Source organism: Notamacropus eugenii, chromosome 5 (genome assembly GCF_028372415.1).
Source record: "Notamacropus eugenii isolate mMacEug1 chromosome 5, mMacEug1.pri_v2, whole genome shotgun sequence".
In the NCBI taxonomy this organism is placed as follows: domain Eukaryota; kingdom Metazoa; phylum Chordata; class Mammalia; order Diprotodontia; family Macropodidae; genus Notamacropus; species Notamacropus eugenii.
This window is the reverse complement of record NC_092876.1, coordinates 77,897,381-77,959,431: the sequence shown is the minus strand read 5'-3', so window position 1 is coordinate 77,959,431 and position 62,051 is coordinate 77,897,381. Positions and strand designations below refer to the sequence as shown.

Below are 62,051 nucleotides of genomic sequence, written 5' to 3'. Positions count from 1 at the left end.
GAATTTAGCAAAGCAGGAGGCAGGCGCTTCCGCCTCTGCCAAAATTTAATAGTTTTGACCAGGGGGTGTAATGAAAAAAAATGGCAACAGAACGGACTCCCAATCCTATAGAGCTTTAAGGATTACAAAATGCTCTACTGAATTTGGAATCAGGTGCTCTAGATTCAGAACCAGATTAAGGTTCCAGTCCTGGCTGCTATTTACTGCCTGTATGACCCCAACCCAGTCCCTTCCCTTACTTTGTAAAATGAAGGAATTGGACTAGATTTAAGTCCCTTTCAGCCGACAGACCAGAATCTGGGCTTTGCAAGGTCACTTCACAAAGGGATCTCCAAAAATACACAACGTTTACATAGCACTTTTATAGTTTGCATATATATGTATAGGTACATATATGTATATGTACATAGGCATACACACACATATATATACACAAATATATGACTTTGACTATCACAACTACCCTTGAAATAGGTGACAGTATTATCCTCATTTTCCAGATGGGGGAAACAAGAAGTTAAGGGACTTACTTGTCCAGGATCATGAAGCTACAGCCTGCAATAGGATTTGAACTCGGGTCATTTCCCCAAGTTCCAGTCCAGTAAACCATCCACGATGCCATGTAGGTGCCTCCACTACACACTTGACAAATGGTCATCTAGTCTTTCAGTTTCATCACTTCTGGTGAAAGGAATTTATCTCCCAGACATCCCATGCTATTCTTGGATAGTTCTTAAATTGTTAGTAAGTTTTATAAATCTGTGCCTTTAGAGGCACTGGACCTGAAGTCAAGAAGACGAGTTCAAATTTGACCCCATAATTACTAACTATGGAACTTGGGACAAGTTGCTTAATCTGTCTGCCTCAATTTCCTCATTTGCAAAATGGGGATAATAATAGCATAAATCTCCCAGGGTTTGGGAAATAAAATATTTGTAAGGTGATTTGCAAACCTTAAAGTGACTTATAAAAGTTTTGTTGTTCAGTCATGTCTGACTTTTGATGACTCCATTTTAGAGTTTTCTTGGAGGAGACACTGAAGTGGTTTGCCATTTCCTTCTCCAGCTCATTTATCCCATGAGGAATTGAGGGAAACAGGATTAAGTGACTTGCCCATGATCACACAGTTAGTGTCTGAGACAGGATTTGAATTCAGATTTTCCTGACTCCAGATCTGATATTCAATCTACTGTGCCACTTAGCCACATTCGCCTTATAAATGTTATATTCACTTAGAGACTAAGGAGAAGAAAATCTTCCATATGACCTTCAAGTACTTGAAGACCGTGATTCTGTCCACCTTAAACCTTTTCTTCATCAGGCTAAGTTCCTTCAAATAAGCTTCTTATAAGAACCTGGGAAGATTCAACTGAACTGATGCAAAATGAAGTAAGGAGAACCAGGAGGACATTGTACACAGTAACAGCAAGTGTTATAATGAACAGCTGTGAATTCTCAGCTGTTATTCTCAGCAATACAATGATCCAAGACGATTCCAAAGGACTCATGAGGAAAAATGTCATCCACCTCCAGAGAAAGAACTGATGGAGTCCGAATGAAGATTGAAACATACTATTTTCCACTTTCTGGATTTTCTTTGTGGATTTTCCCCCTTTGGGTCTGTGTCTTCTTTCACAACATGGCCAATATGGAAATATGTTTTTGCATGGTTGGATATGTAGAACCTACATCAAATTGCTTAAAGGTGAGGTGAGAGGGGGAGAGAGAAAATTTGGAACTCAAATTAAAAAAAAAAATGAATGCTAAAATGATCTTTGTGTAACTGGGGAAAAATAATTTTTTTAAAAAAGGCACACACTGTGAAGCCAACTTCTGAAATGAGTCTGATGTGTTTCACAATTAGATGAGCTTCCATAAATTGTCAAAAAAAAGTTTCTTATGATGTAGTGTTCTTCACCATTCAAATCAGCCTCCTAGGATGCCCCCCTGCCTAGTCAATGTCCTTCCTCAAATGTGACTCCTAAGAATGAATACATTATGTGTGGTCTAAGACAGAATACAGTGGAACTCCATTGTCACCTTCATGACCTTGAACAGCCCTCCCTCACTCAAAACAAAGTCAAGTGCAAGTCATGTCATCATTTCTCTGATGTCATGGTCTTCTTTGAAAATGAAGGACGAACACAGACAGGTACTCTACTTTTCAATGCCACCTCGATAACAGTTTTAGGGTTCACTAAATTTTCTTACTGAGTCTGCAATCTTCTAAAACTCCTAGATCTTTTTCATACAAACTGCTGTCTAGACACACTTTCCCTATTGTACATTAGTCAAGTTTACTGTTTGAACCCAAGCGTAAGGCTTAACACTTATTATTACATGATATCTTAGTAGAGCTGGTCCTTTGTTTTAGTTTCTTGAGATCTTCTCAATCCTTGTCAATCAATGTGTCAGATATCTCTTGCAGATAAATGTCATTTACCAATTTTATGTTGTTGTCGTTCAATCATGTCCAACTCTGTGTGACCCCATTTAGGGTTTTCTTGGCAAAGATACTGGCGTGGTTTGCCATTTCCTTTTCCAGCTCATTTTACAGATGAGGAAACTGAGACAAACAGGGTTAAATGACTTGCCCAGGGTCACATATCTAGGAAGTGTCTGAGGTCCAATTTGAACTCAAGAAGATGAGTCTTCTTGATTCCAAGCCCAGAGTTCTATCCACAGCACCACTAGCTGCCCATCAATTTAGATATACAAAACAGATAAAAATACTAACCAGCACATTCCATCACTCCGCACTCAGACCAATTCACCTCTCTTGGATGTGATTCCACATCTGTAAAATGAAGATAACCTCCAAGGACTCTTTCAGTCTTGGGTGTTCTATAGTTTTCTGTTATCATGGGGAAGCACTAGTAGGGCACAGAGAAGAAACCCAGGAGTTCAACTGAAGCCAAAAAAAAAAAAACAAACCCAAACATTTATTAGGCATTTATTGTGTACAAGCAGGGCATATGACATACGACACAGACTCTGCCCTTTAGGAGCTTACAAGAGGAAGGACATGACATCTACACAGATACCTGTGGCACAAAGAGTATAAAATGAATTTTGAGATGCAGTTGTTTTCAGCTGGAGTCAGGCATCTGCCTGAGCTGGGCCTCAAAGGAAAGGAGATATTTCAACTGATGATGAAGGGCTGGGGAGTAAAAAAGCTATTGAGAAATAAGGAAAGAGGAAAAGAGGGAGGCAGGCAGGATGAGAACAAGGGATGGAGAATCACCTGATTTTATAGGATCATCTAGTTTAAGTGAAGGGGAGTAGTATTTCTTATACTACTGAAGGCTGAAGCAGTCACTCAATTCTGTCAATATTTATTCTAAAGTAAGTGCAGGGTCCTGAGACTGGTGTTGGAAACACAAATATTTAGGAATTAGTGTTTGCTTTTGAAGAACTCTCATTCATGGAGTCTTCCACTGCACCCACCCTATGCAGGGAATGGGAAGGGAATGCCATTTCTATAGTACCATCTATTACACAGTCAGGCACTGTGCTAAGCGCTTTACAAATACTCTCATTCGATCCTCACAACAACCCTGCAAGGTGGGTGCTGTTATTCTTATTTTATAGTTGAGGAAACTGAGGCAAACAAAGGTTAAGTGACTTGCCCAGCATCACACAGGTAGCATGAGATTTGAACTCAAATCTTCCTGACTTCAGGCCCAGACTCTCTTCCTGGCTGCTTCACACCTACTTTCCTGAGTTAGCCTGGGAAGTCTCACTAAGGCCCAGACACCTGGTGAATCCAGGCCCCTTGGTCATTGCTACCAGTATAGACGTTCTCTGAGCCATTAAAAGCTAAGCTGGGCAGAGTGAGGCTGTATAGTAGGAGTTCTTATTCTGGATGTGCAAAATGGTTTTGTAAAATATTCTGATAACTATTTCAACATAATTCCTTTGTAATCCTAGATCTTTTATTTTAGGCATTCACCAGACTGCCATAGGTGGTGTGGAGGGGATGAAGAATCTCTGCTCTAGATGGCCAAATGTTTTTGCCAAGGTTGATAAGGGGGCAGTTTCCTGACCAGGCTCCCTTCTGAAAAGTATCTATCAGCAGAACCCCCATGACAACCAGTCAGGTTTGCCTGGAGCATCTGGATCATAGAATCTTAGAACCAAGAGCCGGAACAGGCATTAGATGACAATGCTACTAAGAACCCACCAATGCTTTAAATGAAGGTATGTTTTGTCAATCACACCACCACCTACATACATTTGAAAAAAGATAATGATCCACATGTGGCTGAGACATTTATTTGGTATATGTGGGTTTGCCCCCTCAGCTATAGTCACATGGCCAGGTCATTCAAGCTCCAGCCCACCGTATTACTTGTCTGTATTAGTTGGTCGATGGGTTTTCCACACTAGGATATTCCTCACACTGATGAAATTATAAATTAGAGATACATAATCCAAACTAACTTTCTGGTTCTCAAGTTGAGGACCACTGATCTAGTCCAATGCCTTAGTTTAGAGACGGAAAAACTGAGGCAAAGGGAAGTGATCTCCCCAAGGTTACATAGGTTGTAAATTGCAAAGTTAAGATTTGAATCCAGGCCCTCTGATTCTAATTCCAAGGTTCTTGCCATTACATTTGGGACATTACATTTGTATATTATTAGCCTTATGCTCAGTCCCACCTAGCTGGTGGGGTCCTCTGAGATGACTTAGATATGTCAAGGGAACTTATCCAAGTTCAAGTCAGTTAAAAATGTGCTAAAAACATGATCAAGAACCCTTATGTGGAAAGCATCAAGGCCAACAGTCAGTCCAGGGAGACAAATACGCTGTTAGTGGTAGTGGGATGTCATGATACATCCTGACAGGTCACCCATCTCTGTGGACTCCACCACTTCTTTGCTATTGATTTCTCTGTGAGAAAAGATGTTGCTATCGATGGCCAGGGCTGAGCTTCATTCCCAGCCTGCCCTTGTTCTGCAGAAAGGGCCATGGAGACCATTCCTTAAGCAAAACAAAATTAAAAAAAAAATCTTTATTGCATCTTCATTACCTGACTTGGTAGAGCTGTTCATTGAGAACACCGAATCCTGGAGCATCCTGCCCCAAGAGCAGTCAGGAAGCAGCAAATAGCTTTCAAATAGAAAGCAGCTTCTCAAAGTGAACTAGGGAGGAGGGTCATTGGGGGAGGGACATCACTGAAGGATCAGCAACTGGACCAGCATCTCCCCTGGTTAAATAACTACACTAAGCACTCAGGGAGATACAGAAATAATCAAGGAAAGGTTCCTGCCCTCCCAGAGGTACATGAGATGACACACAAAACACAGCAGCAGTTAGGAAAAAGCTATAAAAATGTGAGTTTAACATTTTTTATTTACAAAATACTTCTGAGATGCACAATTTCATCCATATAGGACTCTATCCACCAGCCCAACTCCTAGCCTGTCTGTGCCTTAGCAAACACCTTTTATTAGATGTTATGGCAAAAATAAACTTGGGAAGCCAACCTTTTAGGGATGATGGCTGGTCAACAGTTGGGTTTAAGTGTCTACAGGAGTACAGACCTTGTGATAGCACTCTGGGGATGCAAGGATAAAAAATGGCAGCTTTTGACCTTGAGCTTTCAGGGATATGACATAGACAACGATAAGCAGAACTCAACCAGGGCAAAGGAGAAACCTGGACAGTGTTCCTGGAAAATGAAAGGAGGGAGAGGATTTTCAGCTAGGTAGTAGGGTGGTAGATTCTAGGCAAGCTTCGTAGTGGAGGAAGAACCTTAACTGAGCCTTCAAGGAAGAGGATTTCTCCAAAGAGATAGACTATTTCAGGCACAGAGGACAGCCTGCACAAATATATAGAAGTGGAAGAAAAATGTTGCCCAGTTTATTACCAGTTCTTATATTAGAAGCTTTCCAGCTTGGTAAGATCTGCCAAAGTCTATACTTTGTTGGCAGAGTCTTTAAGAACCCAGGGTCACCTCCATACCAGAGGCATCAGAGGAGAATTCTACTGGCAAAGAACCAGATTAATCTTCTTAAAACACTGCTTTCATGAAGCCACTCCCTGGCTCCAAAGTCCTCAGTGGCTGTCAATCGCCCCTGGAACTAATGAGAAAGCCTTTTAGAAAACCCACTCACTTCTACACCACAGCATGATATAATGCAAAGAGCTCTGGATTTGGAGTCCAGAGAGGCTTGGTACCTTCTGCCAATTCTGCCCCTTCCTAGATGGGTGACGTTGAGCAAGTCACATCATCTCTTAGCTTCCTTATCTATAAAGTCAAGATAATACATGTAGTACCCATTTTTGCAGGGCTCTTGGGAGGATCAGATGAGATAAATGGATGTAAATTGGGACCCAAAAGCTGGGTATACAATAACCATATTCTCCGATTTACCAGTGCACCTTTGATCTTCTACATATGGGGATTCCTCCTGATGATGAAGTCACCACACTGCTATACGATGCAGGCCAGTGTAGGATGTGCAGGGTATGAGAAGTACGTGATGTGAGAACAGTAGCAGGTGGGGTATGGAAGGAAAATCATGGAAAGGGTCATAGAGAAGGCACCATTTAGGAGAGGCAGAATTTCAACAGGCATGTATATGCATGAGGGTGTATATGTGTTTAAGATGGTGCTCTCAAGTATAGGAAACAGATCATGTGGGTAAAGATGTGGACAAATGAGAGATGCTCATCCAGTAATGAGAGCCTAGCAGAGAGGAGACCATGCTTTCAACCCACCAGAAACCGTAGGCTGAGAAGCAATGGATGGCAGGTCTGGATGCTCCAGCAAGCGCAACAGAGAAGCATGAGGAGATGGGAGACAGAAATTCATTTGAGCAGTTTGCAGGGTATTGATCTGTTAGCAACAGAAGGCCCGAAGAAAACATAAGAAAATGTATTCGACAGAGGAGAGAAAAAAAATAAGCCTGTTTAACAGGCACCATTCTGACAATGGATAAACCACTTTTCCTAATAAATCAACTTCTCTTTCAACAGCTCAGTGCCCTCAGAGCAAGTGTGTTTGAGGTTTGGTTTACTTATTTATTTTTTGTCTCCCAGAACAAGGTATTGGTTATAATTAAAGCAGGGCCAACAGAGTGGGTTTGGTCTTTTTCCTGACTCCAGCTCTAACGATGATGTCGAAGGAAACAATCCTGGATCCCTGGATCCCTGACAGAGCCTCCTTAACCATTAATGTTCAGGGTCCTTCGATGGGCATGCCCCACAGCTCCAATAGCAGGAGGCAGAGGGAGCAATAAAGAGTCTCCTACATTTTCTCTACAGGGCATAACAGGTCAGCCTCCCAGCTCACAACAGATGGGTTTATCTGCACCTTATAAGATTTTAAAATTACATAGCATTCTATCTCAGCAGAAGCTCCTGAAATAAAACACTGTTGAGCTTTCTCACATAGTCAGACCCCTGTCCAATCTGCCTTCTACGTTTGCTTTTCAATGCTCAAAGTTGGAGGCAGAAGAAAATTGATTCCATTTCCTCCTCATCAGGTACAGAAGGCATTGGTTTGGTTCCTTTCCATAATGGCCTTGGGAAGATCTGGAAAATGTTCATTGAAGCAGAGAGTTGTTGAGCCCAGGCCCTGAGGGAGAAACATAAGGTTAGGCTGTGGAGTAGGAGACTTACAAAAGAGAAATCCACCACCAGCACCAAAAAAAAAAAAAAAATGGGGGGGCAACAAAGGGGTGAGATAGGGCTAAGAGATGTAAGAATTCAGAAAAGTAGTAAAATTTCAAAAAGGGAAATAAAGGATTAAGAAAGACTAGGCATTAGCAGCTGGCTAATATTTTTAATTGAATTGAGAACTGAACAAAGCAGAAAATAAGTGGATGTCCAGAAGCCTGACCAGTATCCCTTTCAGCACCAAGGGAAACAGTCTGGTAGTTCATTTTATCAAGAGCCATGTCCTGTGGCTGGCCCACACCCAAAACTCTCATTTGGACCCAAACTGTAGTCCTGCTACCTACCACCAAAGTGCCATAATTTTGTCCTTGGGATCAAGCCTCCAGAGGCTATCACAGTGGATACAACAAGTCAGGAAGCTTTGGTCCCTTCCTGTCCTGGTCCCAAAAGAGCCTGCCATATGAGGAAGAGGCCAAATATCCCTTGACCTGGGAATTGAGATGTGCTCTCCCAGGACAGCCTGCCCCACCACACCTGAAGACCCAAGAACAAATCTCTCACAGAATGGTGACAAACTGCTCCCCTTTTGGGGGGAAACTTCACAAAGCACCTTCTTTCCCACAGCCCTGTGAGGAAGACAACAACCCAGGTTCTCAATCTAGTATGTTCCCCAATACCACTACCTTGCCAAGCTCCTTGGCCACAGTGGGTTGAAGAACATCAGATTTGGAAGCCAAGGTTTGAATCCTGACCCTATTCCTTAAAACTGTGTGGCCTTGGGCTTGTTTCCTCATGTAAAAATCATGAGGTTGGGCTAGGTAATCCCTCAAAGTCCCTTCAGCTCCCACTATTGTTAAAAAAAAAACCATTTAATTGTAGTCAGAGGTTCTTAATCTCAGGTCTGTTAGATTGTTTTTAATCATTTTGAGAACAATTTCAATACAACTGGTTTTCTTCATAATCCTATATATTTCATGTATTTTAAAACATTTCAAGAAGGGGTTCATAAACTTAGCCAGATTGTCAAAGGGTCTATGACATGAAAATATGGTTAAGAACTTCGGTTCTAGACTTTCTATATTTATTTCTGTGTTTATTTCCCTAGGCCCTCTTCTATCCCTCTGTTGCTCTAGGTGGCCCATCTGAATTCTCCAACTATGACAGACTCAATTCTCCTTCCCTGCACTTACTCATGCACCCCATTTACCTCAAAGCCCAACCTGGAATGCCTGTTTTCCTTCTCCAAATCATATCCGTCCTTCAAGGCAAGCTCAGGCTCCAAATCAGGCTTCTGTTTTTCTTTCTCCAATGTCTCTTGTACGTTGTGCCTCTTGCATAATATAGCACTTTCTTCTGTCAGTAACAAAGACCTGTTCCATGGCTGTTCTCTGATGTCTATACACCTGCGGCATGGAAGTGACTTTGGCTTCTGTACCAGTGCATCTAAAGCTCTAGGCAGATCCAACCAGGCTAGAAAGGTTTCAAGTGTAAGTCCAGCCACAGACTTACAAGTATGTCCTCTGAGAATCAGTCTAGCTTGTGAAGGCTCATCACAAGGCACCTCATCATGGGAGAATTTATGTTTGGTCACTGCCACTCACAAAAACCATCTACTAATAGATGAGCTATCCATGATGTCTGATCAAGTAGAGGGACTAGCCGCCATGATGGAATCACAGAATCATGAATCTACTGAAATGCTGAAGCCATGGAATACTAGAATCATAAATGTAGAGTTGGAGAAGATGAAGAAATCAAAGGCCAAGGTCACAAAGACGGTACAGCTGAGATCTGAACCTGGTCTTCTGACTCTAAATCCTATACTTTTCCTACTGCACCTCTTCTGTCTCCTGCAGCCACCTGTTCTCACTTAATTACTGGGTTTTTCCCCCTTTAGCTGAGTAAAACTAGGGTTTTCTTCAACAGAACACCCCAGTTCTGCCTTTTATAGCCAGGCCGAAGGGCACAGTTTTTGACTGTAAACTCCACAAAGTCAGGAACCTTCTTTTGCCTAAACTTTGTATCTCCCCCCATGTCCAATACAGGGCTTTGCACACAATAGTAGAGCTAAAGCTCCAGAAAATTCAACCTGGTAGGTCATTTTGGATGGATGGATGGATGGATGGATGGATGGATGGATGGATGGATGGGGAGAGAGAGGTAGGAGAACAGGGGGAAGTGTGGGTAGCTAATAATTAAGTTGTAAGAGCTATTTACAAGACTAAAAACCACTATATCCATCTACTCTTGACCTGGCAAGAAGAGGTTAAGTAACTCTAAAGGTCTCTTCCAGCTTTGGGGTTCTAAGAGTCTGACTCCCTACCTTCAAAGGAGCTTAGGATGTACATAACTGATGAGGCAAGACTAAGAACCATGAAAAAAATAGCGAAGAAGAAAGTTTATAGGTATCTATATCTATCTAGATACAGCTCTATCTATAGACGAAGAGATAGAGATATTAAAAACAACCTCCCCAGTTTATTTTTTTGGGGGGTGGGGAATTAAAGGAGATATCCCTTGGCTCTCTTCTTAAACAGCCCTAATCACTGAATGGGTGTTACCTCAGTCTAAATGAGAACTCCAAAAGACCTTAGCTTAAAAAAGCCAAGGTCCCCCACAGCATCCCAGGCCATCTCCAGTTATCCTGATCCTTATTTGGCCTCTGGACCCAGATGGCTCTGGGGGCGAAAGTGAGGCTGGTGGCATTGCACAGCCCTCCCTCACTCCTCAATTCACTTGCATGGCATGACATCACCTTCTAGATGTCATGGTCCTCTTTGTGAACAAAGGACAAACCACAATCTGTGATATATAAATATCTATATCCATCTAAACTTTCTTGTTCACTATTCTTTTAACCATAGTTATCAGTCTTGCCTCATCAATTAGATCCTTGAGATACAGAATCTCTAGTGAGGAAATCCCTTCCATCAAGGCAGGTTGGCACCTGGTCTGAAACTTAAGAGAGTTGCCCAGGACATGGAGAGGCTCAGGTATATCTCCAGCCTGTGTCTCAGAGTGAAACTGAACGTGAGCCTCCCCAACACATCATGTCACCTGTTTTGAACCTCAGTTTCTTAACAAGTCAGTGCACCGTAGCGGACTTACTTAGATCACAGGAACTCAGATTTAGAGCTGAGGCTAATGAGTCCACCTTCCTTTTACAGGGGAGGAAACAGAGGCACAGGGAGGCTAAGTAACTTGTTCAGGGTCACACAGCTACTAAGTGTCTGAGGTACAATTTGGACTCAGGCTTTCCTGACTCCACATCCAGTATTCTATCTACTCTGTCACCTAACAGCTTCAAAAGATCTGATTTGGAACCATACCAGTTAATTTATTACCTCATGTGACCTTAGACAAGTAACTTAAACCCTCTGGGCCTCGGTGTCTTCCTTAGTGAAATGAAGGAGGCAGATGAGATGATCATTAAGGTTCTTTATCATGCTATGATCTCTAAAAGGGGATAATAAAATTACTTACACTGCACATAATATATAGGACTACTGAGAGGCTCAAATCACATCACGTATGTAAAATACCTTGTAACCCTTAAAGCACTTTATAAATGTGTGTCATTGTGATCATTAATACTAAAGATATCTAGGAAGAGGAGAGTCCTTCTGTGCTGTGCCCCTGGCCTGACATCTACAGCTCAGCACTGTGTTTATTCACTTGTGGACATCACATTTTAGGAAGGACATTAACAAGCTGGAGAGTATTCAGAGAGAGGCTACCAGGATGGTGAAGGACTCTGAGATCATGCCATATGGGAACTGGCTAAAGGAACCTGAGGTGTTTAGTCTAGACAAGATTTAGGGAGGATATGAGAGCTATCTTCAAGTATTTGAAAAGCTATCACAAACAGATAAGATTTGTTCTGCCTCACCCCAGGAATAGAATTAGGAAGAATGGGTACAAATTGCTAAGAGGCAGATTTGGGTTTGATGTAAGAAAGATGTTCCCTGTAACTCGGGCTACCCACAAATGGAATGGGACCGCCTCCTCAGTTAATGGGTTCTCCCACACTTCAAGCAAAGGCCAGAGGACCACTGTGGGGTAGGTCACAGAGAAGATGCCTTCAGATGGATGGGTGGGCTTTGGAGGTCCTCTGAGGTTTCCTCCAACGCTGACATTCTATGATTGTAAAGCTGGGAAATTAACCTTTCTTCTATTTGGATAGGCCCATGATCTACCCACATGGATGTCGACTGGGACATTGGGAAAACTCACTCCAACTACAAAGGCATTGAAGTTCTCAGCTTCCCAACCCTGAGGCTACCCAACTCTCCCAAAGTAACTTAGGCTTTTGTATAGGAGTGCTACCACCTCCCTAAAGAGGTCTATCAGATGACTGCTTACAGGAAATCTTTGACCAGCTGATTCCTGACCTGGGAATCAATCAAGCAACCTATCTTGCACTAGGTGCTGGGGATATGAGTCTGTGTTTGTCCTTCGTTTTCAAAGCAGACCATGACATCAGAGAAATGATGACATGACTTGCACTTGACTTTGTTTTGAGTGAGAGAGGGCTGTGCAAGGTCACCAGCCCCACTTTCCCTTCCTGAGCCATCTGGATCCAGTGACTAGATATTCATCTGGATGACTGGAGAAGGCCCAGGATGCAATGGGAGACCTTGGTCTATTCAAGTACTCACTTAAGAGTGAGGTAAGGCCATTCATTGAATAAGTCTCTCTAAGAAGTAATCAGAGAATGGCCCCTTTAACGAGCAAAAGAAAAAAAAAAAGTAAATCAAGCTGGGAGGGAAAGAGCAACAGTTACTATTGATAATCACTCTGAAGCCAAGAGGGTCCAGAAAACAGCCATTAAGTGGAGTTTGTGCAGGGACATGTTGGTGTACAATCTATGCACTTCAGAGTGCACTGGGTTTAAGATACAAAGAACCAAACAATCCATATTCACAAGGACTTTACTTTCTAATAAGAGATAAATTGACAGATTGGGAGTTGGAAGAGGTCACAGTGAGCACAACAAACTAAAAAAATCTTTGCCTTCCCCACAGTTCTCTCCTCTCTGCCTGGGGGAAGTCTGACATCAGCCACTGGCTAAGAGCAGGATCAGTTTCACCAGCTCAATGGTGGCTGGTTGTCTCTCGGCCCAGGCAGGGGGAGGCAGCGGCGTCAGCCTTCAGAACATTCCCAAACACAGCCGAGATTGCCCATGAAAACCATGAGGGCAGAAGTTGCTACCTGTCCTGTCTCCACTTATGGCCACAGCCTCCAAGAGGTGGATATTCGTCCTCTACGTGAAGCAGGTGTCTTATCTGCAAGCTGCCTGACAGCCTCTGCTTGGTGATCTCCACAGATGGGGGCTCTCCATCTCCCCTGAGGTTGACCAGTCCACTTTTAGAAGGTTCTGATTTGAGTTTTTCTTGACATCAAGATAAAATCTTCCCCTCTGTAAGTTTCAGTGGCACTCCCACTTCTGCCCTCTGAGGCCAAACAACACAGATCTAATTTTTCTTCCCCATAGCAGTAGCCCTTCACAGGCTTTGAAGACAGCTACCATGTTCTCCCAAGACACAATCTCTTTCCTTTCTCCAAGTTAAAACAGACATACCCAATTCCTTCAACTGCTTCTCATGGACAACATGGTTCTCCAGCCTCCTCACCATCTTGGTCATCCATCCTGCTCCACCTTGTGTCTTTCCTAAAATGCTTTGACATCATACTCCAGATGGGGAGGGCTAAACAGGGCAAAAAACTGGGCTTTACATCCCCTCTTCTAGACACTGTGCTCCTCTCAGTACAGCCTGAGATCATTAGCTTTTCTGGTTGTTGTTTCTTACTAATCTGTAATCATTAAACCCCTTAAAATTTCTTTTTGCCAGAAGATTTGCTATCTATCCATAATTCCTCCATCCAGAATTTGTACAAATGGTTTTTTAAATCCAAGTTTAGGATCTTACATAAAGGAATTGAATTTCATGTTACCTTGCTAGACTGTCAGTACCAACTGGACCCTTTGTCCAGCCACAGAAAACAGAGCAAACCTAGAGCTTGGGTCTGAACCTCCATGTTGAAGGGTAGCCAGCCATCAGGAAAGGGGCAGCATTACCTCTCTCCCCACTAGCCCTAATCCCATCTCAGGAGTTGCTGGATTTCAGTTATTAAATGAGACAGTATTTGTAAAGCACTTGGAACAATGCTTATTCCATTCCATCCCATTTCAATAGAGCTTTCTCATGAGTCTCTTGATTTTGGCAGGACAACTAGGACAGTGAAACAAGTGAGCAAAAATTCAAGATATTTCCAAAGGACTGATGTCTGAAGAAAAAAACAGGTGAGCCACTGCTCTGGCAGCAGCACTATAATCAACATTAATAAAAATTCAGTCAGAAGCAAATACAAGGATGTTTTGCCAAAAGTGGCTTCAATGTATTCAATCACCCTCTAAGGCAGACACACCCTCCAGAATAAGCAAACTTTCAGACCTGGAAGGCCTCCTAAATGATGTAAAATTCAACCTTCTCCCATCTTACAAGTGAGGAAAGAAACTCAAAGAGGAAAAAAAATTTGCCTAAAGTAATACAGGGATTATCAGAGGCAGAAATAAATCCCTGACTACAAACTTAGGGCTCATTTAATTCATTTGACCACATATTGCATATCTATGTAATCAAAAGAAATGTGAGATAAGCAAATTTAGAGAATCCACACCAAATGCCATATGGACTATTTGTGCCCAACCTGTGGAACAGCCTTCTGAGTTTGTACTAGTCTGATCACACAGCCAGAAATGCTTATCCCGACCTAGTGATGTCATTTTGGGTCTCTTAGAACACAAAGGACAATAACTACATGCCTACATGTCAGGCAATATGCTACGTACTTCAAACACAGACAAAAAAAGAGACACAGACATAAACAAAGCCCAGGAGTCTTCATAGAAGAGGTGGAAAGCTGAGCTGGTCCTTGAAAAAAAACAAAGACTCTCTAATTACCATCCATAAATTTGAATGAATGAGTGAAAAGACACTTTGATTACTTAGTATGTGAAAGGCACTGTGCTGAAAGCTGGGGATACAAACACAAAGCTAGCCAGTCATCTCTGACCTTAAGGAGCCAGTATTTGAAAAGAGGAGGACAACGTACATAGGGTGGTACACAGCCAAGAGGTTTGTGCTGGGGCAGGCAGCATGGCTCTGCTCTGATAACTCCCTAAACCTCAGTACTTCCTTATGTGTCTATAGGGCTTAAAGCGCTATATAAACTCTAGGTATTATTGCTGTTGCTCAAACTGTTTAAAATCAATCCAATCTGCATTGAATACTTACCGTGCTAGGGTAAAACTCACCTAGGCCCCTTGTTCCCCTTCCTTCCCCAACACTACCCTGTGAAGTTGGCAGTGTATGTATCAGTCCAGAGAGGGGAGTGACTTGTCAAGGGACTAAGAGAAAATGAGTCCAGGTCTGCTCATTAAGTCCACCGCTGCTCCTGCTTCACCAGTCTGTGTAAAGTGTCAGAGAGATGATAGAGACTGCAAGTGTTATAGAGGTATCTGGAGGATGAGAAGGAGGAGGAGAGATCAGAACAGGCCAGGATGAATCTTCACAGAAAGGTAGGCTTAAAAGGATGGGTAGGAACCAAAATAATAAATATAACAAACTGCCTACCCTAATTTACAGATTTAGTGCTATACCAATGAAAGGGCTGGTTTATAGATTTAGACAAAATAATAAATTTCACCAGGAGGAACAAAAGGAAAAAAATTTCAAGAGAAAAAACAGAAAAGCAGGGATGAAGGGAACCTACCACTACTACATCTCTAACGTATAAACTGTCAAAACTATTTGGTAATGGTCAAACAACAGAGAAAAGGTGATTAATGAAATAAACTAGGTAAGCATGACCTAGAAACAATCAAATCCAATAGCCTAGCATTTGATAAACCCATAGAATAAAAATTCCCTAGTCAGCAAAAATGCCGAAAATACAGAAAGTAATTAGGTAGGAAGTAGATTTAGACCAGAAGTGTCAAACACACAGCTCAAACCAGGTTAACAATAAAACATAGATGATATAAAACTTAAAATTAAATCAATAAGGGATCTTTATCTACAGATGAGTGGTTCCCACTGCTATTGGAGTTTGACACCACTGCTTTAGAACAGTACAAAAAATTCCAAATCAATATATTACCTATCACATCATAAAAAAAAAATTAGAAAATGGAAGGAGATAACCTGTACAATTACGGCTAAGGGAAGGACTCTTAACTAACCAAGGGACTAAGGTGATCATATGACTTAAAAAAAGGCAATCTTAACCATTAAAAAATGAAAAAGCTTTTGAATGAACAGAATATAGCTAGAACAAAAAGAAGGTGTCACATCAATTAGGGAAAAAACTTTCAGGGACATATCTTTAATAAATGTCTAATATATTTAACATATATTAGGAATTGATATGGATGTAAAAGAATAAGGGCTGAACCCCCAAAGGATTAAGTGGTCAAAGGATATGAGCATGTGGTTTTTAAGAAGAGAGATATGAGCTATCAACAATCATAGGAAAGAATGATTAAAACATCTAATAAGAAAAATGAAAATTAAAACAACTCTGAGATTTCACCTCACTTCCATCAGACTGGCAAGGATGGAAAGAGTAAACAGCACCTGCTAAGAAGATAGGCACACTTGATGGAGCTTAGGGATAATTTGAAATTATACAAAAAAGGCAGTGACTAGTAAGCTTCCCCTCCAAGGAGGTAAAAGACAGAAGGAAAGGCCCCACAGATACAGAGAGGTAATTACAATAGATGTGGCCTGAGACAGTCAGATATGTGGATTTCTTTTGAGTAACTATACTTATTTGGCACAGGGATGGGGGGGAGGATGCACGGTGGTGCAAGGCAAGGAAGTAGTCACTGGAAAGCAACACTGATTTTTTTTAAAGTATCAACAAAACATTAAATAATGTTGCAGAAGGGCATGGACAAGAATCATGTAGGATGATCGGGCACAAATGAGATGTGACTGGCAAGAGTGGAGGGAGTACTCAGGTATATGGTGTCATAGATCCTTCAAAAGAGATATAATTTCATAGGATCTTAATGGAATCTTACAGCCTAAAGAACTTAATGATTTGATTTTATTTGACAATGACTTCAAGGATCAAATTCCTAAAAAAAGATTTTTTTTAAAGACAGATAGGATTTTAATATTTGGAGATCATTATAGAGAGACTGGTATGAGCAAAATGAGAGGCAGCAAATGTTCAGGGTTCCTTCATGCCATCAGTCAAGTCAATAGGGAGGGGTCAGGTTATCAGGGATGTGGAATGCAGTGGGAAGCATCTGACTAGAACAGAGACACTCGAAGGAGCTGAAATATTATGGGTCTGAAGGTGAGACCAGATGACAGAGTTTTATGTTTTATCTTCCAAAACTAGTTGAAAGGGAATTGGGGAGATCTGAGTTCAAGTTCCACCTTTGCCACAAATTTTCCATGCGGATAAGTAACTCTGACAGCTGGGTGGTACAGTGGATAGAGCAATGGGCGGGACATTAAGAAGATATAAATTCAAATCAAATATTAGTTACTTCCTAGCTGTGTGACCCTGAGCAAGTCACTTAACCTCTTTGCTTCAATTTTCCCAACAATAATAGAAGGGTTGTTTGTTGTAAGGATCATGAGGTAACATTTACAAAGCATTTAGCTTTAGAATACTAAGTAATAATAGAGTGCGTGGCACCTTATTAAGTGACAAACATCTATTTTTCCTCCTTTCCGGTCTCAGTGTGTTCTCTTGCCTCCCCCTGATCCCAGGACCAATCTGTAAAATGAGAGGGATGGCCTACGTGATCTTTCAAGTCTATTCTAGGTCTAACAACTTATGAATTTATGGACGATGAGCTCTTCCAAAGGCAGCAGAGAAAGAGCTGTCTACTACATTTCTTTGTATATCACCAGAAGCTCCCAGGATGTGATTGGGAGCAGGAGAGGCCCTAGAACAAAGTGATTCAAGTTATTATTGTAGTGTATATTCAAGTATTATTGTAGTTATTCAAGTTATATAAAATAATTCAAGTTATTATTGTAGTGACCTCAAGCTTGGTTACATGACTGGTGAATCTGAGTTAGTGTGGGCATCCACTGAGAGTGAGGCCTAGAGTTCTGAACACAGCTGGAGGGGAGGCAGTTATTGAAGCTCTGAGTACTTTCCTGCCCCGAAGTGGGGCAAAGCAGAGTCAATGTGGGCAGTTGCTTCCTTTCGCTGCACCAAACATTTGTTAAGAACCTACTGTATCCAGAGCCCTGTTGGAAGCATAGGGAGAAGTACAAAGTTTAGATAAACAGCTTTTGCCTTTCTGGAATTCACAGGCTAGCAGGAGGATTCAGCACATTCACAAATACAATAGGAAAAAAATGTATTATGGTCTTCCTTACATGCAAGTCACTGCGCTGAGAGCTGGAGAGATAGAAAGTTAAAAAAAAAAAAGCCCAATCCCCACTCCCTAGGAGCTTAAAGCTTATCTGGGGGTTAAGACACAATTAAGGATCACATACTACATGACAGAGCACATCAATGAAGGGCAGAGGAGGGATGCACAGGAGGCTTCATGGAAGAGGTTAGCAAAATGAACTTTAATACAAAATTATGCATCACAAGTGAATCAGAAAAGTGTATGCCAGATGTTTGCAAAGTGGAAGAAAGAAGTCATTACCAACTGGAGGGATGGAAAAAGGCTTCCTGGAGGAGATGCCTCTTGAGCCAGAGGTTCAAAGGATAGCTCAGCATTCAACAGAAGTAACAAAGGAAGAATATTTCAGGTACAGACCTGGAAGCAAAGACATGGAGGTCAGCAAGTGTAGAGCGGAAATACACAGTTGAGAATAAATTGTCTAATTTGTCTGGAGTACGCTTCGTGTAGAGAAATATTGTCAGATAATCCAGAAAAAGAGCATCGCTAAATAAGGGAACATCTTGAGTAATAATAGTAGTACTAGTTCTAACAATAACAATTTTAAAAGATAGCTAGCTTTTATATAGTGTTTTATGGTTTACAAAGCACTTTATAAATATTATCTCACAGGTTCCTCACAAAAATCCTGGAAGTGAATACTATCATTATCCCCATTTTATAGATGAGGAAGCTGAGGCAGAAGTTAAGTGACTTACCCAGGGTGACACAGCTATAAGTGTCTGAGGTTGGAGTTGGATTTAAGTGTTTGCTGCTCCAGGTCCAGCACTCTATTTACTTTGCTTCCTAGAAGGATGAACTTTAATTAGGGAGCAATAGGGAACCTCTGAAGATTTTTGAGCAGAGGAATGACATGATCAAATCTATGGATACACTGTATGAAGGACTGAAGAGGGCACAGATGAGCATGAAGGTCTGTATGGAACAAAAAGAGATCCTTTGGTTTCTATCTTACTCTCCGGCCCTGCCCAGAGTGGGTGCTTAATCAGTATTTGCTGAATTCTAATGGTCTTGGGGAGCCTGCCTCTTTCTCTGCTGCCAGCTCTGCAGCAGGTCAGGCCTGGCAGAAAGCCCAGTTGACACTAGGATATCTGCAGGATGGTCTCATTTTCACACCAATAAAGACAGTAAGCCTTCCCCTAGGGCCCAACCTAGAAGGTGTGGAGGTGTATGTCCCAGGAGTGAATAAGTACGCCCTGGTCTCTGTAGCAGATACACAAAACTCACCTTTGATTCCTCCTGGACCCCTTACGTGGTAAACCCAAGCAGAGGGTCAGTGTGGTCAGAGATGCTATTTTGAGCAGACTTTTTCTGTTGCCAGTCGCACTGGACTTTCTAGATTCCTGAAAAGCCCCTGCACCTGCTTGCTGGGTGTTGGGTGACCAGAAACCAGTCTAGGAAGTACCAAGCTAGTACTTTTACATAACTCGGCCTGAGGTCAGGCATCAGGAACCCTCCTGAAGAGTGCCAACCAGAGACAGCCAATCGCTCCTACCAACCTAAGGCAGAAATGTGGGAGTTCAGGAGGGCTTAGGTGTTAGCAGAATCGTGCCCCCTCCCACATTGGGCTCGTCAATGACCACAATGCAGGGGTGGCCAGGAACTCACAGAACAGGACTAACCCAACAGAGCAGGATCTAACTTGCAGTCAATCAACCAAAAATAAAAACCCTATCTCCTAATCTTTACAAACTGCTCTGAAGTTTGCAAAGCACTTTCACACATACTCTATCTCACAAAATTCTGGCAGGAAGGTGTCATGGTCATCCCGAAGCCTGGCCAGGGTTAGGTCAGGGTTAGGTCTCACCCAACCCTAACTCACTCCCACATTCTTTTCGCTCACCTGTGCTGGCCTTTCAACAGTCTAGTACATACTGTGGAGAATGAGGGAAAACAAGTACACCTGCTCACCTTCTCCCCATCAAGGACCAGTAACATCTAGAGGTCATACTATACCATCAGCACCAGAAGCCTTTAGAGATGAAATGGATCTTAAAGGACAGCTTACCCAGCCATCTCCTTTTACAGAGCAGGAAACTAAGGCCCAGAGAGGGGAAGAGACTTAAGATGATTTAGAAAGTTAGTGATAGAAATGGGACTCATGTAAAATGGATGGGGAGTCAGAAGATCTGGATTCCAATCTTGGCTCTGTGGGACCTTGGGACAAGTCTCCTGGCCTATGTAAGGCTCAGGGGCTCTCCTCTATAAAAGGGAGGCAGAGGATTAGATAATTTCTGAAGTCTTTTCCAACTTAGTCAAGAAGTTTCTTCCTACCAGTTTTCCCTACGACTAAGCAGTCATTGACCTTGTTTACCAAATGACTCACTCTGAACATTAATCTAAGCAATTTCACTTAGTTAATGCATATTCTAGACTAGAAAGAATATGTGCTACAAGAATGCACAAGTTTTAGACATGGATGAACAGCAGAAGACTGGCTTCTTCATGAAAGTACAGTATTCAGTCCACTCCTGCCTCTGGCCTTTGCTTACTGTTTCCTGGGCCTGGGACATCTTCCCTTTCCCTCTTTACCTGTTGAATTCCTACCTATTATATATAATTCAAGTCAACTGCCACCACCTTACCTCCCTGATACCTGGCTACCAAAAAAACATCCCTTTCTAATGCATTTAGACAAATATTATTGCCTATTACAATTTTATCTGTAATTCTTTCCATTATAAAATTGTAATAATTACAAAATCATCTGTCATTTATCAATAAATTTATCTTTATTCTCTACTGTGCTGAAACCTCCATGAGAAGGGCTTTGTCATAACTAAATTCTTTATCTCCCCAAAGGTTAACAGAATTACTCTGCACCTAGTAAGTAATCAATAAATGTTTGTTCTCTCATGTAGTGATGCTACATGATGAAAACCTGTTATCCCAGAAACACTAAAGCTACTTCAATCAGATTCCTCAAAGGACAAACTGTCCAGATGGGAACAGTAAAACAGTATACTTAGAAGTGTGGGGTAGTAAGCTCAGGAAGGGAGGTTAGAGAAAATAGTGAGAGAGGTAGAAGCTAAGAAACCAGAAAGACTGGGCATTTGGTTAAGAATGGCCCACGAAACACGTGGGCCTGTGTGGACTGTTTCCCTGCTTAGCAAACACTTACAAGGCTCCAGTCTTCCAAGCTGTTAAAGATGTCAGTCATCAATGAGAAGCTGTCAAGCAGTCTCTTTCCTCTTTCCATTCTCTGCCACGTGATGGGGGTCTTCAGATTGCAAGAGAACTTTTAGTAATGAATAGAAGTAGTGTAAATTAACCCAAATTTAATTTAAATATCTAATTTCTGTATCCATTAAATTTTAGCTGCTATCAATCTCCTGGTTCCAGGTGCTAATGGCAAACTCAAATGAAAGTCAAATACAACCATTTGCATAAAGCATTAGGTGATTAATGGGTATTTTTCATGCAGCTGTGATCAACTCTTCAGTTCTAGAGCTGAATAATTTTTAATTGAAAACATTTATGTATGCTAATCCACATTAAATTGCATAATACCCTTCAGTTTCCCTGTGCATACAGCTTCAGATGCTTTTCACATTACTGGGATCACATTTCACATTTCCTGATTTTAAAAGGCATTACTACTTTGCACTTTTGAAAATTAGACTGATTCTAAGTGATCCCATGAATCTTAAAATATCTTTTGTTATCAAAGGAGGTTAGAGTTAAACCCACCCGTATTAATAAATACCCATTTGTGTGTGTTATCATGGCTTGGTGAATATGGGCTAATTACAAGCGGTATGAATTTGTGACTAAAAAAGCAGTTTCTGGAAAGCCATTTATCTATCCTGAGTAAAGCACCAGTGGCCTGGCTCCAGTTATAACTGGGAAGACATGTCCAGATTGGTTATCTTATGCTTCTGCAGGAATTTAGGCCATGCATTAATGCACTGCAGATAAAATCCACTTGAAAATGTCTTCCAACAGCAGGAACTAGAGTGACACCACCTGTGTGCAAAACTAGCCAGGAGTAATGAAACGTAAACTCTAAAATACAAACCATTAAAAATCAATGCTCCAGTTTGTGCCAGTTGCAGGCTTCATTGTGGTTGGTTTGTGCAATTGAAAGCAACTAGATTCTTCAATGGGGCTCAATTAGCAAAAACACGTACTAAGAACAGGCATGCAAATTAGTACATCCCTACTCTCAAAGCCAGTACACCAGCAGGAAACCTAGAGCCTTTTTTGCCATTCCCTCAAAATTGAGGGCCCAGGCAGATCTACCTGGCAGTCTGCTGCTACAGCTCAAATTCTAGGTTGGCAAAGTAGTGAGGAGAGGGATCTTGCGACTGGCACATGGGGCTCAATGAGTACAGCCACAGTAAGATTTAAATATATTCAAATAAATTCCAGACCATGTCTGAAATGCTGTTCAGCTCCATTCTGGGCACCATATTGTAGGAAGAATACTCATATGCTAGAGAAGGACACAACAGTGATGGAAGTTGAAACCTCTGAGGAATTAAAAATCGTGAGACAGTTTGCTTAAAGATAATATAAACCCTGTCTTCAGATATTTCCAAGAGCTCTCATGTGGAAAAGTGAAATCTATTCTGCATCTGGAATACTATTGTGCTATAAGAAATGATGAAGAGGAAGACTTCAGAGAGGCCTGGAAAGACTTTTATGAATTGATGCTGAGTGAAAGGAGCAGAACCAGGAGAACTTTGTATGCAGCAACAACCACAGTATGTAATTTTTCTGGTAGATTTAGTTCTTCATAGTAATACAAAGACCTAAAAAATCTCCAATGAACTTCTGAGGAAAAAGGCCTTCCACTACCAGAGAAAGAAATATGGAATTAGATTGCAGAATGAAGCAGACAATTTTCTTTTGCATTATGCTCTGTTTTGTTTTATGGTTTCTCCCATTCATTTTAATTATTCTATTCAACATGAGTTAGGTGAAAATGTATTTAATAGAAATGTATGTGTAGAACCTATATAAGATTGCATACCATCTCAGGGAGGGAGTGAGGAGAGAGGGGGAAAGGAGGGGGAGATAGGGGAAAAAAATCTAAGATATATGGAAGTGATTGTGGAACACTGAAAACAAATTTAAAAATTACCCAAAAAAACGGATTTTAAAAAAAGAATTCCTTGTATGAGAACCAGAAACTTCAGTGTATCTGTAAAATAAAAGACATTTAGGTTCCTATACTTCAAAAGTGTAACTAAACTGAGCAGATTTTTAAGTAACTACAGTATCAGTTGTCCCATGTTTGTGTAAAAGAGGTCATTTAGTCTGATGGAATTTCAGGTTTTACTTTTTAGCTTTCTGAACCAAATAAAGTGAACAAATGTGGCAAAAAAAAAAAAAAAACAAAGGTTATCTGCCTCACACCAAGGAGGGCAGTACCAATGGGTCTAGGTCACAAAGACACTGATTTCAGTTCAGTGCAGGGAAAATTTTATTGAGAAATGGTGTTGCCTGAAATCAGCCTGGGCTGCCACCTGCTTTGGGAGATTTCTTGCCCAGTAGACTGCAAAAGACATATGAAAGGGAGAAGGGTTCCTAAAGTGTCCTCCATGAAAACTATCCCTGGGCTCAGACAAGTCTCCCTGCCTGGATGCCCTGTGTTTGGCCTCCTGAACCTAGTGTCTACACTTTTACCCCAATCTCCCACCTGTCCTTCTGTAGAGGCAGGGCAGAAATAAAATTCTTTTCCCACAGTTTCAGTACGCTTGACAAAAACTTTAAGTGGAAAAAAACAACTGGGGAAAGGGCACTGGACTAGAGACCTCTAAGGTCTCTTCCAACTCTTGAGAATTCTGTGGTCTTGTCTGTCTACCAACACTCCGGCTGACTGTAACCCAGAAGTTACAACAAAACAGAAAATGGAATAACTTTATTCTCTTGAGCAGCTCCTATAAAAGGACAAAAAAATAACTGATATGGGACAAACAACCAATCGAGGATTGGATTTAACAGAGCTAACCATTTACTCCACTAACCACAGGGACTACTCACCACTTGCCCTCCCCACCACCCCCAACCCCTAGGCATGGAAAGTTGATTCCTATGGGGCCTCACTGTCCTTTGGAGGTTCAAGAACAGTAGCTGGGCTTATGAAAATTCTATGAAATAAGGGCAGCTAGGTGGCACAGTGAGTAGAATACCAGCCCTGGAGTCAGAGTTCGAATCAGGGCTCACACACAACACACTAGCTGTGTGACCTTGGGCAAGTCACCTAACCCCCACTGCCTTGCCTTCTTCCCTCCAAAAAAAAAAAGTCTATGAAATAATTATCTAAAACAGTGAGGGAGATGTTGAACAAACTCTTGTTGCTTTATGCCCAAGAGCTGAACCAGAAAAGGTGACAGATGCATCCCAACTCCAGTTAAACTTGTCCAGATTTTTGCACCTGGGCTGCACGACATCTTAGTGCTGCTTACCAGGCTCTCAACTCATCTGATCTCTCACTCACTCACTTAAAGCCTAGGGCCCAGAACAAACCTTTAAAGTAACAACCTTCCCAGAATAACAAATCACAGCAAACCCAAGAGAAGAATAAACGAAAAATGAGGCAAAGAGCATGTAAAATATGTTTTATTGTTCTTTAAAAGGGTTCAGAGTTTGTTTGGAATCAGGCTGCACACCTCTCAATCATCTCTCTTACCATGTCAAACTGGCTTCAGCTAGCAATACTTCATTAAATTCAAAAGAAAAACTTTTTTAATTTCACAAAATAAATCCAGTTCTGAGAATAGTTAACATTAGTCTGTAGTTCAAAACAAAAAGAGGGCTAATATTGACTATAGCCTTGTACACCCTTCTTATTAGACAAAACAAGGACTGTTCTCCTAACTAGGTAGGCACTGATGTTGCTAGACACTATACTGCCCTACCTCTTAGCAACAATGAAAATAAATTTTTCAAAGGCAAGAGGCTTATTATGGTATTGATGAAATAACCTTTGAGCAAATAGTCTTGTCTGAGCTTTGAGGGGTGCTGTTTTGATCTTAGGCCTATGTTAAAAGGAATCTATTGGCATGTTCTGAAATAAATTTTGGATAGTACCATCATTTTTTTAAACTTTAAAACCCTAGGAACAATTTAAAATGCATTATTTTGTGTTTTCAGGGGGAAGGAGGAAGGGGGAAAGAGAATAATCTGCAGTTTTGCATTTAGCTAACAATCAAAACAGAATTCTGGGAACAGGAAAAGAGGCAGTTCACATAGCCGGCATCTGAGGTATCAGTGTGAGACAAGGTACCGGCCAGTCCATTCCCACTGACACAGCTGCTCTAAACAAATGAAAAGTTTTTGGCTCTGCACAGCAAGACACAGCAGGACAAGGTGACCTTATGCCTGTATCTCAAGCCTCAGAAGTGGAACGATGTTACATATGCAATGTTGAGGTGAAAAAGTACAAGGGCCCCAGTCAGGGATTTCTCACTGTTCTATCAAACCAGCCTGGCTAGAACTGATGCCTGGGAAGGAGCAGGAAGTCTAGATTAGCACATGGAACCCAGCAAGGACTCTGCACAAATAATGCTACACTGATCCACAAGCAACCCATTCCAAATTCCCTAGGCTCCAATTCATTCAAGATCTTCTTCTCTACCCTGCCATGGCCTGTGGACTAAATACTCAATAGGCATTGTTGGTTCTGAACCAGTGATTTTAATCTCAAAAAAGAATCGAGTAAGAAAAGAACAAGGCAATCAGTGGTTAAACTGAAGCTGTACAAGAGCCAGTTTGGGAATACCCACACCAGCCATCTATATTCAAGTCCACAATTGGGGACTGTCTCCTCTGACTGTCCATGAAAACTCACCCACAACACACAAACCAGTCCTGAAACAGGCATTGCAAACCCTTGGTGGGCTCTGACACTGTCAGACACCAAGTCTGAATAATCGTGAACAGCTGGCGTAAGTCTATAATGGGGAAGAAAAAGTACGCTAAGTCCCGGCCTGGAAGGGCCTCTCAAGGAAGAGGACCAATCTGACTGGAAGAGGAGGCCTTTCTTCCCACTAGTAAAAAAGTTCATCTTCCCACAACCCACTTAGCTTTTGCTCCATATTCTTACTTAGGCAATAGAAGGAAACAGTTCATCTCTCAGCTAAGTTCTTTGGACAAGTATGAATGCACACATAACAGAAGATATACTCCTCTTAATACTACCCCCACCTCAATTACAAAAACAAAAACAATATCCAACACAAAACAAAAAACCCAACCTTCAAATCACCCCTCCCCCCTAAAAAGGGTTCCTTGGCTGCTCTGCCTAACAGTAGGCTGAATTTTCAAGAAAAGACTAAAAAGAACATCTCCTTGTTATTCAAGACTAAGAACAAATCCCCTGGGCCACAGAACACAAATGCCAGTTATTTCTAAAAGTGCCCAGTTGGGCTTAAGGCTGTCAGACTGTACATACCCACAGCAACCAGGGCTCCTCCTAGCCTCTGTCCACATACTCATGCACTCGACCACATAGACACATATACATACATACACACACACACACGCACACAGAAGGGGGGCAAGGGAAAGATAACCAGAGAGAAAATGCCACAGGGAGGTGGATGGGCCAGGCCTAGCTGTCAGGTGTGTTCCCCAAATAGATGGTTTTTGAACAGGCCAATGTCTGCTGGTTTTCCTTAGAGACCCCATTTTGAAAAAAGTTAAAAAATACAGGAGATTTAGAAATGATTCACTCCTGGCAGAAATTCAAACTGCAATATTGGGAGTAAATCATCCTTCACTGAATTCATTCTTTTTTCCCCTCTCTCTCTTTAAACTTTTGATTATTCATGTTATAGAGGGTTTTCTTTTTGTTTTGTTTTTTTAACATTAGGACAGAGGTTGAGGAGCACTGACTCCTATCACTACTTTGATGACATAGTTAGATTCCAGATTCACATTTCCAGGTACCAAGAGTTCCCACAAAAAAAAAAAAAATCAAATTCAGCTTTTTCTCTACTGAACACAGCAATGCCCATTGGTATCTCTGAAGCGTAATCGCATCTTAGGTCGATACTTCTCAAGGTAAAGCAGCTGTTTGGAATTGAATGCTCCCCTTCTTTTTCTGAAAATAGAAGAACCACAACTTAATGTGTGCAAAATTCTTCCTTGTTAATTAAGCTAAATATGCTGTTATTGCTGTTTTCAGCCCAAGGCCATCCTAAAACTCGAGACTATTAACCTACTTCCTTTCTTACGGGGCATCACTTCAAAACAGAAAAGGTCTACAATGGAATATTATGCTCCCCCCACCCCAGTAGAAGGAATGGAAAAATTCCCTTCAATCCTCTGTGGGCTGTGCCACACAAATGGCTTATCTTAAGACATTTAAGAGAATAACTTTTGCCCAAGAGAGTAATGTGTTACTTCATTAGCTTACAAACTGGTATGCAAGGTGTTTTTATCCAATAGCAATATCCACTGAAGGATGGGGAAGGAAGGGCCTGCCTCAAGACAGAAACAGGGTGTGTCTTCTGAGAAGACACCCATCTGGCAGAGACTGAGAATCATTTCAGGATCCTTGGTTTAGTTCTATAGGGACTGTTTTGCTCTTCTGAGGGGGTGGTTCTTTTGAAGATGGGCATATGATGGTGGCTGCCAACATTACAGCACAGTCCAGCATGCCAAATTTTGAAACAAGACTTAGGTGTTATCTAACATAATTTATACATTGTTACCACCCTAACTTTGAGCATGAATAATGGAATATTGATTATTAATACAGTATCATAAAGAACTTTCTTCACACATAGTTTCTTATTTATGCATAACGGTATTGTGAATTAGGGTCAGTTTCTAGGTTATCACAAGTCCTCTTGGAGCCTGAATGACTCTTACTCCTTAGCTATGCTGCTTCTCTTCGTTCAAATCACGAGTATCGGAACTTGCCACACAAAATGGAAAGTCCACCAATCCTTAGGACAGCATTGTCTCTGAGAAATGGATTGTGTCTTTCTTTGTCAGTGATAGGTTTTTCTGGCCAAAGATAGCAAGTTAATATGTGCTGTAAATGAAATCTCTCTCTCTTCCACCTCTCCTTAGCCCATCAAGGTGCTCAGCAGACAAGACCATGAGCCTCCAGTAATGGCTTGCACCACAGGCTTCCAGAAAAAACAATTCCATACTTACTGTCGTATAAACTGAACTGCATCTTCATACTTCATTCCACATTCAATCAAAGCAAGTGCAACCAGCACAGGTGCCCTGCAAAAAGAAACCCATCTGTAAATACCTACAAATCTTTTGGATTAAAAGATTTTTAGACACAGGATTGTCATCCTTACTAAAGAAGAAGCACTTTTTTATACACAAAGTACTATAAAAGTATCTCTCCATCACTACAACTTCTTCTTAGCAAAGAGCTAAACTTAAGGATACGTCAAAAGATCTTTGTGTTTGAAATGTCATTATTTGTATCTGAAAGCTCTCTAGGTCCACCATCCAAAATGTAAAATTCTGGCCCTAACCATTATCTGATCTTGCAAGAATGCTTTCTAAATTCTCATTTCCAGGATGGTGTTAATACTTCCCCTCACTGGATGCCCCAAAATTGCTATAATCCTTTTCTTTTGAGCTTAGGGAGAGAATATTGGAGGATTAGTGATTGGAAACAACTCCCAAGGTTACTCCTTTAAATCCAACACAGGCTACTAATTACCATTCTAGATTATGAGCACAAAGCAGACACCAAAATGCCCAGAACTGGTCTAGAAAGATCCCCCTCAGCTTCAGGAGACACAACAGGAACTGCTTTCTAAGCTGCTGAACAGCAAGAACAAGCAAGTCTAGGGTCTGAAAAGAACTAAGCCTGAGTCACCTTTGTCTTGAGGCAAAAATAGTTTCAACCAATGTTCTGAGTCCAAGTCCTTATCATAAATAGGCAGTTTAATCTGCTGACCTTCAAAAGGTACAATGTATTTTGGGATACTGCAAAAGGAAAAAGGCTTTTAAATCATAAGTCACTAATCTTATAAATCTCTTTGAGGAGATTATCCATTCTCTTATAGTTTCTTCATTTAAAGCCAAAATAATCATAGTATAAGAAGTTGAATATTTAATAACTTGGAAAGGGAATGCTGGGAATCTTCAATGCTTTTAAATTATGAGATATAAGGTAATTATATTAAACTGATATCACCAAAGCATCTAATATATCAAATATAATACCAAGATCAACTGTAATAGGCAAAAAAGAAAAAACACAAAAATTTGAACCCAAATAGATATATTATCATCACTAGCCTTTACCCTCATTTTCCTTTCTTCAGGGCAATTTAATATTATTTAGTGTCATTGCTGATGTTCATTTATTTCAATCAGGTCGAACTCTGTGACCCCATGGATGGTTTTGCCATTTCCTTCTCCAGCTCATTTTACTGACAAGGGAACTGAGGCAGACAGGGTTAAATGACTTGCCCAGGGTCACACAGCTAGTTAAGTGTCTAGGCCCTATTTCAACTGGGGTCATCCTATCTCCAGGCCTGGTGCTCTATCCACCGAGCCACCCAACTGCCCATTAGCATAACAAATGTCAATTCCTGACAACCTGAAACCTTCAGCTGACTTACTTCAGCATGTTAATGAATTCACTGAAAAAAGGCTAAGTGCTTACCTTCCCAGCCCTGCAACACAGTGCACAGCAACACAGCAACCCGGCTCTTCTCGAAATTTGCTTTTTAATAGGTTTAGCCAATCATCTACTATCTGATTAGGAGGTGGAGCTCCATCATCAAATGGCCAGTCCTTGGAAGTAATAAAAGACCAGTACATTAAACTGAGTTTCTCCCAATAAAATATTATTTCTATGTACACACACTACAAACAGGGAAAGCCTGGCCAGCACATTAAAAATTATTCTTTTCATGCATATTCTTGATCCCTGCTGGAAAATGGTCCCATCTAAATTATAACAGGTATCCAAATCTACCCAAATAAATTAACCTCAATATAACATAATAATCAATCCCTATGCATCTAATTTTACCTGGTACAAGTTATCTCACCAGAGTTATAATATGGACTTTATCAAAAAATCAAAGCCTAGTATTTTACCAAACATACTACGAGTTCAATAGTAATTTAATTAGACATTCGCATTACAATTAAAGAAAAAATAAAAAAGGAGAAAATATGTCAATGACTTTAAAATGGCACACATGTAGAAATCTATTGAGCAAACAGAATTGTATGTCTGCAAATATCTTGAAGTATCACCCTCACAAACTGCTCTAAGTTATGAAAACAGGCCTCATTTATACTACTCTGCAATCTCCAGTGGTTCAATGACTAACTGAAACACATTATCATCATGATCTGCCCTCACAGAAGAGGTAAAATGCCGAATATCTGAAAAATCCTGCTTTCATAAGCAGAAGATAGCCACATGGTGGGATCCTATGCAGAGAGAACAATTCTTAAACGAAATGATCCATTCCCTTTTGGATCCTGACTCAGTTTTGTTCTGGTTCCAAGAGCTTCTAGCATATACTAAATTAAATACCTCTACAAAGGTACAGAGATGGAAAATGGAATGTTATGAAGGAGGAACTGCAGATAGGCCAGTCTGACTGGAATGTAGAATGTATGTGAAAGGGAGTAGTATGTACCAAGTCTGTGAAGGCAGGCAATTTAAAGCTCTTCACAACCTGGCCACAATCTTCTTTGCCAGGCTTGCATACTTCATTCTCCTCTCTGCACACTATATACTGTATCTGGTAAAGCCAAAAATGGCCTTCTTCTTGTTCTACACACACAACACAACCTCTCTCCTGGCTCTGGACCCTGGCTAGCTGTCTCCCAAGATCTACAGCTTGCACACTTTCTCACACTCATCTTATAGAATCCCTTGCTTCCTTCACAGCAGGCCTCAGGGGATGTCTTCTGCAACAGGCAGAATGGTTCTACCTGGTTCTACCATTTGAGAGTGATACCCCTCTTCCCCCATAATCTTGCGGGACCTACAGAAGTGCATGTTGTCTCCCAGTTGGGATGTAGGCTCTTTGATATGAAAAATTACCTCCCCCCGCTTCTTTTATAGAACTGGGGAACCATGAGCATAATATAATATCAGAATTTTTCAACAAATGGCTAGATTAGGTGAACTGTTTTCTTCTTTTTTGTATTCTTAATTATAAGAGATGGCTCTCTGGGAGGAAGGAGGGATACAGTAAAGGATGTAGGCAAAAACAAAAAGTATCAATCATTTTTTTTTTTTTTTCAAAAAGAATCTAAGCTTCCTGAAAGCAAGGACTGCTTTGCTTGTCCCTATATCTCCAACACCTAGCACAGTGACTGGCACATAACAGATGTTTAATAAATGCTGACTGAAATATTTCATAGGACTGTTGTGAGGATCAAGTGAGATAAAGTACATAAAGTGCCTGATAAAATTTCAAGTACTCTGGGATTCATCTGGGTGGCATAACTGACATACGAACTGAGGAGATAACATGAGTACTTTGTAAACCTTCAAGCTTATATAAATGCTATTACTGTTGTTGATATTCGAGACATTTCAATATTTCAGTCTTATTCAACTCTGACCTCATTTGAAGTTTTCTTGGCAAAGATCCTGGAGTGATTTGCCATTTCCTTCTCCAGATCATTTGACAGATGAGGAAACTGAGGCCAACAAGGTTAAAGTGACTTGCCCAAGATCACACAGCTAATGAGTATCTGAGGCTGAATTTGAACTCAGGAAGATGAGTCTTCCTGATTCCAGGCCCAGCACTCTGTGCACCATGGTGCCACCTAGCTGCTCCATCATCAAGCTCTTACATCACTCCAACAGCCTCCTAATTGGTTTCCCTATCTCGTCTCTCCATTCTCCATCCAATTTCCTCACAGTTGCCAAATTAATATTTCAAAAGCATAGGTCTCTCCTCAGCTCAAAAAGCTTCAATGCCTACTACCAACTCTTCTGTCTGGCATTTTAAGTTCTTTACAAATTGGTTCCATTCTACCTTTCTGGGTTTATTACAAATTACTCTTCATTATAAACTCTCTTCCAGTTAAATGGTCCACTACTAGGCCTCATCTCTCACAATTACACTCAGGCTGTCTCCCACATAGGGAATGCCCTCCCCTTCAACATTTACACAGAAAAGCTCAAGTCCTCGCTCCCACCAGAGGCCTTTCTTGACTGCCAACTTTGACCCCTGAAATTACTGTGTGTTTATAGACCAAAAGCTCTCTGAGGGCTAGGATGGTTAACACCAACACCAACACCCACTTAGAATTTAGATACTCAGTGAGCATTTGTTGGATGGATTAATCCACTGGCATTCAATTATTGTTACTCTTCCAGGAGAATAATAGGCACTGAGATGCTGGACTCTTGAGAGACAAAAAAAAAAAAAATACAGTATTCCAAAGGATTCTCCAAGGGCACAACACAAAAAGGCAGTAGGTCATCAAGATCCAAAGCACACTCAATCAGGACCCTTTCGGGTTTAGCCTGGTAGCCAACTCAGCACATTACAATTCAAGCTGTCAGTTGTTCCCCATAATTAAGGCCATCAGGATTAGCTCTATACATTCTACTCTTCTAGAATCTGAACTATATGCAGCCATGCTGCCACGCCCTCCATCTTGGTTCACTTTTCTGCACTAGTGCCCAAAACATAAACAGCAACATGAAACATAGCGTACTCGCACACTTCTCTTCTGAAGCAGTTTCCATCAAAACATCAAAGCATTTTCTCTCCACTAAACCTAGCCTCTAAACCTTAAATCATCAAATTTGAAATTATCTTCATCTTGCCCCAATATTATAAATCTGAAGAATTCTTTATTAGGTTAATCTTACCTAATTTTATAACTACTCCAAAAGATAACATTCCTTAAAGATGCACAGCACATTGTTAATCAATAAAACTATGAATTACCGTCTGATTCACTATGACACAACTGGGATTGAAAAGGAGAGAAATTCTTAACTTAGCTCTAAATGTCCTTGGTTTTTCAACTTAAGTTATGCATTTAATTTTACCTATCACAGATGTGTTTATTTCCCCTAAAGAAACTGGTCAGTTTCAACCTTAGAGTGAGCTGATACCTGTTTCTAAACCAGTTCAACTTTTGATTTTATGATGGTTCTTACCAGAACTACTGATTCAAAAGAGTTACAATCAATTCTTAGTTCCATCTTCTTACCCTAACTCCTGTCAGAAAAAAAAAGCTAATTTCCCATCTGCCTGGTGTAGATATACTCACAACAGAAGAGAATGAATTTCTAGATCTCAGTTTCAGAGTCAAAAACTAGTCTAAAGCAGGGTAACTAATTAGCTATGCAAGATTTTAGAGCTTGACATACAATTCAGGGATTACAAACAGGGCCTACCAACTAAGAACAGTTTTTACATTTTTTAAATAAAGTTTTATTGTATTTAAAAATGTAAAAGTCATTCTTTGCTTTCAAAAACAGGCTGCTATACCCTCAAAGCAATATTTTGCCAACTCCTGGAATACATATATTCTGGTCAGAGGGATGACACAGATATAAGTGTAAATTTTTACTTATCTAGATATTTTGGGGAAAAAAATTACGTTATGTTCATATTTTTTAAATTGTTACATATTAGGAACTCATACATATTTTCATATTGAATACCTGGAGAAAACTTTGCTACCATCATCAACCTTTTCCACAGAAAAATGAGAAACTATCACAGAAAAGTTTGAGAAATGCTTAACTAAATATCACAGTCATTTTGATTTAAAATTTTCTTTCATTTTGCAATTTTATTTTTAGTTCCAAATTTTCTCCTTTTCCTTGCCACCCACTGAACAGGCAAGAAAACCAAAGCTAATTTCATAAAAATTAATTCCATTAGCCTTGTCAAAAAAGAAAGAAGAAACAGAAAAGATGCTTTAGTCTTTATTCTGAATGCATTACTTCTGTTTGGAAGATATAAGAAGATACAAGGTAACCTAACCTAAGGACTCCTGCACAAGGTTATTTCATCATAGCATCTTGAAATTGTGGTTGTTCACATGGTACAATGACCAAATTTGCTAGACTTAGCTCTTTTCAACAATACATTGATCTAAGACAATTCCAAAGACTCATGATGAGTATGAATGCTATCCACATCCAGAGAAAGAACTATGGAGCCTGAATGCAAATCAAAGCACTCTATTTTCTCTTTTTTGTTTTTTCTTTCTCATGGTTTTTCCCTTTTGTTCTGATTATTCTTTCATAACATGACTAATATGTAATTACGTTTAATATGATTGTACATGTATAGCCTCTATCAGAATGCATGCCATCTTCAAGAGGGAGGAAACAGGGGAGGGAACTGAGGGAGAGGGGGAGAGAAAAATTTGGAACACAGAATCTTATAAAAATGAATGTTGAAAACTATCCTTACCTGTAACTGGAAAAAATAAAATACTATTAAGTAAAGGAAAAAAGAATTGTGGTTGGTCACTGTGTTAATAGATCTTTCAGACTTGATTATTTTTAAAATATTGCTGTTATTATATAAATTGCTCTCCTGGTTCTGTTCACATCAGTTCACATAAATCTTTCCAGGTTTTTCTGGAAAGCATCTTTTTCATCATTTCTTACAAAGTGATAGTATTCTATCACATTCACATACCACATCTAGTTCTGCCATTGTCCCCAGTTGCTTCTCATCAGTTTTCAATTCTTTGCCACCACAAAAAGAACTGCTAAAAATATTTTTTGTACATATTAGTCTTTTTTATTTCCTTGATCTCTATGGAGTATGGACATGTTAGCAGTAAGCCTGGGTCAAAGAGTATGCAGTTAATAGTTATGGGGGTAAAATTTCAAACTACTTTCCAGAATGTGTGAACAGCTCCACAAGCAGTAAATTAAAGAATCTGTTTTTCCACAGACTCCAACATCTGTCATTTTCCTTTTCTGTCATCTTGGCTAATCTGATGGATGTAAAAGTTGTTTTAATTTGAATTTCTCTAGTTATTAGTAATTTAGAGCTTTTTTATGCAGCTACTGATAGCTTGGATTTCTTACTCTGAAAACTATCTATTCATATACATATCCTTTGTATTAATTACAAAATGGCTCATCTTACAAATTTAATTCAGTTTTCTATATCTTAAAAATGAGACATTTATCAAAGAAACTTGATGTAAATACCTCCCCCCAACTATCTGCTTTTCTTCTCATTTTAGCTCCAATTGGTTTTGTTTGTGCAAAACTTTTTAATTTTATGTGATCATTAGAGTATGATTTTACTCAATAATTTAGGAAATAAATCTTGTTTTTATTTACCTCCTATAAACACACATATCTATATCTTCATATAACCTCAATTCAACCACCACTTATTATATACCTATCACATGTCAACTACTCTATTACAGTACCTGCTCTGACTCAAATCAACCAACACCAAATGCAGTACCAAACAAAAACTGCACTAAGTACTGATGACACAAAGACGAAAGTCAAACAATCCCTGCCCTCAAAAACCTAACATTCTAATGGAGGGGACAGCATGTAGACATCTGTATATTTATGATACAAGAAGATACAAGTTAGCCTAACCTAAGGCCTCGCTTACGAGGTAGCAATTAAGTTGTCCTGAAAGAAAGCAGCGGAGGTGAAAGGAAAGCATTCTAGGCATGGAGAGTGCGGGAGGGGAGGGAGAGGTTTAGCTAGAGCAAAGGTACGAAGATGGGAGCTGAGTCATGTCTGAATAACAGCAAACAGGGTAGACTGAAGAATGCATGGAATAGAGTAATGGAAGAAAACTGGAAAGGGAGGAAGGATCAGGCTATGAAGAGCTTTAAATACCAGAATAGCTTCTATTTGATGCTAGAAGTAATAAGGACCTCCATAATGGAGTTCATTAGCAGGGGAGTGACATGGTCAGTTTGCACTTTAGGACAATCACTTTGGTGGCTATGTGGAAAATGGGGAGAACTTAAAGCAGGAGACTACTGAAATAATGTAGGCAAGAGATGAGGGTTTGAATTAAGGTGGTGACTATGGGCAGGGAGAAGCGGACACATACAAGGGAGGCTATGGAGATAAAAACTGTAAAAGACTGGGTGATGTGTTTTGTCTGCTATAATAAGGAGCTGGTGCTACAGTGGATAGAGCGATGGGTCTGGCAGAGAGAGTTCAAATCTGACAACCTCATACACTCACTAGCTGTACACACAGTTTAATGGGGGTGGGGGTGGAGGTGATATAGTCAGATTTCCACTTTGGGAAGATCAATTTGACAACAGTGGAGGATGGACTGCAATGAGGAGAAACTAGAAGCAAAGACATTAACCAGCAGCCAACTGTGATTTTCCAGGCATGAAATAATTAGGGAGAATACCTCCCAAAAGCACAGTGTCTGGTACATAATAGGTGCTCTGTAAATGCTTACTCCCTTCCTCTAACCCACTATGTGGGGTATGGTAGGATCAATATCCTAATTACTCTGCCCCTATACAGTTAGGACAGTTTCTTTAAAAGACATTAAAACCATCTTCAAGACTTGACTGGCTCACAGAACTAGAGGCTCAGGCTACTGCCATCACCTCCCATTTGCCTGACAGAAGAAAAGTTCTGAAAGTGGGTTCTGATTCTTGGCTGGCAGGAGTTTCACTAAGTCAGTCAGCTTGGGCTCTCAAAGCACATGCTTCATGAGTATCTTTCTCCTGTATAGGTAAGTAAATCTTCTTTTAATACTGCTGAATGACCTACAAGTGTTCATTTTTTTCCAATATCAAACATAAGCTATCAGGGTACTAGTTTAACTCAGGCCCATCCCGGAATATGGGGTGAATAATGATGAGGTATCTAGGATGACAATTCAGACTTTTTGCCCTCAATAGAAATACTAAGTTTTGAAGAGTAGGCTGGAGTTGGGGTAGGTGGTGGGTGGGAAGATACAATGAATTCTGTTAATGGACATGTGGGGATTGAGATATCCAGTTTAAAATATCTATGAGGCAAGACTAGCACTCAGTAGAGACATGGGATAAACACAGAGATCTGAACTCATCTCCATAGAGAAGGTAAATGAACCCAAAAGAGCTGTTAAGATCAAGTAAGATAATGTTAAAAGAAAAGGGCACAGGACATAGTCTTAGGGTACACTCAAAGGCTGGCATTTTACTGGAATAATAAAAGGCAAAGAGTTATGGGAATAAAGAGGAGATCCAGAAGGCTCTAAGAAAAAGTGAAAATCAAGAACACTTTCACATCTGCAGGAGAGGCTATAAGGAAGTAGGATCCAGCCTAGCAATACCACTGTCTATTAGATATTTATATCCTACAGGCCCCTCTAATGCCACATGGCTAAGAGAGGATCTATTATCTTTCCCCCCAAACCCATCTTCTTCTTTCCAACTTCCCTAGTTCTGCCAAGGGCATGATCATCCTTCTAGTTAGATTTGCAACCTAACAACTCTATACTCTCTTACCCTCTAAATCCAATCAGTTGATGGGTCTTGTCAATTTTCCCTATTTCTCACATCCATCTCCTCTCCACTCCACTCCCATGGAGAGGAGAGGCAGGGAGGTGGTACAATAGAGAACTGGGACAGAGTCAAGAAGACCTGAGTTCAAAACCAGACTCAGACACTCACTAGCTATGTGGCCCTGAGTAATTCACTTAATCTGCCTGAAATGGGGATAATAATAGCACTTGTTTTACGGCTCCAATGCGATAGTATTTGTAAAGCAGTGGGCACTGGGAGACTGGAGATCAGGAGAGAGGTTAGGACTGAACAAGTCCTTCTGAGAGTCACCTGCATAGATATGCTGGGTGAAACCAATGACGAAAGTCTGAACTAGTCTGCTGATGAAAGAAGGAAGGCTTTATTAAACACCTACTATGTGCCAGGTCTCCAAAATCAAATAAAAACTCCTATTTGGCTTTCATAACCTGGCCCCCTCCTACTTTTAGTTTTCTTGCACCTTAATCCTTCCATCATCCTGTGCAATCCAGTGGCATGCCTCCATCATACAATACTCCATCTCCCTCCTCATCTCTGCCTCCTAGCCTCCTGACTTTCTTCAAGACTCAGCTAAAATCCTACCTTTTGCAAGAAGCCCTTCCCTGTCCTCCCTTATATTAGTTGCTTCCCCAACTTTATCTTGTATTTATCTTATTTGTACATAATCGTTCACATGGTGTCTCCCCTATCAGACTATATAAGCTCCCAGAGCAGGGACTGATTTTTTGTTTGTTTTTTGCTTTTTTTTGTATCTCCAGTGCTTAGCATAGTGCCTGGGATACTCACTCCCACCTGTACTATGAATAGTTCCCTAATTGGTCTCCCTGTCTTGTCTCTCCTCATTCTGACCTATCATCTTTCATAAAGCTGCCAAAGTGATATTCCACAAGTACAGAAAGACCCATGTCACTCACCTGCTCAAAAAACTCCAATGGCTCCCCATTATCTCTAAGATCTTTACAATCTGATTCCAGCCTACCTTCACAGACTTCGTACATACTATTCCCTTTCACATACATTTTACATTCCAGTCAAACTGGCCTATCTGCAGTTCCTCCTTCATAACATTCCATTTTCTATCTCTGTACCTTTGTAGAGGCTGACCCCAATTCCTGGAATGGCCCCTCTCCACCTCTCAACACACCTGGTTTCCTTTAAAACGCCATTCAAACCCTTTTCAAAATAAGGTCCTTGCTAAGCCTTCTTGCCACAGAAGGAAGTCCTTCCCCTATTGCATTGTACTGACTTTGAACATGTTTTGCATTTACTTATACATGTTATTTTTCCTTATAGATCAGAGATTTCTTAGGCGCAAAGACAATTTAGTTTTTATCTCTGAATCACCAGTAAATAGCCAAATTCTGGCATATAACAGACACTTGAGAAATACAGAACTTATTTGTTGGTGAAATGGGACCCATACATAATAAGAATTCTGAAAGATGGAAGTTCCTTTCAGGCACAGGGGAAGGTGATGGAATTTCAGGTTCAGGGAATAGCTAAAGGTCCAGTTTAGCTGGAATGAAGAGTTCATGAAGTAGAACATGAAACAAAACTGGTGAGAAAGGTAAGATGAAACCAGACTGAAAAAGGCTTTAAATGCCTAATTAGGAAGTTTGTATTTTATCCTAGAAGAAATAAGGAGCCACTGAAGGTTGGCTTTTTTGCTTTTCTGGGAGGCAATCAGGCTTTAAGTGACTTACCCAAGGTCACACAACTAGTATGTGCCTAATGCTGAATTTGAACTCAGATCCTCTTGACTCCAAGGCTGGTGCTCTATCCACTGTGCCACCTAGCTGTCTCTGAAGGTTTGTTTTGAGCAGGTGAATAATACGGTCAGAGATATGCCTTAGAAATATATTCTGGAAGCTGTATGAAGGATGAATTGGAGGACAGACTAGAGGTTGAGGGTCCAAATATGAAAGCCTGAAATGGGGTGGTAGCCACTGGAAGCTAAGCTGTTAAAGCTACATATTTTTTAATGGTGGAAAAAAGTATATTTGGGGTTAAGTTCCTACTGGTGGTTTCAGAATCTTGCTTATTTTAACCTATTCTCATAAAAATTAGAGAGAATATGGTATGGCCATACAAATACTGAATTTGGAATCAATAAAGACCCAGAATAAAATTCAGACTCTGAAATTTATTAGCTGAGTGACCCTCAGTAAATCATTTTATTTCAATGAGTCTCAGTTTCCTCATCTGTAAAATGAGGACAGTAACACTTTTACTTTCTCAAAGGGCTTTATGAAAATTACAGATCTATATGAATGCAAGCTACTATCACAATAAATTATAAAGAGATTGTTTACAATTCCAAAATGAAGTCTTGACCATCAACACACTAATTTTAAATACATAAGCAATCTTCTTACCTGTAATTTGATTTGACAAACATTTCTTAAATAGTTACTATATGCAAGACAGAGATAAGTAAACACAAAATATAGACAAAGTTATACAAAGTAATTTCATGAAGAGAGAAAGCATTAACAAGACAGGTAGAGGAGGGGGAAAGGAGAAATAGGACAGAGTGACTGAGCTGTGTTTTGAAGAAAGTTAGAAAATCTAAGAGACAAAGATGGAAAAGTGCATTCCAGGTATGTGAGGGGTGAAGGGGAAGATAGAAAAGCGTGAGATGCAATATTCTGTATGGGGATCAGCTAGCAAACTTTAAATGTAACTTAGTAGATCCTCCACTGGAGTCTCCTCTGATGTGTAATCATGGGATAGAGGTAACACCCTGAGACCTCAAAGTTTTCACAGGCCCTACACTAAACTGGACAGGCTTTAAGAAGAGGCCCAAGGGGGAAGCTGGGCAGCAAAGTGGATAGAGCACCAGCCCTGGAGTCAGGAGTACCTGAATTCAACTCCAGTCTCAGACACTTGTCACTTACTAGCTGTGTGACCTGGGAAAGTCATTTAACACCCAACTGCCTTGCTGCCCTCCCCCAAAAAGAAGCCCAGTAAGATTCTGTGAGTCCCATTAGAGGACCAGCCTAGCTTAGTGGGATGGAAGGTGCCTCTTTCAGTAATGGCAACTCAGAACAACACTGAGGACTTCTGTCTGAGACAGCTCCCTGAACAGAGGCAGACTGTAACTACTATATAGCTAAAACGGTAGGTAAAACCCTCAAATCTGCACCACACTGAAAAGGATCAAGAAATCCAATAAGAAACTACAATAAGTGACTTTTTCCAACTAAGAACTGTACAAAACACCAGCCAGAAGCCCATGGACAAGAAGATAAAGGGGCCTGTCAACAGTACCAGGGCAGGCAGCCAAGTTTAGTTTTCCAGAGCAACCAACTAATACAGTATAGCCTGCAAGGCTGTATTTAGAGACTGCAAAAGTGCACAGAGGTCAGAAAGCTCCAGGGTGGAAACCCTGAAAGCCCAAGGGAATATCCAGAGTAAAGAGGCAACACTCAGAGAGGGGGGGAAAAAATAAGCACCCCTTTAAAACTGTAGTATTTTCAAAGCAGGGAGAGAGGAGGAAAAAGAGAGAGAGGTGCTACAGGTAGAGTGAGTCTGTTCTATGGATATTAAGAAAGGAAAGAGAAGGAAGGGTAAAAGAAATATACTACTGCAGAAAAAGAAATTTGCTATTTCTTTCTAATTTGGTGGAATTTACCAGTTCTTTTCATTGGGATACATAAGAAACGTGTACACAAACATTCTTGAGGAGAAAGGGGTAAGGGCATCAATTGAACCTCATTCTTGTTTGAACTAGACAAAGGAGGGCTGCATGCTGGCACACACACTCGCATACAGTTTGGTGTAGAACTACATCAAAACTCAACAAAGAATAACAAGTGTAGGTTGGAAGGAGATAAAGGTTAAGAAGAAGGATAATATCAGGGAGAAAATAGCACCAAGCAAATCAAACTTTCTGATCCTGAAGGATTAATTAAAAGGGAAAAAGAAAAGCCCCAGACTCTTAAGGAGGCACCCAACAAATGGAGCACACCTGAACAAATTGCTATATGAACGTAATAAAATATTACTGAACCACAAGAAAGAATCCACAGAGACAATTTTAGAAAAGCCTGGGTAATGGGACCTGATTCAGTGAAGTGAGAACCAAAAGAACAACTTTTCACAAGGAAAACATCAATATAAAGAAAAATAATTTTGAAAGATTTAAAAACCCTGATCAATACAATGGCCAATAATGACTCCAGAGAGCCTGTGATAAAATGCGTTACATAACTCCTGAGAAACAAAAGGGTGATGGACTCAAGAAGGTATGTCAAAAAGGGACATACATTTTTAGACACAGTCACTGTATAGCTTTGTTTTATTTGACTATATTTACTTGTTACAAGGGTAGTTTTTTCTTTCTGTCTTTAACCAGAGGGATATTTAAGCAAGAAAGAGAGCAATAGTGATGCCTCCCCCAACCCCCCCCCCCAAAAAAAAGCCAAATAGCAAGAAGCCTAAACAGGCAGTTTTGAAAGTAAAGTAGAATTTATAAAATACTTTTTTAAAAAAGTAACCATACAAAATAGATTTTTCACTTTTCTATGACAATACTTTTTATATTCTGCTACGTATATGGAAATGCCCTTTGTCACAGAAATTCAAAATTTTAGCAATTTACCTAATAATCCAGGAGTCAAATGAGACTGCTAAAAAATTATTTTTGGCACTATATTGAATCAGCACTTTAAAATTTTTAAATAAATTTTAAAAAGATCACATACTAAAGAATACAAAGAGATTACAGGTACCTTTAGTAACCAGATTAATGAAATCACTGGAATGCTGAATTAAATTTAACAACATCAAACATATGAAAGCTCATAAAAGGGATCAACTTTACCACTGTTATACAAACTTAATTTCTACTGGAGGATAAAAAGACTACATGATATTGTCACGTGACAATTTTCATGAGGGGCGACCACATATTGTCAAAACTCTCTCAGTACCGTACCACTTTCCATGTATGCACCTGACAAATACTCTAAGTACTCTATAAAGTAAAGGTGATGTATTACTACTTTCATTAGTATTTAGGTAAGTGAAAGGGAAGTTGGTTTTTAGTTCAGTAATAGCCAATGCTTTATTGTCAGATTTAGTTATCTAAGAAATCTAATCATGACACAACTTCTCAGACCTAACACAGTGTCATCATCTATGCTGATTACTTTCTAAGGTAAAGCTGCCTTCTGATCCTTCTGATTCTCCCTCTTGTCTCCCAAACTATCAAAAAATTAAAAAGGAATAATTTTGTACTTATAGAAGAAATATATTATCAAATGTAACTTATGAAGAGCTGATGGAAATTACTTCCAGTTAGATTTAAATGAAAGCTGAATATCACATTTATTAAAATCCAAAGAAAAATGCAAATTTCCACCTTCTTGAGATAAATAGGGACTTTTAGTTCACATGTATTTGGTAAAAAATGTCCTGCAATTCTAGTCTTTTTAGATGAATTAAAATTTTACCAATTTACTAATAATCCAGGAGTCAAATGAGATGGCTAAAAATTATTTTTTGGCACTATATTGAATCAGCAATTCAAAAAAACAATTTCAACTTTTAGCAATCTAATTTGGCTTTGCTGTGTACAAACTTGGCCTGTATAACTATATCAGTATTTAGATTTACTTAATAGTGGAAAATTATAAATACTACACACTCACTAGAACCTGGATTCCTTCTTTTTCAACTGGAGCTTTATCATACGTAGCATCACAAACTCGGACCAAAGTTGTCACACCATACTTCTTAAGTTCCTTTAAAGAAAAACAAATACAAGTATATTTGCTATCTAAGGTTTAAACAAAAGTTTAAAAAAGAACTGAAGGAATGCTATAGATTATCTAATGAAGCCTGTTCACTTTATAGATGAAGGAGCTGAGGCCTAGAAGGAAGAAATTACTTGCCCAAGATCATTCATATTAGTTCAGTTTAATGCAACAACCATTTATTTCTTAGGTGTCCATTATGTGCAAGGCACAATGCTAAGTATACAAAGATGAAAAAGGACACAATGCTGACTTCAAAGAGCTATGGATCAAGTAGGGTAGAGGTGAGACCATACACCAGGTTACCTGACTCCTAATCCAGAGCTCTTCCCTCTAATAGCACTTTTCTGAAACTCTACTTTAGAAAAGCTGTGAGGTATGGCAGAAGATAGCAAAGTACAATCACAGCCTGGCTCCCTGCTCCTCTATATGTTCTTCGTTCTACTTTCACCTGGCATCTCTGCCACCATCACTTAACAGCTGCAAGAGATGAGGGAACCTCAAAGATGAGGTTCCTCTGCTATCTCTGAAGTGGATGGCCTACAACTAGAAACAACATGAGATAGTACTGAGCCAGATCTAAAAAGTCTTAGGTCACTGAAATGCCATGACTCCATTACAGGCCTCTGGTCAACTTGCATACCATGTGCAGCAAATAAAATCGCTTAAAGAATTACAAATATAAATAAATGAGAACACTGATAGCCTGTAAGGAAAGTAAATCATCTACATAAATCATAGTATTATTAAAATGATTAATGGACTATTTTTAAAGCATAAATCCAGGAGATTTGAAACCACTCTATGGAATCAGCAATTAAAAAACTTTCAAAATACAGATAAAATTTCATTATAGTGAACTCTATAGGACTCAATCATATGCCAGTTGTATTCGTGTTAAAAAAAAAAAACAACAAACCATCGTACACTGAGAAAAATCATATTCTTAGTATTCAGGACACGGAAATTAAGGAGAACAGAAATTTGGCAACAAATTAGCCAATGAAAATAACACTCCAATTTCAGTAGGAACAGGAAGAGATTCTGCAAATATTAATACCCTGTCCCATACCTTCATTCCAATACTACCCCTGAGTTCTGGAGTCATCTTTGGGTGGCTGTTCTTCAGGTGAATGGTCCAGGGTTTTAAGGGAGCTTCAGGTCAGGGTACCTGGGAGTGGAAGGGCAATTGCTACTTGGAGACATGGAAAAGTATCAGTGATTGTTTTAAGACCAAGACCCAGAAAAGGCCATACTGGGTTAGATTGGAATCCTTGTGGGAGTCCTTTTCCAGCTCTAAAAGCCATGATTATGTTGTAAACAGGTCAAACAAGGCTTACAGCTATCCCTCATGGATGGAAAAAGCTTTGTGGTACAAGAACCTCTTTATAAAGACATTCACTATAATGGGTTTTTAAACCTACAAAATGAATCCCTAAAGTGGACTGCACCGCACTCTTACCTCTGTGAACTTGTTGAGTGTTGCATTGGTAGGATTGTGGGTAATCAGAAAACGCATGTTCTCATAAGAGATCTCCACAGGGGCTGGACGGTTCATTATGGCAGACAAAAAGTGTGTATGCGTGTGAGAGAAAGAGAGAGACAGGGGAGAGTAGGTATGTGTGGGTGTGTGTTTGAGGAAGAGAGATGGGAAAATGGGGGGAAAAAATCAATAACCCTTGAAACGTTTCACAGCAGAAAACATTAAAAAGACCACAAAAATGCCTATTATTGATCAGTCTTCTCTAGTCAGTTTGTTCCTTCCTTAAGGAGTTTCTTCAGGATAAGCAGATCTATTTAGAATCCACTGGAATTCAGATTCAACTTGGGCCTCAATGACTGCAGATGGTTACCTTCAACCTCCAAAATTCCAACTGCCTGCAACTTCAGCGACCTTTCCTACATTTAGGCACTGGTGAGGCAAGGTGAAAGTATAGACCCGCTCTGCACTTGTGTTTTCTTGATGCTTAACTTTGCTGGAGTCGTTAAAGGGAATATGCTTCCAATATGAAAAAAAATATAGATATATGCCAAATTTTTCTGAGGCCAATCTTGGTGTCCGGAGTCTTCAAGGCAATGTTAATTATGGCACATAGAAGCCTCAAGCTCACTTGTCAGCGAAAGCACTGTGCTGAGCCTGGCAGAAGTCTGCCTGCACGCTCAGAATCGCCATAAACGTGCGGAGTGAATTCCAACAGAGAACCTACAGGAAAGGAAAAAGGCGAAGTGTGTAAGTAGTCAGCTGACAGCATTATAGCACACAATGCTATAAAGAAATAAATTCAATTCAACAAGCATTGGGAATACAAAAGCCCACCTGCAGCTTCCATTCTAACAGTGGAAAACAGCATAAATACAATGCACTCTTTACTATTCATTCTAAGTTACCATAATAAACATGGAATTATAGAAGAGCACTGGATATACACAACTGGATATGCAGAAAACAAATTCTAAAATATATGTAGGTATACTTTGCTTTAACGAAGTTATTCATTAAAAAGTGCTGAGGAAACTATCAAATTTTTACATGTGTAATTCACTATTTAAAGTAATTTTACCTTCAGATGGATTCCTTCCATGATACAATCACCACCCCCTCCCCTCCCCTCCCCTCCCCTTACTCATGGCCCTTGCAAGTCAAGTTTTCATATATTTCCTATTTGTTTAAAGCAGATTACAAGAACTAGAAGACTGGGGAGAGGGATTCACACATTTATCCTTGAGACTGTAAACCTCTTTTACTCCCCACAAAATAACAACTGGCTCCCAACCAGAGTGACCACACCTCTTTTTTTTCTCATTTCACCTTTTAACAACTTCTGTTCCTACTTCACGGAGGCAAGAGTATAAAATCATAGAGCTGACATAAGGAAGTTTTACACCTCCATCACTAGCCTCCCCCCAAATTTTCACCAAAAAAACCCCAAAAAAAACAAAACAAGAAAAAAAGGCAAAGTTTTCCAACATTTTAAGTCAGAATAACTGTGCCAGGGGTCTGACATATGCACTTAGTTGGTTAAGACTATTCATTTTCTTTGAGCACTCTTAGGTCTGTTTGGTTTCCTCAACTAGAATATAAACTCCTCTAATGGGATGATGTTTTTCTTCCTGTCTCCCCGCTCAGCATACTCCTAGGGCAGATCTACAAGCCTTCTACCAGTTTTCAATAGTTGTGAACAAAAAAAACTCACTTCCCTTCAGCCCACCTGGTAATGAGACCCAAAGTTAACCAGACTGGCCGTCCCCTGGTGAACTTCACAGTCCTTCAAAACATCCTTTCCAAGGCAAGAGCACCCACCTGTGCCAAATGCAGCACACCCAGAGAGGAAGAACAGAGCCCACAGCCACATCTACTGTGATGAAGCACAATGGAAAACCCGCAGTGAACTTCCCACTCCTTAAGAATCCTTGGTTTTATCCATTCAGGTGCTCCTCGACTGACACTGAAGCCAAACTATGGATGGCTAGATGGACAAATAACCTAAGACGATTACGATGCTCCCAAAATTCATCACCCTGAAGCCGACCTCTGGTGACAGCTTTTCCCATCTGGGAGGATCCAGACATGGTTTCAACTTTCAATGTGGAAACTCCCATTTTTAACTACTAAACTTAAGAAAGTTGCCTGGCACACCAAAAAGTTAAGTGACCTGGATCCCAGAGCTAGTATGAGTCAGAGGCAGGACTTAAACCCATGTCTTTCTGACTCCAAAGCCAGTCCCCTTCCATCACCTGATGCCTCTCTCAAGACATTTATAAACTTATTTGTTAATTTATTCTCGCTAATATCCAAATTCTCTAAAAGGAAGGGAAAGAAGCAGCAAGGGGTTTTGCCCAATTAATAAATAAGAATAAAGTTCATAGGAAAGTAACAACATCATGCCCAGGAAAACCCTAATCTCCAAACACTTAAGCTAATTCTTTACTCAATCTTCTTTTATAATTTGTTTTAACTGCATGGATTCTGTTATCATTGAAAAAAGTACAAAAATAAAACATTCTTTAAATTTAGAAGACACAGTATCTCAAATGGCATTCATACCACTATCTTATCCATTAAAGGCATCAAACACTGCAAAAGCAAAAAGTTCTTAAACTTAAGGAGAGTGAAAACATACATACTACCACTCATACTCTTCTCAGGTATTTGTAATTTTAACACAAACCAAAAACATCAATCTCAAATCATCCAACCAGATCTGTCTTTAAAATACTGGCCACAGAATTACAGGATCCTAGATTTGGAAAGAACCTTAGAGATCACTAGATCCAATCCTTCATCAAGTGAAGAAACTGAGAGGGAGGGACAAGGGCAAGGTCATAAAGGTACTTGGAAGAACAGGGGTCAGTCTCCTAGAACCCAGAGTCTCCTGGCAGTGAGTCCAGAATTGTGAGTTAACAAGGTGTGTCAATTATCATAGGGAAAGGCTGGGAGAAGGGGGGAACAGCCCCCTCCCACAGAGAAGGAATTCATCACAATCTCTTTCATTGCAGTCTGTTTTCTTCACATATTTGCTAAAATTGTTCATCAGTTACTCTGTGAATGTACAATCATTCTTTTTATGTTATAAGAATAACTATTCAAAGCAGTTCACAGCAAAACACAAGGAAATTCTAACCTGCTTTGAAGCCCTTTGGTACCACAGATATCATCAAGGTTAAATGTGTCTGTCAATTGAGAAAAAAGCAATGAAAAGACTGCATTGTACTGATGGCCAAGCTTTAAAAGTAAAGACTCCAGAATTAAGTTTTCTACCTGGATACTAGCATTTGTCTGCTTGGAGAACAGCGAGCTTTCTCACATATTTCTTTTCCAACTCCCTTCTGGAAGGATCACTTCCAGGAACGATAATTTACTGTGACATTTTTTCCCTTAACATAGAGATCCCCAACACAAGAAGTCATGCCAAAAGAAAGTGTTTTATAAGTGTTCATAGACCCATGGTAATAAAATTAAGCTTCTCTTCGCTATCCCCTCACACCCCCAAAGAAGTGTTTGGCTACATCAGTGGTGAACCTTTTGCAACCTGTCAGTTCATTTAAACTAAGGCAAGTACCTTTGGAACTCATAATAATTCAAAGCAACAAGACTCTAAGAGAGCATGAACAATCTACTACAACTGGGAAGAACTCAAAAGTTGGAGACTCCCATGGTTCAGCAAATAGTTAGCACCTGTAAACGCTCCAGGAAGACTTTTAAAAGAAAGTTGTATTTTTGGCATTAATTTTGTTTTATCTATTTAGGGAGAGGGTAAAATTTAAAAATCTGTTCGATTGTTAAAGAGTCTGAATTACTTTAAAGTATCTGACAACCATCCTTTCAGTATTTATAATAACTTGAGATGGTGTGCTGTCAGATGGGCTTAACCAGGGCTTAAATTCATGAGGGAAAGTGGACAGTCAACAGTACAATACTATAAAGGATGCTCAATTAACCCGTTAAAGAAGGCCTGTTGGAAGCTACTCAGTGTCAGACAGTGACAAAAGTTTGTATAGATTTGGAAGGTAATGGCTAAGATAATGGGCCATAAACTACCTTATCAAAATTTTAAGATAAAAATAAGTATTTGATAAGTATATAAAAATGGGGGGAAAGGGGATCCTTAAGAAGAGAGAGGAAAGCAAACCTACACCTAGACTAAAGTCCTAGCTTAGTTATTATGTAACAAGGTCACTTAATAACTATTTCCTCATCTGTAAATTGTGTTGTTGTTCTACTTGATCTCTACGGGGTCCCTTACAGTTCTAACAATGTATATATGGGGACCAACCACAAAATCATTCAGTACTGTATCTGTTCCAGGAGGCAATGTTGTGTTGGAAATCAGATCTGGAGTCAGAAGACTTGGGCTTGAGTCCCAACTCTGCCACTTTAACTGGCTGTATGACCTAGGGCAAATCTCTCAATTTCTTTAATTTGTAATTTGGTATTAATCCTACTTCCCAGCATTGTTGAGAGAGGATTTATTACCTGACCATGCAGTAGAGAAGATTCTACTATACCTCCTGGCAACTAGCATGCTAAAATCAAATATAATTACAAAAAATACTGAGCAGCCTTTTTAAAGAGAGTCCCTTATCTCGCTGTGCAGACATTTAAAAGTGAACTGTCCTATCTTTCATCAAATTCTGCACTAAGAAATTAACTATTTCTAAAATTCAAAAGAATGATAAAATGACCAGAGAAACCTCAATTTCATGGAGAAGTCCAGTTTTCACTAAACACAAGCTCTACATATCTTATGCTACCTTTAAGGTAGCTTAAAAGGTTATGTATATGTGAAAAGCAAGTGAATACACAATTAAAGCTTTACTTTGCTTGTAAGACATTTAACAGGAAATCGTGCAAATTTGAGTCAGCTCAGTTTCTACAATCATGCAACATTATAGCAGAACACTTTATAAAGCTTCCAACAACATGCTTTCTCTAGAGGTTAAGAAAATTGTAAATAGCAATCCCAGCCTTTTATCTTAAAAACCATAATAGTAGTCTTTGCCTCATACATTTATTCCCACCTTTCTATTGCCTCAAATGAGGAGGAAACATTAAAGTTCTACCAAGGAAATCTTTAGTCAAAGTTTGTTCCCAAAGAAGAGATGAGAAAATTCATAACTTTCCCTTCAACGAAAGGGTAGAGGGGGCAATGAGTGTGGAACACTGCATATACTCTAAGATTCATCTAAGATGTTCATTAGTTTTGCTGAATTATATTTTTATTTTGCTTCATTTTTCATATACAGTATGGTTTGATGAGTAGAGCAAGGGGAGGAGTATATTCAGAAACTAAAGTGATATAAAAATAAATTACAGCAATACACTTCTAAAAAAATCATTACTACTGGGAATTTACCTCAGTGAGGACAAAGGAAATGTCCCCCATATGCCAAAATATTTATGGCAGCTTTTTCTGTGGTAGCAAAAAAAACAAAACAAGGGAAATAAAATAAGCATCCATTGATGGGGAATGGCTCAACAAATCATGACATAGGAATGTAATGAAGTATAATTGTTCCATGAAATATCAAATATGAAGAATTCAGAGAAACTTGAGAAGACCATATATGAACTGATACAAAGTAAACTGTATCAAGAAAAAAACCATAAACAATGGGACTAACCACAACAATAAAAAAACATTAAAAAACATCAGAACGAGGATAACACAATGACTAATCTTGACTACAGCAGCACTTTCCCTTTGACAGAAAGATATTATAGAATATGCATGCATAGTAAAGCATATTTTATCAGAAATGGTTAGTGTGTCAGTTTATTTTGCCTAGTTGTACTTTATTAAATGGAAAGGTGGAGTTGTTAGTTACTGAGAAATGGTAGCAATACAAAAAAAAAAATCAATGAAAACATTTCAACAAACAAAAATCCAATGGCCTCTTTTATTGTTTTTAAAGAAAATAATGATCTTAGATCATGGGGAAATATTTTAATAGTTCAGAAACAGCATAAGATACAACCTGACACTCAAAAGTGAGTAAAGCAATTAACCAATAGCCACATCAGATTCTGAGAAGAGTATCAGCTATTTGTCCGAAGTTCCCTGACCCAGTAACCACGGATCAAAAGGGAGTGGTTACCAAATTTGTATGTTCTCTAGTGATTAGTAATCCTGGCAGGTTTTAGAGTGAAACAGATAAGAGAAGTATAAGATTAAAACTTAACTACCACCCACATACTCAGGTCCCACTTTCAAAAGGTTCCTTCAGATTCTGTTACTTTGTCTTTTTAGCATCTAGCAATTTCCCAAGATGAGCCTTTTTTGTCTGAATGTATTCTACCCTTTTCTTCTATTTTTTAAGGATTTGTGATTTTGTCAACATAGTAGTACCTTCACTAACTAATGCAGTCCATAACCCATTTGTAACTTAAATGATCTATGAGGGTTGCCATAGCCAAAAGTTTTATATCACCCTGGGGCTAACTTCTCCAAATTTAGGTAGGCTGGTCTATGGACAATGCATTAATCTATCACCTTAATACTTTGACTCATACAAATTAAATATAAATAAGGATAACATAATCATGACTGACAGGCACAGACTTTTTTTTTAAAGGTCACATCAAATCATATAACAATAGGCATTAGTGTTGTTTTCAGGGAATGTTTTTTAATTAAGTTAAATAGGTCTAGTAACCTGATTCTATTTGTTCATACTTCCATTTCCAGTCTGAGGTATCATGTGACTATGCTCTAAATGAGTTTTAACTTCTAAGACTATCATCTTCCTGTGTTTTAAGACTTTCTAGGCTTTCTGTTATGTTTTTTTTTAAAATAACAGATAGTAAGCTTCATTCTAAACGATTTAGTAAATAATTTGCTGTATACAAAGTCTATATCCAATTGAAGTCAAAACCTAAAGCTTGTTTAACCTCAAAAATATGAGCAACTTTCCCAGAGAGCAAGTGAAGTTTCAACATTTTGATTTTGTTTCCAACTTCATACACAGGGTTACTCACAGTCAACTATAGAATCCATTATTTCATTTATACTGGAATGCATTTAGAATTTTCAACTGCAACAAAATACAAGTAAACAACCAAGAGACACCTGGACTCTCCCCCTCACACCATTCTCAAGTGTTATCTTCACTATAATCAGGGAAGTTAGAATAACTAAAACAGCTGCAAGTTTCCTGAGGTTGCAAAAGAGATACTTCAGAAAAGGTTATTTGAATCACTTTTCAAAAGAAGCTACCACACAGCAACAATGCTCTAGGATGCAAAAGGTGACACTGTCCCAGGACTGTTGAATTGTATATAGTAACATCATACCAATAGTAGCATGCAAAACAAAAACTTTTCATCTTTGGTTAGTATTCTTAAAAGAATACCAAGTTTCAGTGATTAGATAGCTTTATGGGCCAGTTTAATGCTTTACATTCTCCATTCTGTCAAATATATTCATCACGTTTAAACTCACATTCTGAAATTTTGTAAGGAAAGGGAATGTAAGAGGGAAGGAAATATGCATTTCTATAGCACCTACTATGTGCCAGGTACTATGCTAAGCACTTTAAATATTAATGAAATTATAGGCTCTTTTAAGTATTAAATATAAAACAATATTCATAACTTCATTCATGCAGTGCTTTAAGGCTTACAAATGCACTTTCCACACAACCCTGGGAAGAATGTAGTACACTGTAGAGCAGGAGTATTAGTTTTAAAGTAAAGAGAGATCTGGGTTCAAGTGCCAACCAAGGCATTCAGTAGCTCCGTGACTACTGGTAAAGTACCATAAAGCTCAGAGAGATAGATCACAGCACTAAGAAATGTCTGAGCTGGAATTAGAAACCAGGTCTCCTGATTTCAAGTACAGAACAGAGTTCAGATTTGATTTCCTTTTTCTTCCTAGTTAGAGAATGTATGGTTGCACAGACTTCTGAACCCTAGTCTCTCCAAGACAGAAAAGCAATAAGGCAATTCTAAGCAGACTAAGTTTAAAATGCAGGACTGGTCCGTTAAAAAAAGATTTGCTGGGTACACACGATAGGTCCTGTATAGGATGCAAAACAAAAGTATGTCTCAGCTGATATGTTGAATTGAACTAAAGAGTTTTACAATCTAGTTGAGGAAAGGTACATGGCAACATCTTACCAACAGTAGCTAAGAAGTAGTTTGAGGACACAAAGTAAGGAAAAGATTAGTGGAGGTTAAGTTGCTTGAAGACAAAAAAGCATAAAAGAAAGTTATAGAGACTGCTGTGGAGAGTACAAGACCAGATAATGAGGTGGGGAAGACATGGTCAAAAGCTGAGCAAAATGCAGAGGTCTCTGCTGACCCTTAGATGCACTTCTGTTCAAAGTATACAAAAGAAATGAGCTCAGATAATGGTCTCCCAACCTAGCACAGGGCCTACCATAGTACTTTGCACATCACCAGGATTTAAATGTTTGTAAAATTGAAATTCAATGAGTCTGGGAAGGTCAGAAGACTGAAGGTTTTGAAAATAAGCCTAGAGTCAAAAGGCAATAACTTACTCACTAAAGACTCTTGGAACTTTATAAGGAAACTGGGATCCAATCAAGTACCAGTTCACTGACTCTAAGATCAAATATGCAATGGATGTTGGCATTCTTAATTCTGGCCCTTCCAAAACTACCAACTGGATTCACAATTACACCCTCACCTGAGCAAATTCTACTTAATTAGGGAGCTATTTCTCCTAACAAGATCAATCTATCCAAATTCCAATGGAGCTATATCAATATACCCTACTGAAGATAGCCATTCATTTGGAACATAACTGTGAGTACCATTAACAAATTTGTTTCCTTCAGAGAGATCTCCATATTCTTTCAAGAGTTTTAAAAATTGATAAAGGGAAGCTTATTTGTAACTACATGTGCAGAGTGAAGAATGTCAAGAATAATGTCACTAGGGTCTATTGTTTCTTCATCAGCTCCCTCTCAATTTGCTGACAAATCTTACAGATGACTCATTTCCTCTGCACTAATAAAGTCACCTCATTCCTTAATGACAGGCTTTTCACCAGTAATACAAAGTAGAAAACAGATGTCAACTTACTCTGGTATACTAGAAGTGGATAGCAAATATTCTCTGAATACCAATGTACCAACCAAGAAGCATTTATCAAATGTCTACCATGTTTAAGTACTGCTTTTATAAGCAAAAGTAAAGTCACTGCCCTCAAGAACCTTCCATTCTATCTAGAGAAGCAACATGACATGTCTAAGTAAGCATAAAATATATACAAAGTAATTTCTGGAGTGAGAAGTAATTAATGAGGGACAAAAGATCTCATATAGGTAGGACTTGAGCTACACAAAGACCACGGAGGAAAACATCTGCCCAAAACTTCAAGTAAAACAGTGTTAATTTAAAGTGATGTCCAAGTCCTGATGAAAAATAAAGTTAACACTAAAAGAACAATCTGAATTCTTGTCAAATACATTAGCTGAAAAGCCAAATTTTTGGCCACGGCAGCAATAAAAACAGAAGTACTGTATCTGATCTTCTAAAGCAAATATATCACGTATCCATTTTGTGCCAAAAGAATTAACATTTTCTGAGAAAGATGAAATCTCAACCCAAAGACACTATGAAAAGAATTAAAATACTGCTTCTCTAAAGGCAAACCCTTCCAATGGTCAAAATATTTTTTTTTTTCAAAATGGTCTCAGCTAACAAAAGGGTCACTGAAAAGAGTAATTTTATAACTCCCTAAAGTTTGAAAAATCAACATTGCACAAGATAAATTTATATTAAAATGATGAAATTAAATAGGGTTTGTGGGTTGTTTAAACTACAGTAGACTCCAAGTTACTGGTTATTAAATTCAACTCAGGAAAACCAAAACCATATGTATATCACATATATAAAAACTGCTGATTATTACTGGTTATGTCCTCACAGGTACTTTGCTATTGTAATCTTACAGAAACCTTGAGCAAAGGTGATGTAAGGATCTTCCTTGAAAAATGCTAGAGGGGGGCCACCTCCTCATTTTCATTCTGGTTAATTCAACAAAGGATAATTACAGAAAAGTGGACAGAGCCAGTACAGATCTAGAGTGCACTTTTGGAGGGGCTGCCTGAACAACAGTGGAATCTAAGTTTGGCCAAGGCCAAACCGCTCCTCAAGAGAATAAGAATGGTATTCACACACAATACCCACTTCAGTTCTAAATCAAGCAACTTTGCAAAGCTTTCAGGAGACCAACCAGGAAGTCAAAAAAGCTGAAAAATGTGATTCTGCTAACTCAACAAAAAATAATTGCAGAAAGTTATCAGACACCTTCATATATACAACAGTTGTGAAGTTTAGTGGGGTTAGAAACTCTCCTAATTTTCCCCAAAGATTAAGAGAATTAAATCACTATTTCACAATCCAATGAACCATGGCTCAAAACCAAGATAAGTGATTTCATCAAGGTTGCATGGTTTATAAAATCAAGAGATTATGCATCACTTTCTAGAGAACATAATATCAAGTTGAGCACCTCAGACAGAAATCACAAAACAAATATTCCAGGAAAATATTTTGTATACTTTTAAAGGAATAATAAAAGTTTAAAACAAAAATCTATATTTCAAGGAGAAAAGGACAATTTGGGCACTTAACTATCTCCTACACAGCTCTATAAAAAGTAATGGAAGGCAAAGCAACTGAAAACAGATTACTAAAAATTGGGGCCTAAGCAGCTACACAGCACAGTAGCTAGACCTGGAGTTAGTTAGACCTGAGTTCAAATTCAGCCCCAAATACTTATTAGTTTTGTGATCCTAGGCAAGTCATTTAACTTTGCCACAGTTTCCTCATCTGAAGAAGCAACTGGCAAACCATTCAGTATGTTTGCCAAGAAATCCCTAAATGGGATCATGAATTGTAGAACACAACTGAACAACATAAGCTAGGGCATTACAGATGGAAAAAATTGTCCACTGTTGACTTTTTTTTAACTTTATTTTTCTTGAGGGTTTTTTTTGGTCACTGTTAGCTGTTTTTATTAGGCAAAAAAGGTGAAGTTCTGAAGGTTAAAATCCTAAATCCCACAGCAGCACCAATAACAACAAACAACTCACCTTTATATAGTGCTTGAAGTTTTACAAAGTACAACTCTGCTATTCAACAAGTCTTCTAAATAGCAACATCAAACAAGGTCTAAGTAACACTCTTCAGTGGACAGATCAGTGGAGCATTAGTCTTCCAAAGTGAATCCCCCTTTTATCTAGAAGGAACTTCAATTTTCAAATGAACTCTATTTTTTCATATAACTTCTAGGAAAAACACCTACCAATTTAGACCAGTTTACTGTTCAAGGTGAATAGATCAAAAATCCGTCTACAGGATTAGTGTTGTTCCTTTGCACCAAATGTCTCAACATTTTAGGTCTTCTCCAGAAGCTTCACTATATTTTCCAACCCCCAATTCTGCCCTAGCGCTGAAAAACAAATAGCTCCTTATATTTCAATTCTGTTCCTCAATGTAAGCAAGTTTTTCATACAATCATTCTGGAAAGATGTTGGGATAAATTTCAAAACAAGTAGAAGGTTAATCCCTTAAACAGGCCAATTTTTTTTTTAATATTCTGGAAAATGTTCCCACTTTTTAAGCTTCCAGGTCTTTATTTTTAAATTATATGTAAAATCAGTCACATATTTGCTCTTTTATAATGTTTCCAAAGTTCAACGACTATGTTGTAAATGGTTTCTTTCCATCGACTGGTTTCATGAAAATTAAATATTACTTGACTTTTGAGTCATGGAGGGAGTGGTTTTACTTCTGCAATTCTGAGTCACAGCATACTCTCTCTCTTCAGAAGTTCTAAACTATTTGTCATTTATACAGGTGTCCTAAAATTAGCCAACCATTCCCAGGGGGAAGATCATTTCTAGCTGACCCACTTTCCCAGAGAAGAGACCATTTCTAGATGACCCTTTCTAACACCCTCAAAATCACTAAAATTCATCCATTCCCCTTCCCCACTCCAACAAAAATACAAGTCTGCCTGTCAACTTTTTCAGCCAGACTTTCCTCTCCCAGCCACATCCCAGGTGCCTCATAAAAACTGAGTACACCAGCACAAGGCACACACCCTGAGGCCCCAAGAGAGATGATAGGCAGAATCTACTCCCACACAAAAGCCTATACTTAGGCCCTAAAGAGTCTCCAACCTGCGTTTCCTTAAATGATCACCTTGCCTCCAAGCCTCTCTATACATTGCTTACACAGACCTCAGAAGAGATATAAGAAGAAACCCCCCAAGGAAACTCCACAGAAAGAAAACCTCACTTTCGATTTCTGAAAGCAGAAAGCATGGGGTGACTTGGAAGAATGCCTGTACCCCTTTCTGAGTTTCATATGAACTGAAAGTCCTTCACATTGAGGGGAAGTTGTGTTAATATGGTTTTTGTGGGAGCAAGACCTTAGGACTGGAGCAGTCACCAAGTTTAAGGGTTAACCCAAAGTCCTAAAAACTAGGGCCATTAATTATCAAGCCTTCAAAAAAGACCCTTGGGTACAAGGCCATAGAACCCCTGACTAAAAGGGACTCCCAACAGTACCCAGAAAATATCACACAAATCAGAGTATTCCTGCATTGGCAGAACAACCCCTAAACAATCAATTAATATACACTTATGAAATACCTACTATATGTCAGGCACTGCCCTAAACACTCCAACAGAAATAAGCGACCGGTGTATTAGTCTACGTATGGCAATCAGACCAATCAATCCTCAATAATCCAAGCATCAAAAACAAACTGAATGTTGAGCTGTTCACTTGCCACCATGTTCCACGTTGCACTTGCCATTGGTGTATAGGCAAGTGATTCTGAGGCCTTGATAATGTCATTCTGCTTCCTTAATTTCCGTTTGTACTTTCAACAGGACATAACTTCACTGACTTCCTGTCTGAAACTACTGCACATCATATGGAACATAGCAGCAAAGAGCTCCCATGTTCCAATCTAGTAGTAGCTACTTTTTTGATAAATGGGAAAGCACTAACCTTTAAACTCATATCTAAAAAGTAAATATCCTCTGGAATATGTTAAGACATTAAAAAAGTTGTACGTTCAGGTTATCTTGCCAGGAGTAGGGGCTGGGGAATGAGTCCTAGAGAAGGGATAGATGTAATTCTATACAATCCTGCATTATACATTTCTAAAATGCCTTTCATCAGAAAAACTCCAAACACTTTGGAAGCATTAGCCTCCCAGGAATAGATGTGCTTTTCAGTCTTGAACAGAAAAGGTCAGAGACTTGGAGAGAAGATTTAGGAGAGAGCTTTGGACAGAGAAAGCCAGGAAGGGCAGGAACAATCATTAGCAAACTTGTAAATGCAAATAGGCACAAGTAGCAAATAGGGTGGGGGGAATTAAAGCAAGCAGAAAGCCCAAAGGCTGTTTCCTCAGCCTCAAAACTCACACTCGGTTAGACTGCTTCGAAAAAGTTACCTCACCTTATTCACCAGGACAAGGAGCACCCCAAGAAATGCCCCTCCATTTACAAGTAACCATCTAAACAGACACACACACCCAGGGTCCCTTCCCCCACCTCCATCAGTGATCACCTGAAGACCCAGGAAGGCCTCTTCCCTTTACAACAAAGTGAGTGACCACCTAAAGACCCCTATACACCATTTCCATAGGAAAAGTCGGGAAAAATTCCTTATTTACAACAGAGTGACCACCTGAAGACCAGGGAGAACTCTTCCAACACGTGTACAATAAATAAAGGGAGAACCACCTGAAACCCCACGAAGCCCCACCTACGATAATGTGACCACTGGGAAGGCCCCCTATAATAAAGTGACCACCTGAAGCCCCCCTACAATAAAGTGACCACCTGAAGCCCCCCCTACAATAAAGTGACCACCTGAAGCCCCCCTACAATAAAGTGACCACCTGAAGCCCCCCCTACAATAAAGTGACCACCTGAAGCCCCCCTACAATAAAGTGACCACCTGAAGCCCCACGAAGCCCCCCCAATGAATTTCCAAGCCCACGGAGGGGAGCGTCCACCCCCCACCCCCACCCAACCGCGCTCCCTCCTTCCGGGGACGTGTCCGGGGCCTGGCTAATGGCTGCGGCGGCGGCTGCCCGTCCCTGGCCCGGGGGAGCCGCGGCCGCTGCCCCCCCACCCCCACCCCGCGGGGCCTCACTCACGCCGGCGAGCTGAGGGCTGGGCATTGAAGTCCGGCGGCGAGGACGGGCGGGCGGCCGGGGGCTCCTCCTCAGTCACCTCGGCGGCGGCGGCGGCGGCGGCGGCGGCGGTGGCGGTGGCGGCGGCGACGACTCCCCCCCAGCCTCTCCCCGAGCGCGCGACCCCCGGCCCGGCCCGGCGGCGGCTCCGGCCCCGGCCCCGGCGGCGGCTCCGGCTCGGGCCCCGGCTCCGGCTCGGGCGGCGGCGGCGCGTGCCAGCGAGTCCGTCTTGCTGCGGCGGCGGCGGCGGCTCCGGCTCCGGCCCCGGCTCGGGCTGAGGCGGCGGCGGCGGGGGCTGCGGCTGCTCCCCGTGTGGAGGCAACGCTGGGGCCTCTCCTCGCGCCGCGCCGCTCCGCTCCGCTCCGCCGAAGGGCCTGCTCCGCGCTCCGGCCGCTGCCGCTGCTCCCGCCGCTCCCGCCGCCGCTGTTCCGGCTCCCGCCGCTGCCGCTGCCGGGACGGTTACGGCTCAAGCTGATCGCGCCGCCGCCACCGCCGCCGCTGCCGCCGCCGCCGCCGCTCCTGCTGCGCGCGCAACCGGAACCACCTCGCCTGCTCCCCCTCCCCCTCCCTCGTGTCCCCTCTGCTGCGAGCGCCCCCGCCCTCCCGGGCCGTTGGTCCGCTCCTCAGCCCTCCGCTCCCTTCGCACTCCCGGCCCGCCCGCCCGGCTGCCATTCCACCCGACCCGCCCACCCAGGCTCTCGCCTTTGTCTTGACCTCTGCCCTGACCTCCCCCGCTTCTCCCCATGGTTTCTTCCACTTGCAACTCAATCCTGCTGAGGCCTGATCCATGTGGCCGCGAGAAGGGGGGAGGCCACACGCGCGCGTGCACGCACTCACTATTCACACATACGCACACGCGCGCACACACACACATACACTGAAGCCCCATGAACCCTCCCGGTCGGGGGCAGGAAGCTGCACCCTCAGGCATCCCGGCCTTTGGCCTGCTTAGGAAGGGCTCCCAGCAGCCTTTGCTCCTGGAACCTTGGCCACGCTGCCAGGTGCCATGACGCAAGGGCCGGGTGCCAGACCCTGGTGGGACGTGGCAAGGGAACTAAAGGCCATTGGAAAGGGATTCCCAGCCCCGAGGCCTGGCAGAGGCCAAGGGGACAGAAGCCAGGGCTGCCTGGCCCCGGCTGAGCCTCCTCACGGACCAGGGTCTCCTTGGCCCTGAGCCGGGCAGTTCCAGGGCTGCGGGTCTGGAACCTGAGGACCAGCCAGCAGCGGGGAGAGACTTCCTGGAGGCCTAGTCTCTTTTTGGGGGTGAGGGGGGATGGGGAGGCCAGGAAGCTGGACCAGGCGGATTGCCAGTTGTCATAAGGAACAATCACTGGAAGTCTGAGCTTGGGGGACCTTCTTTACCTTCCCTGGGGTCTTCCTTTCATCAGGGAAGACTCCCTCTCTTTAAACCTCAGAGTAGGCAGTTTTCGGGAAATGCTGTGCAAAAAGGGCAAACACAAACACAAAATCACCCCTGTTAGCGCTAGCCTCTCATGGGCTGTCCCTTATGCCCATCCTCAGAGGTCCCCCAAATTGGGAGGACCTGCCCGGGATTGGGTTCTGTTTGTGCACCTGGGGTCACCTCCACTGCGGAGGGGGCATGTGGGGAAGACTTGTGGAAGGCATGGGATCAGGTCTTAGAAAACATGTCCCTTGGACAAAAGTGGCTGTTGAGGGTTCTATCCAAACAGCTCTGGTACAACAGACCTACCAAATACTAGGTACCAGAAGCATTCCCCTAACAGAAGGACAGGCACGATCTCACTTTTGTCTTCATGTGCCCAATACCTAGTCCAGTGCCTGGGATACATCCAGTGCTTGTTGATGGAGGAGTCCTGGCCTCTTCCTGTTCTCAAGCCTCAAAGTTTCCTAAGAAATACTAGCTAAGTTCATGGACATGGGGGCCTTCTTCCCCTATGTGGGGCTCTGGGTCATGCATTTCTGAAGCTGGATCTAATTCTTTACAGAAGCCCAGAAGGCTCAATGATGCAAAGAAGGGTCTGTCTCATGACTCAGCTCCTTCAGCCCATCACAAAGCCCTGGAGTTCACTTTCTGTCAAAGGCCCCAGGAGGGAGTATTTCAGGACAAGGCTGCCAAGCTGGTGTGGGAGTTGAAGACTGGAATAACAAGCCGTGCTGCAGATCAAGAGAGAGGTGCATCTGCCCGGTGGCATAAGGAAAACTGGCACTACTCCTGTTTGCCCTCCACCTGCAGTTTCTCATATCCATTAAGTACAGAATACATGCTGAGAAGAGATCACAGGCATGATGCCTTCCAGAGTTGGGCATCAAATCCGCTTGGGATTTGGGGGAAACATCTCTTTCCTCTAATGCAGGCCCTAAAAACTTCCAAGGGATGACAATCAGATGATATATCAGCTATGCCTATCACTGAGTTTCCAGGAAGAAAGAAGAAATGCCCCCAACATAATGGGGCATATGACCTTATCAAAAATAGCTCCCTGAGTAGGGTTATAACAGTTTTTCTCCACACCTTAAACAGCTTAAGAACTGGGCTTCGGGCACCTATATTATACAGCGTGAATCATTCTTGGCACTGAGTTTAATATATTATAAATGCCCTGAGTTTAGCAGTGCCTTTTTCTGAAAGGCTCCAACTTTCATTGGTTTATTAATCCTCTTGGCAGCCCTGAGAAGTAGGCTATCACTATCCTTTACTCTAGCTTATAGAGTATTAGCATGTCAAGGACAGGAAACTATACAGTCTATTCTTTGCATACTTTTCAAGCCTTCCTAGACACTACTTACTAATTATACACTGAAATCCTAGCCTTTTCTCTCATCCTCATAACTGACATGCCATCTCTCATCTCTGTGTCTCTATACTGCCTACCCTACTTGCCTGGAATGCACTCCTTCTTTACTTCCTACCATGTAGAATTTCTCTCTATCAAATGAGGAAATAGTTTTCTAAAGTACTTCTCACAGTTCCTGACATGAAGTAACATATAAAATAGTGCCTACTTCTTTAAAGATACAGGCCAGTACCACCTTCTGCATGAAGGCTTTCCTGCTAGTACCCTCCCTCTCAAACTACCTGTCAGGAAAACAATATGTACAAGGAAGGTAAAA

At 40.5% G+C, this 62,051-nt stretch overlaps 2 protein-coding genes across 2 annotated transcripts; both read right to left on the bottom strand.

Moving 5' to 3' along the window:
• Positions 1–24,624: 24,624 nt before the first annotated feature.
• Positions 24,625–44,863, bottom strand: PTP4A2 (protein tyrosine phosphatase 4A2). Its single transcript, XM_072609882.1, has 5 exons — positions 44,732–44,863; positions 43,165–43,257; positions 29,673–29,803; positions 28,190–28,264; positions 24,625–27,125 (listed from the first exon to the last, which is right to left on the bottom strand). Exons 1-5 carry the CDS (start codon positions 44,825–44,827, stop codon positions 27,017–27,019), a joined length of 504 nt encoding a protein of 167 aa, XP_072465983.1. The 5' UTR covers positions 44,828–44,863; the 3' UTR covers positions 24,625–27,016.
• Positions 44,742–59,703, bottom strand: LOC140507500 (uncharacterized). Its single transcript, XM_072615572.1, has 3 exons — positions 59,508–59,703; positions 58,923–59,423; positions 44,742–45,472 (listed from the first exon to the last, which is right to left on the bottom strand). Exons 1-3 carry the CDS (start codon positions 59,701–59,703, stop codon positions 45,384–45,386), a joined length of 786 nt encoding a protein of 261 aa, XP_072471673.1. The 3' UTR covers positions 44,742–45,383.
• Positions 59,704–62,051: the final 2,348 nt, after the last annotated feature.

What these genes read in the sequence shown, in the direction of transcription:
- LOC140507500 (XM_072615572.1), bottom strand. Translation starts at nt 59,703, where the DNA reads ATGGGGAGAAGCGGGGGAGGTCAGGGCAGAGGTCAAGACAAAGGCGAG. An exon ending in GGGAGGGGGAGGGGGAGCAG is followed by an intron (nt 59,424 to 59,507) that starts GCGAGGTGGTTC and finishes GATCAGCTTGAG; the next exon opens with CCGTAACCGTCCCGGCAGCG. An exon ending in CCAGCCCTCAGCTCGCCGGC is followed by an intron (nt 45,473 to 58,922) that starts GTGAGTGAGGCC and finishes CCTTTCCTGTAG; the next exon opens with GTTCTCTGTTGGAATTCACT.
- PTP4A2 (XM_072609882.1), bottom strand. Translation starts at nt 44,827, where the DNA reads ATGAACCGTCCAGCCCCTGTGGAGATCTCTTATGAGAACATGCGTTTT. An exon ending in CACTCAACAAGTTCACAGAG is followed by an intron (nt 43,258 to 44,731) that starts GTAAGAGTGCGG and finishes TTTTCTTTAAAG; the next exon opens with GAACTTAAGAAGTATGGTGT. An exon ending in AAGAAGGAATCCAGGTTCTA is followed by an intron (nt 29,804 to 43,164) that starts GTGAGTGTGTAG and finishes ATTACTTCCAAG; the next exon opens with GACTGGCCATTTGATGATGG.